Source organism: Calypte anna, chromosome 10 (genome assembly GCF_003957555.1).
Source record: "Calypte anna isolate BGI_N300 chromosome 10, bCalAnn1_v1.p, whole genome shotgun sequence".
Lineage (NCBI taxonomy): Eukaryota > Metazoa > Chordata > Aves > Apodiformes > Trochilidae > Calypte > Calypte anna.
The window spans coordinates 13,845,194-13,897,886 of NC_044256.1; the positions used below are offsets into that span (position 1 = coordinate 13,845,194).

The window sequence follows — 52,693 nt, forward strand, 5'->3', positions numbered from 1 at the left end:
GGCAGACCTGGAGAAAAGCAATGAAGGTGTCAGATGGTCAAATATCCATGTTTTTAGGCTGCTTTTGCGAACATCCCTGCTGTTCCTCAAAGTCCTCAGGCAGGCATGCAGGGACACAGGCAGGGTGTGGAGGAGCTGAGGATAGTTGAGATGTCCCTGCCTCAGGGGGCAGGGTATGGGGCACAAAGGGGGGTTGCAAGAGCTGTCAGGATTCCCACTGCTGCTGATTCCTCCTTCCCTCTCCAAGTGTCCTGTGGCTGACGGAAGACAGAGGACAACATGTCTGCGGTTGTGAGTATTACCCCCACACCACCTTGTCCCCTGGCCTCTGAGCATCCCATCCCCACACCACTGGGATGGGGAGCACTCCAATCCCCTCTCAGCCCCCCATCTTCTCTCAGGGAGCCGGGTGTCACCCAACCCTTCCCAATCCCATTGCACCCCTTGGGGTGCCTGCACGCAGCAGCTCTGCCCTTCCCCACAGCCCCCTATCCCAGGAGACCCGCAACGGGTCAGGGAGTTGGGGGGCCAGGTGGGGAGACCCCACACCCATTCCTTGCCCCCAGACGGGCACCTTCCGCATCGTCTCGGAGGAGGAGCAGGCCCTGCGCACCAAGCTGGAGCGCCTCACCACCAAGGACCACGGCCCCGTCTTCGGGAGGTGCGAGAAGATCCCCCCACACACCCTGCAGAAGGTGAGGGTGACCACGGGGAACAGGCACCTACACCTCCTCCATGAGGGACAGGGGAGACCCTTGGCAAGGTCTTCACTGGAGGGGAGGATGTGCTTACTCTGAAAAAGTCTCAGAGAAGGGCAGAAGGGTGACCCTGCCCTCCCCCCTCTGGGATGCTCTGGGATCACTGCATCCCTCCAGCTTTTGGGTGCCTAAATGTTCCAGGCTATTCTGAGGTGTATGGGGGGACATTGCTGAGATGGGGTCCCTTCCTGCTTGTCGTCCCCCCCCCTAGGCAAAGGATGAGCTGAATGAGACGGAGGAGCAGAGGGAGGTGGCAGTGAAGGCGCTGCGGGAGCTGGTGCAGGAGCGGGCAGGCAATGAGGAGGTGTGCAAGATGGTGGCTGAGAAGATGCAGGGGAAGGATGACCCCTTCTTCCTCCGCTTCATCCGTGCCCGCAAGTTTGATATCCACAGGGCCTACGACCTGATGAAAGGTGGGGAGGGGTCCCTGGCTGTCACACTGGGGGTTCCCATCCACCAGCAGCCCCTGGACCTGTGCAGGAGCCTCTTGACCCCTTGGTCTGGGCTGTGCCAGCAGAGCCTGGCACAGGTAGAGGATGAAGAGAGAGGATAAAAAGAAAAAGGCAGGGGTGGGGGGGTTGGGATGTAGACAAAAGAGTTGGGATGGGGAAAGAAATAAATGAGGGTGGTACTGGGCATCCTACAATGCTAGGACAATTGCCCAACAAAATGAGAGGAGAAAAACAAACAAAAAAAAATTAAAGTAAAAGGTGTTTGGTGGTGGCAAGCTGTTGGTCTGTGCAGCAAACCTGGATGGTTTGGGCTGCACCCCCTTGAGACCACCGCACTCCATACATGCCCCACAGCCCCCCCCTCTGTACCCCTTTGAGGAGCTGGTCCTGCACCCCTCCTGATGCTTGTGTGCTCAGTGCCCTGGGACCCCTCAAGGGCTGGGGCCACGTTGGGGGGGCTTGTGGCACCCCCTCCCTGCACCCAGAATGAGCCCTGGGGATGGAGGGGGAGCAAGGGGCAGCCTGGGGGTGGCTGCCAGCTGGGACCTGCCTGGCTCTGGCTCCACTCTTCTTTGTGTTGGCCTGAGGGATAATGAGCTGCAATTATCCATGCTGGCTCCCAGACGAGCTGTTTTGTTCCCCTTCATTTTCCCAGGAGGAGATTCCTTATTTCATGCCCACAAGGTGCCAAAGGAGGGGAGCTGGGGGATGTCACCCAAATGAGGAGGAAGGGGAGAATGGAAACAAGGGGAAAAATTACTTTATCTCCCCATTGAGGTGTTGAAGAGAAGGGGGGCACAGGAGCCCGCTGCCATGGGGGGAGAGTAGAACCCAATGTGCTGGAGGAAGCCAGGCCTGCACAGATCTGGGAATAGGGGGTCCACAGCTCTTGGGATAGGGCACCTCAGCATCACCAGCCTGCCCTATCCCTGGTGCTCCCCCTGTCCTTCCCGAGGATTCCCTTGTCCCGGATTTCTGTCTCTCTCCAGGCTATGTGAATTTCCGCCAGCAATACCCCGAGCTCTTCAACAACCTGACCCCCGAGGCCGTGCGCAGCACCATCGAAGCGGGGTACCCCGGCATCCTGTCCAGCAGAGACAAGTATGGCAGGGTGGTGATGCTCTTCAACATTGAGAACTGGGATTACGAGGAGATCACCTTTGATGAGGTCAGCCCAGCTCAGCTGTCACTTCCAGAGCAAAGTGCTTCCGCTTCTGGGTTTGTCCTACTCAGCAAGTCTGAGTTCAGCATCCCTTACACACACACACACACACACACACACACACACACGTCCACACACAGCCTTCAGCCATCTGGGTTGAAGCAATTCTTTGAATTTTTTTCTCCTGGGGAGCCTAGGAGAGTGTGGTCCATCCCAAAGTGCTCCCCTTCTTTCCCCAGAGCAGGGTGCAACGTGCAGACCAAATTCAGGGTGTGCATCCCAAGTATCATGGGGTGAAGACACCACATCATTAAATCAAGCTACTTTAGAAAGGGAGGACCTGCAAGGCAGAGGAGGAAACTGAGGCATGGGAAGGGCTTCTTGGCAAAGAGGTCCCCAGGCATGTAACTCACAAATTCTACCCGTTCCATTTTCTGCTCAGCTCTGAACTTTGTGGCAACATATCACTGATCCAGGTCTTGAGAAGCACCTACCTTGAAAGAGGAATGTGGTGGCTGTTGAACATCCCCTGAAATGCCCTCCCTGCTCTGAAGGCTTGGGGATGGCTGTGACAAGCAGACCTTGGCTAATGCTCCATGGGATGCTTCCTAGGGACCTCCTGGGGTCTATGGGAGGCAACATCTAATACCAGCTCCTGCTATCTCTTCTCTCCCTCAGATCCTTCGTGCATATTGTGTTATCTTGGAGAAGCTGCTGGAAAATGAAGAGACCCAGATCAATGGGTTCTGCATCATTGAGAACTTCAAAGGGTTCACCATGCAGCAGGCATCAGGGATTAAACCCTCTGAGCTCAAGAAGATGGTGGACATGCTGCAGGTGAGGTAGAAAATCTGTGCCCAGCAGTGTCAGAATGCTCAGGAAAGAGGGGCAGCAGGGAAGCAGGATTTGGGATTGCAAGATCCTTACCAGGGCAGCAATTGGTTTAATCCTGCAAAATGGATCCTATTTTTCTGGCCCCAACTCTCTGCCCACTCAGAAGCCCACCCAAAAGCAGTACTGCCACTCCTTCCAGCATCCTAGGGCATGGACGGAGACTCACGGGCACTCTAGGATTTCTGCCACTAGACCAGAGGCCAGAGACAATTGGTTCTCCTCAGGGAAGGAGGACAGTAGAGATTAGGAGTAATGAGCCATCTAGGAGGCTTTTCAGCTTCCCTAGTGCTCCAAGGGATGGCTAAATCTCTGGGTTAGAACAATAAAGGGGCCACCAAAGAGGGAAGGGGAGATTGGGCAAGGGTGCCAGAGTGTCCATTGCTGTCTGGTCAGCTCTGCATGGGCAGCACCATCTGTAACCAGCTGTGTCTGGGTTTGGAATCCTAGGACTCCTTCCCTGCACGTTTCAAGGCCGTCCACTTCATCCACCAGCCTTGGTACTTCACCACCACCTACAACGTGGTCAAACCCTTCCTGAAGAGCAAACTGCTGGAGAGGGTGAGTGCAGGAAAGGGACCTGGAAGCAGAGACACATCCCTGGGTGAAACAGAGCAGCTGGGAAGAGTCATCCTGGTCCTCTGCTGAGGGTCACTTCCATCTTCCTCCAGGTCTTTGTGCACGGGGATGAGCTGGAGTCCTTCTACAAGGAGATCGATGCCGACATCTTGCCGGCAGACTTTGGTGGCAACCTGCCCAAGTACGATGGCAAAGCAACTGCAGAGAAGCTCTTTGGGCCCCAGGTTGAGGCTGAGGACACAGCTCTTTAAACTGGGGTCCCCTCCCCTGTACAATAGGATCAGAGGTGGCCCTCTAACCCCAGCCACCTCCTTACCGTAGCTTTGGTTGGATGACTGCTTGTGATGAGGCACTCCAGATGTCTTGCTCCATGCCTGTGTCCCTCCCTTTCCCAAAACTGGCAGTGGGATGTCTGACAGCTCTGTCCCTCCTGGGCAGGGCATCCTTCCCTCAGAAGCCAGCAGGGAAAGGCCACCAGCCTTCTCCTGCAGCATGCCCTGGAGCTGTGGTGGGAGGACAAGGAGAGCACCTGCTCTGGGAAGGGAGGGCTACAGCGAGGGAGAAATAAAGTGTTAAACAGCAGAGCACCAGGGTCCCTTGTGGCATGTGGCAAGCAACAGGGGTGCAGCTATCTGGGCACAGACACTCTCTGGGCTGCTGGTTCTAAGAAGGCTGAGAGTCTCCCTGTCTTTCCATCACTGACTGCCCTTTGGAATGGGGGTCAAGGAAGCAGCCATCTCCATCATTCCTGCATCCCAGGATGAGCCCCAGCCTGAGCAAGGACCCCCACTTCCCAGTCACCTGCTCTTAACCAGGAAAGAGAAAAGAGACCAAAAGATGCAAAAACGAACCCAATGAGGGGCCCAGGGCAAGCTGGCTCTGCCAGATTCCTGCACAGCCAGGCAGGGAGGAAGAACAGAGGCTGCAGCAGCCATTAGAAGTAGGAAGTAGATTTTAGCCTGAGGACAAGCAGAATATACCCTCCAAAAAACACCACAAAAAGCAGAGAAGGGTTCTTGGCTAGGAAACCGATGCTAATTAGCCCTTGCTGAGGTAGAGTCAGCAGGACACCAGGGTTGGGAGGAGGAAAGCAGAAGAAGGTGTGCCCCAGGGAAGGTGGTACTTTCTGGTTTATGAACCAGGCCATCTCCTACACCAAGCTGATCCAATACCTGTTGGCAGACTGTCTTCTCTCTTGGTGAGCACTCCCAGATGAGCAAGACACTAGTTTCTTACCACCTTCTCTATCAAGCTGGTCCTGCAGCAAGCTCTGTCCTCCCTCCCAGCTCTGCAGCTGCACACGGGTGCCTTTCATCAGCCCAGTAGAGGACGAGACCCCCACCCAAAGCCAGAAGAGGTGGAGGGTGCTGACAAGAGCAGCATTCATCAGGACACTGGCTCAGGCTCAAACCAAATATTGGCTCAAGTTGCAGGGAGGATGGGGGACTGTCTGGGCAGAGGCAACTGGGGTTAAATCTGTTTTCTCCAGCCTCAGCATCAGGGCTGATCCAGGCACAGCAAGTTCTAGCCCCAGTCTTGTGCAAGAACCCAAAGGGAGAGCAAAAGGTACCTTGGGTCTGTTTGGGTCCTTATTGTGCAGTACTTTCCATGGGACTGGGAAGCATCTGGAGCTGTCCCAAGGAAACCACGTGTGACAACCAAGCAGCCAGTGCAAACACAACAGCACAGCTTGCTTGGGAGACAGAGCAACTGCAGCTCACTTGTAAAAACAGAAAAAGACCAAAAAAAAAAAAAACCAAAAAAACCCAAGCCCCATACATATAGATGAGAGCACCACACTGCTGCCTTTGGGATTTGAACTGGGACAGACAGCATTTGGGAGGTCTCTGTGGCTGCTCACCACTGCTGAGACAAATTGTCAGCCAGGAGTTTGCTTTGATGATCAGACAGACAACAGCCAAGAGCAGGGACCAACAACCATTCTGCCTCAGCCTCCCCCGAGAGTGACAGGGAGGAGCTCTGAAATAGTTCTAACAGCTAAATTGCAACAACAAATAAACCAGAGATGGAGCCCAAACCTGCTCCTCCACAGCACAGTTCTCATTACAGGGGAAAAGCAGCGATCCACCCTGAGGCTCAGCAGTCCCAGTTACACTCCACAACAGTCTCACTTGGTCTGTAGGCAAAAAATTCACACAGCAGTGAGCTCTGAAGTGTCAGTCAAGCAGTGATTTCAGTGGGGCTTTTCTGTGACCTGGGCTCAAACAAGTGGTTAATCCTTTAGATGTCAAAGTGTCCCGGTCAGAGATGTTGTTGTGTTGCTCTTCTGCAGGCAGCTGAAAGATCAGGAAATCCACTCACCTTCAAGTGTGAGGAGAAAAATAACAGATGATGATTGTGCAGACAGAAAGGCCAAAAACCTGACCACACGCTGCAGGAAACCTTTAAGGGCTGGGGCTGGAGGCTTCCTCTTGTTCCTCGTCCAGCAAACCAAATCTCATGGCTGAAGGAACATGTTCAGATACCCAGTTGCACTTTAATGAATATCACCTTGTTGGCCCAGAATATTCCCACACCAGAAAATCCTTTCCTCACTGCAAAGGAAGTGGGTACAAAAGCATGGCTGCTTGGCCTGTCAGGAGTGACAGATGGACTTCATCACCCAAGAACATTACACAGTCACTACATGTAGCACTGACTTCAAGAAGTCCTTTATTTTTAAATAAAGAAATCTCACTGAATCAAAGATAACAAAATTACATTTTGTTTTGCAATGACCTCCATTTTACACCACACAGAAGAACAAAGATTAAAGAAAAAAATCAGACATTGTCATATATATTCATATATATATTTAAAGGTAAACATCAGCAGATATAGAAAAATTGCATTGCTAGTTGCAAATCACCTCCCCTGCAGCTGTCAGCTCCAGAGAATCTGACTTAGAATGTGGAAGCAGGGAGGGTGTCTCAGTACACAAGCTTTTTCAGGGCAGCATTTAGAGATTGTTCCAGAGTATAATTTTACCAATTTGAAAATATTTTTAGAAGCTGATCACCAAGAACATTTGAAGTCACTTGGCCTGTTCTAACACACCTGCATGGACAAAACAAGAAGGACACAGGTCTGTTCTTCCCGAGCTCTCCACACAGCTCTCTTCAGCTTGGGATTTTCAGATAAAGGGTCCCTCCTTGCAAAGGGGCTGTATTTTCTTAAGAACAACCTATAGTGATCTGTTGCTATGAATTATGGGCAGGCTGTCAAGCAGCAAATGAGAAATATATGCTCCTTTCAAAAGCTGCTGAATTGGGCTAAGCAGTAGGGTTTGGTTATACCAATACAGGAGGATATTGTTAGAATTAAAAAAAAAAAAAACAACTCAATTGTCAGGAACTACAAGAATGGTCAATGTGCTAGTAGAGCTATAGTGGACATCCCAGAAGAAAGCTCTGTATCTAATCAAAGCTCTTGCATGACCAGAGACAATGTGAGCTTGTCATTCAGACAGAAGCAAGGAGGCTTTGTGTAGAGACACCTTGTGGGATGGAGCTCCTTACTGGCATTAAAACCACCTGGGTTAGGCAAGGCCATTGGGTGAGAAGGAAAGACATGGACTTTATTCACTTGAAGTGTGGGGCTGGAGCTTTTGTAGTGCTGTCAGATTTGGAAAAGGCTGTTCAATAGCAGCAGATCCAGCCTGATAAATGCTGCCCTGGATTCCAACAGTTGTGCCCGTTGAATAACCAGCAAACCCAAGAACTTAAGATGTTAAAAACGCAACCCTAGAAACTCTTTCCCCACAACATGGAAAGCTGGCAACTGCTTTTAACTCACTGATAGCACTTATGCTTCATATGCCCCAACAGCAAGAAAGTTCAGCCCATTGTAATAGACAGTCCCAGCAATAAAACTTGTTCACTTACAAGTCACCCCTTCCTTGGGCCAGTGTTGCTCTGAGGCATTCTAACCATGGAAAAACTCAGGAAGTCCTCACTCCAAGAAGAGCTGTTTTCACCCAAAACCCCATGAAGGAGACACTGCTTTGAGTCACTGTGGCTTCAGGACCAACCCAACCAACAGACCCATCAAAAGGGCAATGGCTTTTGGCTTGAGCCAGAAACAAGATGCCTTTCACAACAAATACTCACACAAGCAACTCAAGGCTAGGGTTTTTCTGGTCTCCTGGAAACAGGTGTGAAGAATTTCAATAAGCCTTGGAAGGGAGTATTTCTAGAAAAACTTGGAAGCAATCCCAGTGACTAAACTGTTTGGCAAGTCAGTCCTGTAGTTGCTACTCTTCACTCTTTTTTTGTCACTTAGACAATACCTCGAAGTATGTTGCTGGAGAGTTTATAGACACAAAAACTTTGGGATTGTAAGGTAACAAATTACATATTCAGCAAAACAAACCCTCCTTCTATGACTCAATCCCTAGTGCTGGAGGAGCAGAGAGCTGAAAATGATCCACTGCTTATATACATTGTTATTTTAAGCCTAGAAATAGACTGTAGCTAGTTACAGGCTGCCCACAAAGGTCCTTTAAGTCAGCACACATGTACAGTATACATCAGCAGAGGGGTCCCACTACCTAGTGTCTGAAAAGTCATTTGGTAAAATGCAAAGCCCCAAAAAGCTCTGACAGAGCTCTTATTGAAGTCTCTAGATATGCTGATGTCAAGGGAGGAGGAGAAAAGGGGCAAGGCACCACGTGTCAAAGGGCTGGGGTCTAGGAACTTGTGACAGACCCAGGACAGATGACACACAGGTATCTTGGCTGAATTCAGTACTGGAGCTAACAGTTCCACGTATTTGCTTAATGTAATGCCTTTGTAGCCTATATCTTCATAAACAGGAACTGCAGAAAGAGACTCAGGAAAAAGACTGCAGGGAAGTTAAATTGTCCATCTTTACAGTGCAACTCCAACACTGCCAGACTCATCTAAAAAAGCCTTGAACTTAGAACCTCACCAAGTGACCATTAAAAATGCTGTCAGATTTGATGCAGTGGAAGCTGCAAAGTTCCTCCTATTCAGTAAGAGCAAGTCCCAGCTGCTCACCTACAATCTTCAGATCTCTCCACACGCTGACAAAGGTGATGGTTGGACCAGCCTAACCATCAAACAGTAACTGTTCTACAGCTTGCTACCTGCCTAAGAGAGTCCTTTGTGTTTACGTTCAAGTGCTACTTACATCCAGTGACAGGAAAGACTGTGTACTACACATGACTACCCAGGGAAGAGCTCTAATGTTTTTTCTAATCCCAGTTTGAAGCTACACAGAGCACATGACAGATTCATCATGCTGTAATCTTGAACTGCAATATCAGACTATACTGTAATGATCTAAAAGTGCACACTTCAACAATCTCATGTGCTAAGCTTCCCAGGACAAAGTTCCACTTTCAGAGGGACTGGCAAGACTTTATCAAAAAGCAGAGGCAAAACACTTATTTTTGCCTTAGCATTAACCTTCCCAGACAGCACCAAGCCAGCTCTCAGCTGGTGTCCTGGGAAGGAAGGCAGAGCTTCAGCTGCCTGGGGAGCTGGGCAGAGCACCCTTGCTTTTGGTTAGGCTCTCAAGTTGAGGAAGGCAGATATTCTGCTGTCAAGGGAGGTCAGCCATACACTGACCTTTCTTTCCTAGATATTCACATGTTGGGTCAATATTCACCTCAACAATGGCATTGGTACCAAGGAAGTTTTCTGTTCCTCTAGAGCTGAAGTTGACACTGATCTCAGTACAGTAAAGCTGGATCGAGGAAGGACACATGAAGCATGGGAAGGGCAGTGTTGTTTCTTCAAGGCAGATCTGTGTAAGATACACCTGCAGTATATTATGAAAAGTGAAACACTTCTAAAGTTGTAACCCACTGAAGATAAACATTGCCTTAAACACCTCAACTTTTAATGTATCTATTTGATGTGTACAAGTGTTGTTTACACTCCACTCCTGTTGAAGCGAGAAGATATTTAATTCATATCAATGAATATTACATGAACAGATACTTAAGCAAAAATCTGAAATGTCTTATGACAGATTTTAGTGATATACAGATGCAGTATGAATAAGAGGGTAACAGAGACAAGATATCCATCAGCTAAGAATATCCTTGCTAACTAATGCCCTAAAATAGTTCTTAAGGAAGTGCCACAAGCATGGCAAAGTCTTGCTATAGCTTTACTCACATATTTCCTTTGAGAAAAAAAAGGAAACCTGGATTTACTAAAAAGGAGAATGTGCAGATATCCACAGTTCATTCTAACAGGCCAAGGTGTCTGGCCTAAGGCAAATGAAAGAAATTTCCTGATATGATAATGCACCTTGCTACAAGTTATTTATTGCTCTATTAAAACAAAAACCTCACCTTTCCAAAATACTGAAGTTCAGCGACAGGGCAGTCTAGAAGGCTTGTTCCCCTGTATTACCAGACTGAAATCTTGCAGCTTGTTTTGCCCTTAAGCTACAACTAAAGTGCCTGAAACACAGACCAAGGCTGAAGCAATAAAGTGCTGATTGATGTGGGACATGTGACAAGAAAAGAACTTCATTGATACTGTGATAAAGAAGTCCTAAGGGTGGATTAATGAGAGTACAATATCAACAGAAAAAAACCAGTAAAATAAAAGATTTTGATCACAAAGTTTCAGTCTCCAGATTGTCATGGGACAACTTTCTTTCCAGGGGATAGACTAGAATCTTGGCACCATAACAGCCACTTGAGGGGAAAAAACACAAGTGAGTAGGCATCTTTCCTGCAAACTGCTTTCACACTTTGCACGTTAAAACTAGAAGAGGATGTCTGGGTGTGAAAAAGGAATTAAAGAGAGGAAGAGCCCTGTGTCTTTCTGGAGCCAGTAATCCTACAGCATTTACATTGACCTAGAAGTAGTTAGCCACACAAAGACACCATTTTAGTAGCACAGGGCTAGAGACATCCAGTTCCCCATCAACTGTAAGGCAAATCATGTGTCTGAAAACCAGTGATGCTTTGAAAGCTACAGGGAAGAATTTTGGTATGATTTACACTGACATAAGGGGAGTAAATCTAAATAGATACCTTCCTCCTCAACAAGTGAATCCCTAGCAGAGTACATAATTATATTAAATATTCTTAAGACCAAGTTTTTCTCAAAGAAAGATCCTGCAGATTCTTAATCACTAGTTTCACTTTGGAAGCCAGATCCAGCTTTAAAAAGCCCTGGGTCAAAGAAAAAAAAAAGTACTAATAAGATGACTACATTTAAAAGAGGCAAAGGTGGCAAGAAGGTGACTGATCTGCTCTTGGTGTAACAGAACATATTCACATAAAAACATTAACTGCTATAACCAGCCTGCAGCTTTTCTATGCCTGGAGTCCCAGCATAAAGACACCCCAACCTACAGATAGCTGTAGCATGGAAGTTAAGTATTTTTAAATTGATTGACTTGTGTAAGTGCATTCCTAGGAAGCAAAAAAAGCTCCCTTGAGATGGTGCTAGGCTGGAACTCCACTCCTCCACTGGCAGTTGAGCATCTGTTTTTCCAAATCACATTTTAACAGCTTACAGACTGAGCTACTAACTGCTTGTGGCTTGGTACAGACTTTTTCCACCAGGACAGAGAAGAACAGAGTCATAGTTACTCTGGCATCTACACCCAAACAAATGCTGCAGATCAAGTTTTTGACCAGCAGGTGAAAGGACTTTTGACATTTGAAACTTCTGCTGTAATAAAGCAAGCTGTCTTTAGCTCAATAACCCTGTAACAAGTCACAGTCAGCAACCTAACTCCTCAAGCAAAGCAGTAAATTTCAAACCCAATTGGCTATATACAAAGATGCTCTGACCTGGTATCAACCTCTGCTTTAACTCCACTTTGGAAGAAAACATTGTGATCAAACCCCAGCCATAGGATATCTAGGAAAATGGAAACCTGAAGCAGCAGGTAAGGGAACAAGATGTTCCCAAAGGGGGAAATATACTAAACTGACCCAGAGTCTTTGGGTTAATTATTCTTGGCCAGATACAGCCTGCTCTGTGTCTGAGCAGTGAGACTTTGTCTTCTCCCACTGGCAGATGGCATTGGCATACTGCACCACAAGCTTATCCATCCAGGTAAGAGGTTCTGGGAATAGCACAGACCCTTCAAAAAATCCCAGGTGGCCTCCATGAAGGGGCAGCACATGCATCACATTTTCCCGTTTCTCTGTAAAACAAAAGGAATCAGAAAGTTCCAGAAGGTTAGTATCTTGGAGCTGAGAATGAAACACACTTAAGTTATGATAATCAACTTGTACCTTGGCATAGCATCTGAACCAAAGGAGCAATCATGTGTAGGAAGCAGAAATGCACTGACAAAGGTCATGGCTACTCTGAAGTCCAAACCTAACTGCTTCACAGAACAGGACAGTCTGCAGAAACAAGTCCCAACCAGTACAAGAAGGCTGCCCAAGAAATACTGCTGGCTGGGCCCTTCCAGCAATACCTGTATTGCAATCATGATTCTTTAACAAATAAAGATCTCTTAACTCACACTGGAACCAGGACTGTTAGCACCATGTTATTCTGCACTAAGCTCTGACAGTACATCAGCCACCTTGCTCCAGGTATAGTGAGAAAATCCCTGTGCTTACTTCTGTCTGGAAGCAGCTGCAGATAAGTTCTCTGCTCACAGCTTACAACCAGGAAAAGAATGAGCCCTACTTCCCTCCCTGGGCACTTCTACCTGTGTGACAAACCAGCAGTGAGCTCCCTCTTCTGAGCTTCAAAAGGTCATTTGGGTTTTTTTTTAATTGGCTCAGGATAGACAGCTCACAGAACATACAAGGAAGAGATCTCAGCTAGGATAACCTCAGTTAGCCTTGTTAGTTCTACTGAATGGCAATTTAAAAAGGCTTAGCACACCTTCCACAGGATTACAGATGTAAGGAGGCAAGTCAAGCTGGCTTGAAATAATGGATCACAATGTGGTAAGGAAGCTGCAGGTACACAAATATGCAAAGATGGAGCAAACTGCTTCAACATACCTGAGAGAGCTCTTGGAATTGATAGAAGACTCTCGTGCACAAGAGGGTCATCAGCAGCATTAACCAACAGAAGAGGAACATAGATCTGCATCAAACACAGCAGAAAAGGAAAAAAACAGTAAAATGTTAGTACCTAAATTTCAGTCTACAAACTGTAAAAGTATCTTAGCTTAACTCAAATAAGACCCCTTGTTTCAGAATTCTCTGTACCTGGAGAAGCATCAAAAGCAGAGAGTAGAAATTTAAGACTGATGGCTTTTCACCAATGGAATACTTTACAGACCTGGATTTTTTCTTTTCTGCAACTCAGTTGTATGAAAGGGCAAGGGGTTCATCAGAGCAAATAACGACTGAGTCACAGATCTTCCCCATTCTCAGAATTAAAATAGCCACACCCTTTTTTGCTCTGTATTGCTTTGTACATCAGGCAGCTAGTGCCAGCTCTGTTATAGACACCTTGGCTGAAGTCCAGGAAACTCCCTTGGAACATATTCATCTTCTGCCTCAGCAGATCAAGAACGATTTTTATCTTCCAGTTCCACTTGTGCAAAACTTTGGTCTGATAAGCATCAGTCTACCAGATAGTACCAGAACTGAGATCTTACTCCAGCATACTGCATCTGATAATTTCTGAACAGCCCAGCTAAGACAACTGTGTCTGGTTACTAACAACAGAAACCACAGTGCATTTTCTCTCCAATAAGAACATGAAGGTACAAGAGCAGTCTCTATTGCAAGAGCTTACCTTGTGCAAATAATGCAGGCAGCTTTCTTTTTCATAGTATTCCTTCAGGGAACTGTAACCATGGAACTTCCTGAAATAGAGAAAACTGTCATTGCAATCACCTGCTTCTAGTACTCATGTGACTTGCTTTCAAATGAGGACATATACACAGAGATAGGAATGATGCCTCAGTTTTCATGGATGGTGCTTTTCTACCCAGTGTCTCTGCAAAACTCACTTCTGGCAGAGCCTTTGTATTTTCTGTGCTTACTCAAACATTGTGGGCAAGTTAAACAAGGAAGGTGAAGTCTAGCGAGCCTTCTGTTTACTTCTTTTAAAGTACCCCACTTCACTTAGATAATTGTCCATATGGAACAAAGTTATGATTATATTCATCTTTACCTAAAATCTTTCAAAATGCAAACCCACCACAGTTTATGAACATCAAAACATACTGGACAAAAGAGCCTGACTACAAGCCACCCAGAATTCACTGTGGTTCCAGTTCTCCCCAAATCCTTTGCACTCTCCCCCAAACCAAGAGTTCAAACCTATATTTGAGTGTTTTGTTTTGTTTTGTTTTTTTTTTAAGTCAGAGACAACCTAGCTATTGCCCTAAAGTAGAAAGGCCTCAGGTATGACAGACAAGTAAGGAGATTTCCCTTAAAATGTCTTTTAACAAGCAGCCAGAAATATACTCAGTCTGCCAAAAGCACTATAGCTGTATAGTCAACAGTTTCCCATGTCATTTTGGAAAGGTGTCAGGCTCTACAAAACACGCCATGGTATGAACACAGCTACTGATAAAAGTGCTGTGCTCTTTTCAAGGACACAGACAGTAACAAGCTACTGCTTAATAAAGCAGAAAGCTTAATTTAGATGTTAGTATGACAAGTAAAAGAGGGATTATCTCAGCCAAACCTAATGTTTATTGAGAAAGCAATAGTGGTTTTTTGGGGAGAAAGTTTTTTCTAAAATCCAAGCAGGGTTAAGGACATTCACAAGTTGTTCTGAGCAAGTTCTGCCCTGGTTTTTGCTGGAGTTGGCCTCTTCCTACATTACTGAAGGCTACAGATTCACATTTACTGAAAAACAAATGCCTCCTGCATGATTTTACAGAAGCTGTGACTGCCAATGTTTCTTTTTTCTGGTAAGTTTTATTCAGTATGAAGGCAAGGAGAATTTGAGCTTGTCAGCACTGTATTTCAGTGGATTCCTATAGGCAAAGCAAAGAGCATGCAGAGCAACTCTTGAAAGAGAAGGTACTTTGAGAGATCTATACAGGATCAGAGAATCACCCTTCATACCTCATAACGTTATCATCAATCTGCATAAGGGATGTTGCTGTATAGAGTTTGCTCAGATCTGCATCTGACAGGTTTTGTGGTTTCTTCATGTTGTTATCTCCAAAAAGAACTTGCCTGAAAGAACATAAAAAAAACCATCCAAATAACAGGAAAAGGGCAGCAAAGCCATGACCTGTTCAAGGACAACCAAGTTTACCAATTCTAGCAAGATAAGACTAGAAGTGGGCTACACATAAGGCTCTCTTGGGAACAGGGAATGATTATTTGTTCACCTCCCTTTGTAGCAACATGTAACAAACACTAGCAGCCCCTACAGATAATGGCGTTTTCCTGTTACACTGAAAAACTGGACAAGGAATCTCTAAAAGAATCTTCCCATAACAGACAGCACTAAGGGTATTTGGAAGAGAGGCTGCATATTAGAGGGAGGTTCCTTCGGCTTCAGACCAAACCTGTGGGTGGCTCAGATGAGAGGACTAGCAGTCCTGGGCACGGCATCTCCTTCACCATCTGGTCCTAAAGTCCCCCCAGAAGACATTAGGATAACTCACACAGCAGCAATTACTTGGGGCATTACTTTAGCAGAAAGCTATTTATTATGGACACTTGTCATAATTAGTGATTGCCCTCAGGAGAGGATGTTCCTTTACCAGAACAAACTGCTCCCCTAGCAAATAATATAAAAGCTGCAAGTTGGAAAGGAGTTTTAATTCCCTTTCAGAGGCAGCTGCAGGGCAGAGTAGGAGGGAGGCCAGGTTTGATGGGGGAGTTGCCTTAGAGCACGAGTGATTATGAAAAGAGAGTTTACTTAAGACTCTCCTTTGAGCCAGTGTTGATTTTCTTCTGGGTTATGAATTCAAGTACATTTTAATGAGAACTTACCTAACTTCACATGTTAAATTTGGTCAAGTTGTCTAAATATTTGTCAATCTGGAATGAATCATGTGGATCATTCTACATGTCAGCTGCCCTAATTCCTTCTCCAAGTGTTTAATTTTGCACAGGAGTGTAAACAATAAACCAAAAGTTTGCCAGTGACATATGCTCTTAATTGGAATTGTTCTTGGATATTCCCTTTTCCCCTCAAGTCAGGAAACTTCAAATATACACAGATGAGGTACTTACACATTTACTGCCCTAGAAAGAAGAAGTACCCAGAAACTTGTGATGGAAGAAACACCACCACTGAACATGTCACCCGTTTAATAAACACATCCCTTTGAACATGAGAGCCACAGATCACAACAGCAGCACAGGGATCCTACAAGTACATTTGCACTCCAGGAAAAACAACACTTAAGTATTTTGCTAGCTACAAGCTCTTTCTAGAGGAATAGCTAGAAGCCACAGCTAGTTTTGACTTTTTGCTTATTTGGTAAGCAGCAGCCCCATACAGCAGATCTTGAAGATTAGTCCTACCTCAAGTAGGTGGCAGTGCAAGAGGCTCCTTGAATGGGAAATTCTTTGGCTAGAAGTGAAACAGATGCAGAATACTCCACTTTGAGGTCTAATTACAATGTTTTCCTGTGCACATCTTGTTTATTCATTAAGTTTCCTCAGAAGGCAGAAAAACCAAGAAAGCTTGCTTTCTTCTAGTAAGATCACCTAAGCTTATTTGTGTATTTTACTGTATATGAATGAGATTGACATAGACTCCCCTTCTCTGTTGGTTCATCTAAAGGCCACCAAGAAAGGAACTGGTGCATAATCTTTCAGGAGTCCTATTTAAAAGGACTGAGAAGACAAATCCAATGTAGCAATTGACCCAATCAATACTGTCAGCTTAAGTCATGTACTTCAGTACCTGTGAGAAAGGATGATCTTCTTCATGTTGTCTGCCATGAGGAAGTTATAAAATCTTCTACAGTGATCCCACTGCATGAAGGTTTCCTGTGCCCTGGAAGAAACACAGCACAGAACAATCAAAGCTGTTACAAAGATGTTAATAGAGATCTTGAAAGCTCTGTTCAACACACTGTAACATCTTTTGGCAGCCTAGAGGCTATGTAAACAAATCTGCAGGCCTCCCCTGCCCATGGCTTAACCTTTTCCAGGAAATTACTTCCACTTTGATGAAGTTTCCTAGTATCAGAAAAGAGATCTCCATTCTCCTTTTGCACAACACAATTAGCTGTTTTGATCAGAGCATTTAAGAGCCATCAATCAAGATCTGCAACACTGACAAGAGGATTTTAGTATCCCTTTGCATGAGTTGAATGCAATTTACCTAATGGGACTACCAAAGAATGAACCAAAACCTGTTGCTGAACAAAGTGTTGTCTATTGTGTATATTAGCTCTGCAGGGGAAATAATTTGTGCAGATGTTTCCAATATGTACAGGCATTATTATTGTTCTAATTTCATTGGCAGTAGCTGCAGGAATAAATACTGCTGCAAGTGGCATCTGAGTTGCAGTCTTTACCTCTTCTCAAAGCAGAAGAGTACTTCACAGCTTATCTGTTGTTAAAACAGAATTAACATCATCCAGACTTGGGTGAGCTTTGCATAGCATAGCAAAGCAGTGCTGGCAGGGTCATGGGCAGGTTACAGCTTTAACTCTGAGCAGGGTTTGCTGTTACTGAGGAAACACCATCTTTTACTGAGCAACCTAAGAATGCTGGGAGCAGTTTCAGCTACTGAAGTGCTCCTACCATTTAAACATTAACAAACCATGACAACTGCAGTGCATTGAGCATGACCTCCCAAGCCACTGCCTGCAAGTCCTCTACCAGAGCATAAGCAAGCTGTGTTTTATTGCAGTAAGCCATTTTTAAAAGAAAACTTCCTTATCTTTTTGTCTACCAAACACATTTATGCCAGGGTAGGAGAATGCAGGAAGACAGGAAAGTGTGCATTTTTTTTTCCCCACAGATTTTCCAAGCAAACCTGTTATTAAAAAATGTTTGAAAGTAAAGCTGCTACATTTCCTTGCAGTTTCTGTGGTATACAATTGTACTCCTCACATGAAGAGCTGCAAGCACTGAAAAGAGGCAGCTTCTGGCATTTTGAGGCCTGCACAGGTCTCAACTGAGGACTCTCCCCTACAGCTTGCAGCTATGGTGAAAATGCATTCCACAAGATCAAGAAGCAGAATCAAGCCTGTGCAGGCAGAGATTAAGTAATAAGGAGACATGTCCCTGTTTAGCCTCAGGGAGCAAATTCCCCAGACACAGTGCTAATTCATTAAAATAAGAGACTCATTCTTCTGGCAGATCCTAGTATTGCTGCAACTTTATTATGCCCATCTGTGGGATTCATGCTTAATGCTCTGGAAAGACTTTCATATTTTAGGTTCCTGGCTCACCTTGCTCACCATCACTTTTTACCCTTCACTTTCAAGTTATTTGGGCAATAAAAACTGTACAAGCTAATAAAAAAGGAAAATGGAATTGTACACTAACTGGTCATGTCTACTTGGGTAATCCATTTTCTTGTAGCCCAGAGGGATGAGGCCAGTTATTTTAATCTATCAGACTAGCTATTAACCTGGAGGTGCTTTGTACCTCCCATTTCTAGAACCAGAGGCACAAAGCTCTCCCTGTCCTGCCTTTTGCTTAGCAGACATTTACTGATGTTGCTTTCCTCTAGTTCTTCAGCTAAATAGCATTTAAAGCAGAATTAGGTATTGGGTAGGGGAGGCACAGGATCTGAAAAGTCATTCTGCTGACTGCCCAGTAATGCACAACAGATGTTTCATGACTGGAGATTTGCTACTAAATGTTTACCCAGCAGGTGGAGTCAAGAGCTCAATAATCCACACAACCCACTGAAGAACTTGCATGAAAAGTCTGACAAGCAGCTGTTGCTTTTCCACACAAATATCCAAGTACAGTATTGTTAAACAGGTTGTCCTTGCCCTGCTGTTCTACCACCACATCGTGACATACCACTGCAGAAATCGACCTCAGGAACAGCATTACTTGACACATTGTTTTTGAGACGAGAAATATAGAATTGTGTAACTGCAGAAGGATTTCATCCTTGCAAGCCCTGTCTGATGCAGCTGAAGAGCTGGCTTCAAAAGGATACTCTGTGCTCCATGCCAGAACCCCAACACAACAAAGAACATTTTACTTGAAGAAGGAAAAAAAAAAAAAAAGGAAAAAACCTTTCTGAAACTGTCTTTTCAGATTTTAAGGTTGGGAACTGTTGGGGACCAAGCAGTATATTACACTCTTCTAGCAGTAGTCCCATCTGATCTCAAAATCAATTAAGTGTGTTGGCATGCTACTGAAGTGCTTTTAGTCACATCTTAATACTTCCAGAAAAACCTCTTTCACTTCCAAAAGCTTCTCATACAAGGTGTCTTAAGACTGCTGAACATCTAACTGTTCCCTACACAGGCAGATCAGCACCAAGACAGAACCAGGCTGGGAGGCCAAATTCCATAGCAAGCCCCTCACAGGGCTGCCATAGTGTCACCATTTTTATCTGCCCAATGGATCTAGGCTCAAGTACCCTGACTTTAATGGCCCCTTTTGACTTTCAGTTTCAGGGCTCAAAAGTGCAGTTAAGTTACTATGAAGTCAGCTACAGCTTAATAGTTGTCTGTATATACAGACAGTGAAAACTGAAAGCAGTATCTTATCCAGTTACACTGTTCTTATTTTAATTAACTGTATACATGGGAAGTTAATGCACATCAGTCGGACCACTGGTTTTCAAGCAGCAGTGCTATACCCAGGTCCCCTCATCAGTAAATGGAAGTGTAAGCCTCAGCTGGGGAGCCACAGGTCAACATTTAGGCAGCCCCTAGAGCTGTAAGCCTTCTCTTCACCTTCCAAATCGTGCACTCTAAGTTGCAAGTGCCTCTCCATCTCCTCAATAGCCCACAGCACTGTTGTGCTGATGAGCAGATGAAGGGTGGAGAGCATAGACCAGCAGTGTAAGAGCTGTGTGTCTCTTCCCAGACTCCCCAGGTAGGAGCCGCCACACACAGCTTATTTGTGAAAAAAAAAAACAAAACAGAACACCCAAAGCATTGGCTGTTATTTTAGAAGGGTTGCACCTCACAGGCTGCAGTCTGTCAGAGCAGTTCAAACGCAAGAGAAGCAAAACACTCTTCACCTCACCCTTCCAGAAGATCTGCCCTCTCCTGCATCCCCAGGAAACTGGCATGGAGAAGTCTTTAGACCTACCTGAGAGCACTGTACCCCTGGCACACACTGACACAGCACAGGACTCGTTCCTGGTTGGCCTGGCTCTCTCCCACGTATTTGCAGACAATGTTTCCACCAAGGCTGAAGCCCACAACAACCAGCTGGGTCTGAGGGTAGGTCTTCTTGATGTAATTAACCATGGCACTAAATTCCCAGGTGCAACCTAAAAATAAGGACAAAGTCAAGAATCATCTTCTAACATATACAGATTCCCACTTCAAGCTTCAGTTGCATGCTTTAAGTTCAGCTTCTCACCCTTTCTGACTTTTCACCAACCTAAGGGCTTTAAGAGCTCTGATTCACACATGTTCATTTAGCTGTTACAAGTCCCATGGACCTTAGTTCATGCCTAGTTCTGTCAGAATGCCAAAGAAAGAGTCAGCTTCCTTAGAAATCATGGCAACAGCTCATCTGACAATCCAAACGCTACTTTCTAAAGCAGTTGTAAAAAAAGCCATCTAATAACTCAGGTTTGACATTTCTGTTTAACAACAGTGCACATCATTACCTTCCTGAGGCAGTTACCCACTTCTGAACTGCAGTGGGGTGTCTGGAAAGAAGCTTGCTCCTTTGCTTTTGGCAATACTGCCATGGATCCTTAAACCCATGCAGATGCAGGGAGGGGATAGAAATGCAGAGCTCAGTTGTCAAAACTGAGATCACAGTGGACTATGACAGAGCCTGACTAAACAAGTGCTTTCTTCATTCAGAGGGAAGGGTTTAACAGAGGCAGGCAGCCCTTTTTTAACCACAAGAGAGGCAAAGATACTGCAGTTTCCTAGAAGTGATGTATGGTCTCTTCTTTTGAAGAAGAGGTAGGCACCTCTATTCAGATCTGTTCTGCTCTCAGCTAACACCCCCAGTTGTACCCCACAGGTTGCAGGGACTGAGGGATCCAGCTTCTGGCAGTATTAAAGTCTTTGGTTTGTCAGATTTGAAGGTCTCCACACATGTAAAATCTGAGTACCTGCAGCCATTTCTCCTGCCTTTGAGATGGGAAAAAGACACATGAAGAGAAGCAGCTGCAAAACTGATGGCATTAGAACACTGGTATCAGCTATCTATGAACTTTAACTTGTAGATTTAAGACTGCAGACCACACAGGAGGCACCACATGAACAGAAACCTACAACTGACTCCTGACATAACATACCTATAGATGTCTGCAGTAAAGAAGGACACGAGAGCTCAAGAGAACTCAGGAACAAGCAGATCAGGTCACAGGCAAAAAGGCCACGTTCTACTGTGATCACATTACTTACAAGCAGGGCAATTAAGGATAGCAGGAGTCATCCTCAGTTACAAACCTTTTGTTCCTTTTAATTTCTAGGTTAAGTATTACTTCCTTTTAATCAAGGAGAAAACCCCAAATCACAGAAGTTAAGCGCTACCACTTACTACCACTTAGAATTGCTGCTGTTTTCTGACATTTGTCACATCCAGGGACCAATTCTCATGTGCCCCTCATAGGACAGAAATATACTTTCTGGATAGGCTGGTAGAAACTCCTCTATCTGGAGAATACTATATTTCACAAAGCCTCAGAAGTTGTGTAAACACTTCAGAGCCAGGTAGTCTCACATTCCACAAATGAGCTCACAGAACCAGAGTTGAAAGGGACCTCTGGAGATCTGACACTTCAGCATCTTACTTGTGTAAGAGCTGAGAGAAGACAGAAGGAAAAGTGAATCCCAGTATTGGCCTCACCTCATCCTCACATGTAAGTTAGTTTAGTTCTTAAGTTCAGAAAGCAGTTAAACCAGAAAAAGAGTACAAAATTATCCTCATTCAGATACAGCCATTGTATTAATGCTGAAAGAGCCTGATCAAGCTCCAGAAATTCCCCAAGCTTGGGAAGTCAGTCCCCAGCTGCCATGAATTACCTACCGTATGTGAACATTCGAGCAGAAGTGAGCTCAATGTTTGGTAAAGCTCCCAGGTGATTCAGGACAGCACATCTGTACCCATTTTTTTGGGCATAGTCAACAAAGGTGCGGATGTACTGCTTTTCACTGTGGTTAGCAATCCCAGGGCAGATCACCATCGTGACATCCTCTGTGCACAGAAAGAGAAGGAAGTTAAGTAAATGTCACTTCATGCAAATTAAGAGATTCAGAAGGTTTCCAATTCAGATCCGTGGGAAACCATCTACCAAGAGCAAGCTAAAAATCCTACTAGTCTGCCAAAAATCCAGTATGGGACAGGAGACTAGCAGCTCCAGAGCTGCAGATGTGAAAAAGTAATTCATGTTACAGGAGATAACAGTTTTCTGATCTCAGGAAAAGCTGCCCAAACCGTTCTACAGGCACTGCCTAGAGACCAAGAGTAAATTCTTGTCATTGAAGAATGTTTTTGACATTACATGTTCTGCCTTTTGACAGCCTGTTGTGACTAAGCATGTGGCAGCTCTGGAGCCCACTGCTCGTGCATGCACCAAGCAGATTCCCTTACAGAATTGGGTGTAACAGAGACCTTCAAAACGAAGCTTTGCTAAGCACAGGCATTCTGATAGGCTGATATTTGCCATCATCTGCTCCGTGGCTAATCTAAAGGTATTTGATCTGCTGTCTGTTTAACAAGACATCATTGCATCAACTAAGAAAATAATTGTTGTAATTTCAGTAAGGCACAGTAAATTACATTCAGGATTAGCACATGCACTTCAAGTTAGCTATGAGACTCCTACGTGCAAAGCTCCAGTGCTTAGCAGCTCTAGTCACTGAATTTTTGCCTCATTAGGAAAGCACTGCTCAGATACTCTTCAGTGATATATATATAACAGTAACTGTTCTAGTGCAGTGTTACACCACAAGGATCTCAACCCTGAGAGCTGAGAACAGAACCCTTCTTTTTCTCAAGCCCAAATGGGAGTCACAGGTTTACTGCAGGGGTAAATTGAACTTCTGAAGTCAAGTCAGAGGAACTCAAGTGTTGCTGTTATCAGCAGTGAGTTTGAAAGCTGACATTCACTCTGAGTATACATACACAATGTTGTAAGGAATCACCACTATTTTCTACTTTTCATGGAGTTCTCTTCTTGTCTGGACCCCTTCCCTACTCCGAGCACTTGGAGTTGGTTTTCATGCAGGTCCTGAAACATCTATTGTCACTGAAGACTACCAAGAATATGATTTTAAGGGGGAGATAATGTCTAGTATCTTTTCTAGAAGAACTTCATGCAGCTAGCCTCTGTTCTATGATCCCACAGCCTTAACAGGCAAAGTTTATCACCAGATTCTCTTTGCCAGTCTCTCACTTGAAACTGATTATGGAACATTTTTTCTGTTCCTTAACTCCCCCCTCCTGCTGCAGTTAATTTGTCAGGCAGGGTTTCTCCTGCTCTAACATACAGGTATACATGAAGATGGCCTCGGCCTCCACACATACTAACATTGCTAGGCAGGCTTTTTCCATTGCCAGAACTGTACCTACGATTTCTAACAAACCAAGTAGCAGTGTTCATATCCATTCCCCCCTAGCACAGAACCAAGGTTTAGCAGCTCGAGGCAGGCAGCAGATGTAGAACTGACCTCCAGTGCAGTGCTCAGACTGTGGCTCGAAGAGATCAAAGGTGGCAGTGGCTCCATCTGGCATCGTGAGGTACTTGCGAAGTCCGTACGGATGCGGTGATCTCACTCTCCCCATTTTTCCATAAAGGGCAGTCTGGATATGCCCACTCTTTCCCCAGATCAAGGGTGGAATGTACCTGAAGGACAGTAATTTAATTGCTTATTCCTGCTGTGCTAACAAGCCTTTGAGAACACATTAACACTTCCATAATAAATCTCCTCTTCACCACCAAATATAGTAACAAATAGGAAATGTTTTTCTTCCTTTGTGACTGAAGTAGCAGCACTGATCTGTGCAGCCTTGCACAAGGGGAGAGACTGATAAGCTCTCAAAGCTGAGAAATCAGCACTGCTAGCTACAGCAGAAGCCAAAATCCTGACACTCTTTTCTAGAGACTTTACCTGTCCAAATGCTTCTCTAGGCACTCTTTGTGCATCAGTGACATTGGGACAGCATCCTGCCAGCCAAGCAAACTGACCTCTAAAACCTGTACAATGTAAATCTCATAACTGAGACACTGAAGCTTCCTGGGTTGAGCCACGTGAACCTGTGTAAGCACTTGACTGTCCAAGCCAGTGGCAGAAACAACGGGATTGATAGCAAGCTCTAGAAGACTGAAAGTCAAAGAGCTTGGTGGGTGAGACTATTTTACACAGAACTGCTTTTCTCAGTTAAGTGAAAAAGGGGGATTTCACCTCTGAAGAAGAGTTAGGTATAACTGGGACAGTTTTAAAAGAACCAGTTAGAATTGGCCAAGCTCCACTGAATAAAGCCCTTTCAAATAAGAGAGGAAACGCTACTAATTATGTTTGTTTATCAAGGATATATTAAAGCTGTGTGCAGTTCTTCCTGGCCCTCAAAAAGGCAGTGGGGAAAAAACTCAGCTATTTAGTAGGAGTTAAAGGCTTATTTATCAGGATTTTTTAGTACAAGAAAAGATGCAAGTCATTTAACAGAAGACATTTGCCCACATGGTGGTAGCATGGCAGTCACCTAGCCATTCCATAAAGGACAGACTAAGCCAATGCCTTGAAAAATATAGTTACATCAGTCCTTAACAGGAAAGCAGTAATGATTTGTTGTTCAGGATAACAGCAGTCCTAGGGGACATAAAATTAAGGAGCTACAGAGCCAGGAGTCCAGAAGCAGCTTCAGAGCTGTTGACACTACCTTGAATCCTAAGAAATAAGCAACTCCCTCCCCATTGTTTTTTTCTAGGGGGTGTTTCCTGCAATTATTGTCTTTACAGCCTGAAATCACATGAAGCTGAAAGCCTGTTGTTTCATGTTTTCCCCTGTTCACTGCTTAAGCCCCTAGAATGTGACAGAAACTTTGCCTTTGTCCTCTGACACTACCAATTCACACAGCTGGGCCTTCTTCCCCATGTCAGCTCTTGTGCTGTATCCACAACTGCCTGCTCCCCTGACACACTCCACAAAAAACACCCTATTTCCTTTGAAAATAAAATGGAAAGAGGAGCAGTATATGCTCTGTTCCCTCCTCCATCAGGGACACTTCTTGTGGTCAAGTGAACACAGTATCTCACTGTACAATTTGACTCAGTTTTTGCAAGTGCTCTTCCCAAAAAGACCCAAAACAGGTTCTCATAGAAGGAGATACCACTTCAAGAGAAGACACAAGAGCTGCCAGCTGATGCTTATAACCTTGTAAATATGCCCTCAGTGCATCTTGAATTTGATCACTCAACTGTAAAGCTATTCAAAGAACCTGCATGAGGCTAATAACATTATCTATCTTTTATCAGCCCAGCATCTCTGCACTGGGAGATAAGAACTGCAGGTGGGTCCTGCCAGGCATACAGCCTGCCAACCACACACAGATTCCCAGTAATAATGGGGGCTGTATGGGATCATCCTCTGAAATTGCTGGTAGAGATGGAAAGTAGTCAGTGGATACAGTCTCATGATTCAGAAGACACATGCATCAGAACAGTGCAGTCAGGGCAAACAGGGCTGCACAAGAAGAGCTACAGATGGTTCTGCTGAAGTCACACAGCTCATTGCAGAGGGTTTTGAACAGCAATTATTATGCCAGATGGAAGAGACACTGCTCTTCTAGCATAAGAAAAAAGCAGTTGGCTTCACCCCAGTCATTTAACCTTGCAGCCAGTTCAGGTCAGCAGCCATACCCCACACCAGACAGCACTCTGCCTTTTTGTCTTCTTTCACACGAGTCCTTTACAGATGAGGTTTGCTAGCAGCTTTTTTTGAGGAGGGCTGTTAAATAAAACCTCTAGTAAGATTTGCAGCTCTTCTAAAAGACAAATACCAACATTTGTTCCATGGTCTCTAATCTTAGGTTAAGTGCAGTCACTGGAAAGCTTTGGTGATTCTGCTTCTGTACAGAGTTTTTCAAAAACCATCTCAGGTAAAATCCAGTCATATCCCACAGGGCTCTAAAAGGAAAGCAATTTCTCCAGCTACAACAGCCAACTTAGATCTCTGCAAGCAACAACCAACCCTTTCCTCATGTTTACCTACAGTTCAGTTTACTGCTACAAGTCAATCATCCAGCTGAATAGGTTCTGCAGCTGCAGAACACATACCACAGGACATTAGAGAGGAAATTGGAAGTCTTCAAAGCCTCACCACCAGTGCTGGAGTTTAAATGAAGACAAATGGCTTCAAGCATACTGCTTACCAAGAGTGCACCACTTACCACAGCCTGCTGCCTCAGGTCACAGACGGCTCATTTGGGAAAACCCCCCCAAACCTACCTTTAAATAACCTGACTGGAAGTCACCTGAAGTACTGATCTGCAGTAAGTCAAGCCTTTACACTGCTTTTGCATAGGCAAACAGCACATGCAGTTTCTTTGAGATGTCCATTAAAGACTAAAATCAAGGCAGGAGTTCCTGGTGACTCCATCCATTATGACCAACAAATGCTACCTATGTGATCCACCTTTCCATCTGAAAGCTAAAACTGTGTGAAGTCCTAGGGACAAGGGTGCTTTCACTGCTTGTTTCCTTTACATTGCACAATCCAGTGTTTGAACATCCTATGGACCAAGTGAAATGCTCATCAGTTAACTCAGTTGTTCAGGTATTACACTGCCTGCAGCAAAGATTTGCCAGCATTAAGTCTCTCTGCATGCAGCTACAGTCTTCCTGATAAATATTCAAAGGTCAAGTTCCAGCAGGAGTAATGTGCATAGGACAGTGCTCTGCTGCAGAGATTTGTTACTTAGTCACACTTTAGCATGTTAAGCACACTGCTGCAGTTTGCACTTAAAACAGTTAAAGCTCTGAAATAAGTGCAAGTGTTAGAGCAGCAGCTTGTTATCTCATGCATCTTTTATTCTATTGCCCACCAGCCTTTATCAATAGACTCATGGTGAGACAGATACTCTGAAATCCCTTCAAGTATCCAGGCTCCAGGAGACTCAACTTCACCAGACTTTAATGGCAACGGGGGGGGAGAGGGATAGAAAAAGTTGCCCAGATTGCACAGATCTTGCATAATAAATGAAAAACTAAGATGCATTAAAACTTGCCTTACCAGACTGATGCAAAAGTAGGCAGCTATTAAAGCTTTTAGACTTCAATTTACCAAGGGCAGTTGCCAATCTAGCCTCTCTGACAGTAACAAAGTGCTGCCTCTGGTATCACTTGTTCCAGTAAAAGCTGTCCTAAGCTGATTGACAGGTTTGCATAGCACCCTTAGAATCCACAGAAGAATCAGGCATATGACCTATATGTCACTCTCTCTCTTGGCCCTCCATTTTGTCAGTGAGCAAATCTTGGTTTTGAAAGCCTTCCTATTACTCACTTCTGCCTACATTTTTGAGACAAAAGCTATAAGAACTTCCAGTACCTGAACATAATAGTGCAAGAGTATACTGGACTGAAAGACATTTTTATCCAGGGTTTGTATAGACTGCCAGCTTGCTTTTACTAAAAATGTACTAAGAGGAGGGACTGGGGGGGGGAAATAAAAAAAAGAGCTAGGCAGGAATTATGCAAGAGTCATCACTCTCTAAAATTGCAGATTAGAAACTAAATTTTACTTAAACCCTATTATGTGAGGAACCATCCCGGGGATATTTTCATACTTAATCCAGCTGAAAAAAAAATCTAACTATCCAGTGCTGATAGCAATAGCTAGCACAGATTGTTTCACAGCAAAGCCAACATTCCTCATGGAAAACAGATGAGAAGAGATGTTCTTCTGACAAAATCATCCCATAGGCAGAAAAACGTGTAGGTAGACTATTTTTCTTATGTCTTACCTTAGCAAAACAAACTCGGCAGGGTGTGACAGATGGAAACATGGACAAGAAAACATGCAGACTGATCAACTAAGTGGTACTCAGTTTAAGGAGCATTCAAGCATTGCCCTTCAGAATTTATGCCGAATCTGTCACTACTGCTAAGTTAAACCATGTTGTCCAAACAAAGGTCCCTCACTCATAAAAGCAGGTGGCATTGATGTGAAGTAGAAATAGAGAAGCACTGAAAGACATGAGAGACTTTTATAATGCCTGCTTTAAACCAAAGTGGTCTTGTAAAGAAGTGTGCTGTAGAGATTATCCCAGTACAGCCATTTTCACTCTATGAAGATGACTCCATGCATTCCTCAGCATGTGCTGTTCCAGCAAAGCTGCTCATGGATGTGTGAGAGCCCAGGTACAGATACCATGGCTATAAGCAGCATTTCTCATGTTCTGTAGCTGTGTTTTAGAGATGAGAGCAGCTGAGCAGCCAGCTGGGTGGTGACCAGCAGTTAGGAAAATCTCTTGCCAAAAAGGCACATGCATGTCCACCCAAGAACAAGGATGATGTACCACAATAGTACAGATAAGTACCAATAGCATAGAAGATCCAAAGGCAAAGTTGTGTTATACCAGAAATAAAAATGGCTTTCCAGTTCACTCCAGACCCAGCAGCTTTCAATTGACTCATTTCCCTGTTTTAATTTCATCATGTGCAATAAATAACAGGCACTAAGCGAAGTCAAATATTTGAGGCAGTTAGTTATGGCTTCCAGTAGCCAATCTTGTCACTTCCTGTAAGGGGAATCTGCAATAGAGAGAAGACAGGAGAGCAGGTCTGGGGATGTCAGCTACTTTTTATGGAAGCTGACTTGCATGGCACAAACATAGCTCAGTTTTAACCAGCAAAGTGAATTCATAGCCAGTTACATAAATCTGCACAGGTACTAATGCTTCAGCTCCAAATTCTGCATTCAAGTTATGCAGCACAGCCCCACATCTTGGGTGGGGCAAGAGAATTCTTAGGTTTTTCACAAACATTCTCCTAGCATTTTGATATTAAAACAGTTCTAACACATGATGGTAGATTTTTAGTGGCTCTCAAGAAGATTATGATTTTAGAACACGTACAATCACTTAGTATGCAGGAACTTGAGAGCAGCAGCTGTATAAGCAGCTCACACAAAGCACAAAAATGGTGCTATTTTTATTAGCAAGCATCAGCATTCAGATCCTCAAAGATCTGAAGTGGAAGTTCAGCAATAGGCTTATTTCTGGAGCATTACTTCATTTCAGCTGAGGAGATTAACACTTAAACATTAACTCTTACATCAGCTTTGATGTGCTGCAGTACATTGGATACTGATGGTAAGAAAGCAGAACCTGCAATCTGTCCATGTCAGGTGACACCAAGAACTGTCACATGCATTACGACAGGAAACAGGTTGGTTTTCCCCTTCTACAGAGGATTTTGGAGGTATTTAAAGAATGCTTTTCAAATCAAACCTTTTGTCCCTTATTTGATGCTAGCGAATGCAATTTGAATTCTAATCAAGTAAAGCTCACCTAGAAGTCCATAGGGTTCAGTCCCTCTCTTCTAAATATGTAGAAAGCAGCTTTTTTCTGCATTAGCTCAGCTAGACTGTTCAATGTGATCAAGACTCAGCATGTATGCAACAGCAAAATTTTAAAGCAGCTTAAAGAGCTTCCATGTCCCTGAGCCTCTAAAAAGGAAACTAACATAAGTGGAGGAGAAGCATTTGCTGCACATAGAAACTGCATAAAGTCAGAACTATTTAAAAGTACAGACTTGCCTCCTCAGTTAAACCACCTCCTTCCCAATTTAGGCAGCTTTTATTTAGTAAAGTGCCCATCACATCCTTCCTCAATCTTCAGTGACTACAAGAAGCATTCTAGACAAAGGAAGACGTGACTATTGCAGCACATCTTCCTTGCTGATGAGAGCTGGAGCACCTCACAAGGACTCAGACCCCCCAGGGATGCTTTTCTCCCTAAGGTCAATGCTTCAACTTACCAATAGGGAGCTGCCATTCTTCTCTACCTCTGAACACATTCACCTGCCAAAGCTTCAGGACTAACGCTGTTCTTCTAGTTTATTATTCTCCTGGAAGTGTTCCTTCCAAAGTATAACACACTAAAGAGCTGACAGGAATCAAATACTGCTTGCTATTAGATGGAGGAAAAGAACATTGAAAAGCTTGAAGCCAGCTTTCCTGACTACTTGTCTCCTTGCATCTAAGAGAAAAGCAATGACAGTGCAAAAGAGCCTCCTGGTACCAGGCAGCCTGCTTATCCAGTATAGGTTACAGTGCAGACAAAGGATAAGAAGGATCTAGGCTGGATCTTTGACAGGGTTTACTAACAGGCTTGACAGTCATTTGCCTAAATCTTTGAGAAGCTTGCTCTTATTAATGATAAAAGTGTGTAGACAGCAAGGATAATTATTTTCAATAAGGAAGACACTTGTGCCACACCTCTGCAAGAATAAAGATGCACACATGCACTTGATGGTGCAAGACAATCAGAAACAGCCAATGAAATCTCCAGCCTAGTACAGCAATCAGTGGCCATATTTGTTCTCATGAATCAAAGAGCCAATGCTGCATTTTTACAGGAATAAGAGAGCAGATGGCAGATTTTCTGTACCAATTTGAAAGACAGGAAAAGAAAACAGCTGCAGCCAGGGGTTAGGTCTGAGTGCAACAATTGCTGTGCTGATTTGCAAGAGCTTCCATGCAAGCAGCAGCTCTTCAAATTAAAAAGGGTTTGATTATGCTACTCCACTTGGTAAGGCAAAGTGCAGAGCTGGACAGGGGTAGAGGAAGGGAAAGAAAGAGGTAAGGAAACATGAGCTCTAGGAAGACAGTCTATTGCTCACCAGTGTTTGATCGATATGTGGAAAGCTTCTAGCAGTTTAGAGAACTGTAAAAAGCAGTACTAACATCTGCAAGAACAAGATCCCTGGCACACAGCCATCACAGGCAGTTTTACTATCCAAAGCTCTTAAATTATTCATCCACCATCACTTGGCTTACTGAATGACTTTGCAGTTACAATGCACTGAGTAACTCCATAGGTGAGGATTATGCCATGAAGAGAAAAAATTCAAGTGGTTTTTTTTTTCTCCAAGTATATTTAATAGCCATAGAGACAGAATACCTTTGCTTATTTCTGCTTTCTCTCTGCCACCCTGTTTTTTTCCAAAAATACCCTCAACCCTTCCTCCCTCAAGCAGAGAGGGAGAGCTGAACAAATTTAGGCCTGAAACCCCATTCACAGCTGTACAGAACTCTTCTTGCAACAGATTTTACAACAAACCCAGTCCTGATATAACAGAAGTGATTGCTGGGCTACTTATTTTGCTTTCATGGTAGAATTTGAAAAGAGCTGCTTAATCAGCTTTCCCAACACTCTGAATAATTAGCAAGTAATCAAAGCCTTACAAGATTTTTTCAGTGGAGTATGGCACAAGCTGTTTTCACATAGTTTGTAGGACTAATTAGCAAAAAGCTATTTCATGCATAATTGCAGGAATTTAAATATTTTGTATCCTTTTAGTCTCCAGGTGACTTTCATGCCTGAAGACAGGATTTCTTTATTTTAAGAGTATGTGGGAACATCAGTAGAAGAGAAAAAAAAAACCAACAAAAAACAGACATCATCCTAGATCTGTCTTTCCTGTAAAGTGCTTTTAATGCACAAGAACAATTATATGCCTGTTTCCCATAACACAGGGATACAGGTAAAGACTGGACTATCTATTGACTCTTTTTCTAGTTTGTTTCAGTTGAATTTTTTTCTTGGGGTACTGTGCAAAGCCTTGAGGCAATGTTCTGCCCATGAATCATCTGTTGGAAATCACTGCTACAGCTTGCAGAGAAGCTGGCAAGCCTGAGCTCTGAGCTGATCCAGAGAAAGCAAACAACCCAAGATTGCACACAGCTAACACAACACCAGGATTCTGCAAGCAGGTTTTTGCTCTTGCAATTACTGCACAATGGGTGTACTGCATTTTTGGACATGTTCTGTGTTTTTACATCTTTGAGAAAACCTTTTTCTACAACTCAAAGGTCAAGATAATGCCTTCAATACAGTAGTGCTAGGAGCTTGTGCCATAAGAGAGATGAAGTAGGAGTAAAACAGACTCCAAATTAACATACAATCTGTTTCCAAAGATTAGCCCAAGACTAATATGCATTCAAGGCTGGTAATAAGCACAGCTTCATGCTTGCTCTACCAGTGACTAGGGACATGTCAAACTGGAGTGCCAAAACTAAGCTGACAAGTGTCTTAAGATACTCTATGGAGGTTCTAGTTACCTGGTATTTTTTTTAGGGAAACAACTGCTTTGCTGTTAAGGTGCTAGCAATAATCAAGAAACCAGTTTCAAGGTTCAGCTTCAAGATACACTTGTGTTACTACCAAACTCAGAGTGTACCACAGAATCCTCCAATTTAAAATGGTAATTGCTTTGTTTCCTCTAAGAGTTTACAGACCCGGTGGGCCTAAGATATTACACCTTATATAATCAAGACACCTAACAACACTTCTAAAAGCCTCTCATCTCCTCTAGAATGACTATTGTTGAGTCAGTTTGACTTCCGAGATCTGAAAGGAAGGCTGATGCAGCTGCACTCAGTGCTTATTAGATAATGGATGTATTTAGGGCTTCTAAATAGGACTTAAAAGTTTTCAAAGTGATTGCAGAAGAGAAATACTGTAATCAAAGTCCTTGTAACTCCAAAGCCTCATGAAATTGTAGTAAATTATTCATATTACTGGTGAACATAAGGGCAGCTGCACCAATTCTGAAGGTTCTAAGATGGAAGGGCAAGGATCAACCTGATCAAATACACAGCTGACACAAGGTCAGTGGAAGGGAATTCAACATCCTTAGAGCAGGCCAGCATGTTATTACTTTATTGAACTGGTTATGATGTGCTCTAGCCAGTAATAGATTTCATTAGTTTGCAATCAACTTAAGGCACTTCATATACGAGTATGGACTTAAAAGCTAAGAGCCATCCCTGCATTCATTGTAGAGGGCACAGATACAGCATGAAAACATTTCCTTCATCTGAGTTCTGTCAGATTTCTTCCCAAAAAGAGAGTACATAAAGAGGATCAAGTGGTGGCTGCATCCATCCCTCCCTAATTTCCACAGACAGTGGGATACACAGTTCTGGTCCAGTACAGCATAGAGAGGGGAGTGGGAATCTACTATACGTGGTTACTATGTATCTACTGTACAGAGGGGCACAGATGACTTTTTCCATACATCCCTGGAAAGCCCTGTACAATAAGGCTTGGTCCTAAAACCAGGTGCAACAGACACCAACAATAATGAAATTCTTGACTTGGGACATGTTTATTTTATCAAGGCATCCAGGTTTAAGAACCATTCTTCTGCCTAGGATGTTGAAGTGCAGCTCTTCTCCCTGTAACACAAGTCAACACAAAGAAAATATCCTACTTACTCTTTGGTCAAAAGTGGGCAGGATTTGAGCAGAAAGCGGGCCAAATCAGAGTCCTGGTAGATGAGTTCAGGAGGGGCAGTTGGGCTTTTTAAATTCAAGCAGCGAACAATAACATAGAGAACAGCAGCAACTGCAGCCAGCTTCACCCCATCAAACACTGCCGGCAGCTCGGGGGTTTCCAACATTGCACTCATTTTGAGCCTGGAGATTAAAAAAAGCCAACAGTAATGCTTTTTGTAATACACTGATGGATATTCCTATCAATTGCCATGTTAAATACAAGGCTGTGCTAACCAACTAAATCTGTTGGTTAACATCGCTACAAAAAAATCTTTGCATATCAGCTCAGAACAGCAACGTCTGAGACAGAAGGAAGTTTATTTTGTACTGCTCTAAGCAGCCTGACCATTACAAGAAATAGAAACTGGATGATCAGTTGGGAAGGAAATTTAATACTAATCAGTGCTGCACTGGAATTGAAACAGTGTCTCAGGTGTCAAACCCCACAGCCTGCAGCCAGTCAATGCTTTTGGGATCTTGGCCAAGATCACTCAGCTCAAATTGAAGTGAAAAGCCAGGCTATAAGGGCACATCAGCAACTTTGGATCCCTGTTTCTTCTCAGGTGAAAGAACTACTATATTAGCTCCTCAGCCTGAATCTTGCAACTGCACACGACCACTGGTACTAACTACTGCATGTATTTCAGATGGTCACTTATGTCCCAGTGAGTTTTGCATTTCTTTTAATTCATTTTAGTTCTACAGCCAAAGGAGGACTAGATTAATATCTAATCTTTCATGACCTTCAGAGTGAAGGAACTGGGGCAGAGCAGATAATTAAACCCCTCACAATATACTAATATCCTTCCAGCTTGAAATCAAACTAAAACTGATCTAACTTCTTTTGAAGATGTAATAATAATAATAATAACCACCTACATTTACTATCAAATAGCTGCCTGCAGTTATTACAGGGACATTTTATCCATGTTGAAGGGGTAGGTGCATCTTTCCTCAGCTACAAAGGTAACCCTAATAAAACAACAACTGACAAGTCAAATCTTACCAAAGTCACTTTTTCTTCCAACTTAAGGTAATTGCCAACTTTTGGTAGAATTGTCACCGTCTGGATCCACCTACCATCAGATGTAGCCTGTGAGGAGAAAAAACAAATTATTACTGATAAGGCTGTGTCCACATCTGGAAGGGAAAAACAAATTTTTACAGTGGTACCATCAATTTTTGCAGATGATTTATGTATTGTCATTAATTACTTCAATGCCAAACCATCTGCACCAAAATTCTTGCCTATGGAGAGATTCCAGACTAGATCAGTTGCCTACAGAAGGCCACAAAGTCATCCCCTATGCAAGAAAGTGACATTGTTCCCAGTCACGAAAGCTGTGACAAATCATGTTTGAAAGTCTAGAAGTAACAGCCTACTGTTCCTCTCAACTTTGTGTAGGATCTACACTATTACTGGAGTGTGAAGCCAGTCTGAAAAGTTTCCTGCTACTTTTACTGGGGTTTAGCAGGGCAGCTCACTCCTACAGATGGAAGCTTGTAAACAGTCTCTGCTTGTTCTCACACTTGCTTTTTTAGATGTTACAACACATCACACTTCAACAAGATGGTGAGAGCCACCAGCAGGCTCAGATACAGCCACCTAATTACAATAGTGCACACACACCAAGGCTTGTAAAAAAACCTTGATGATGTCAATAAAGAGAGAGATCTTTCAGCCTCCAACCATAAACATTTAAGTGATATTTACAATTAGAACTGAATTCTCCACAGGCACAAACCAGTGGGGAATTGCAGCTTCCAGAAAAAAGCTCCAGAACAGTCTTCTGTCTCTCCTACAGCAGCTGCTTCCAACAGGACAGGCCATACCAAAACCTTACTCCTCTTTCTAGCAGGAAGGCAAAACCTCAGAAGTACTTTCTGTACTCAGTGCAGCTACACCAAAATCCCTTGAAGAAAACAAGTCTGACATCAGCTACTGACTAAAAGAGTGCTGGAAAAACTGCAGGTTTCTGCCACCACAAGAGTCTGGGTTGCAGGACAGAGTGTGAGGCAAGTGGAGACATTTAATATTGGACTTCTCTGAAGCTTTTATTTTCCAGGTCTGATCTTCACAATCAAAGGGAGACGTGGGCTACAAAAAGCAATTTGTTCTTCTAAACAGAAGATTACATGCATCATATACCTCAATGACGAGCTCAAGGGCAATGTTCAGCTGTAGAATGTCATCTCACTCCCACACTGAGCAGACTTTCACCAATGCCAACTCCAGCTGCGTAGCAGACAGCAGGAAAACTACAGAATGGTTTCTCCAGGGAAGGTGCAATCAGAAAAAGGGTGGTTTGAATTCATGAACAATTGTTGGCTCAAGGACAACCAGGTGCTTGAGCACATCTTCCCCAGCTAAGACTCCAGCTCTGTTGCCATTTCCCCTTCACTGTTTGGGTTGGTTTTTTTTAGAAAATTAATAGAAACACTGATAAAAAAAGTTACCTTCCTGCCACCTAGATTTTAAGCTATTTTGCTGTTTACAGATTTCTCAGCTGTAGTGAATTTGTTAAAAATAAAACAGAATTAGTCATTAGCATTTTGTACTAGTGACTCAGTGTAACAGATCCAACTAAGCTGTTTTCTCCTAGAATCTTCTCTCCCACATAATCTTCAGGTTACAAACATGCTACCTCTTTTTGATGCTTCTATATCCAGTTTTTGCCTGCTGCTACCTTAAAAACCATGCTAGCTTGGTGTTACTTTGAAAAAAATCTGGTAGGAAGCATTATGCCTTCACATATTTTTTTGGTTTAGTCTATTCACTGCACAAACACGAACCTCCAGCACATGTTTGAAGTGTGTATTTGTCAGGATCTCTACCTAAAAGCTCAAACCAGTTACATGCAACACTGCTGTTGCAGTTGCTCGGCTGTCTCAGTGAACTAAGCAATGGTTCCAGTCCAAGAGGACTAAATTGGTAAATGTCATGCCCCATGGATCCAGCTGGAGCACTTAGGGTACTTACTCTGGTCTGGTATTTCTGAAGACCTAAACAGATCCATCTCTCCCAGGACAGATTTGCAGGGGCTGATATAGAGTACTGTGCTCAAAAAATTTAAGAGTTTAGCCTAATGGAATGGATTTGAGAGCTCTGCCTCTAATCACATAGGAGAAATGCCTTGGTATTTACAAGCACAGAGGTCACCTTGCTGCTGTTTTGTTAAATCCTTGTCTGCCTACAAAAAGAGACAGAACCACAGCTTTGAGCCAGTCAAATTTTAATCTAACACCTCCTCTATTTGGGTCATCATTAATACAAACAGACAAGCATTAGGCTTTTTCTGCATACAGAACACCAGGGTTCACTTTTAGCAGGCTAAACAAAATGAACAAGTGGCAGTAAGTGTATCACTGGAAGCAATGAAGCCTTCCTTTCCATCCATTACAGAGTTTGGGAACTACATTAAGGAATACAAAGAAGTTGAAGCTCTTGGGGCCAAGGATGTTCTTTTGAAGCACCTTAAATGTTCAATCTCTTTTTTCAGAATTACTTAAAAGGTGGCAGCCCCAAAGACTGACAGTCTTGCAAGCAATATTCTTAAGTTTGTGTCTGAAAACTTAACTTTAATATCAATCACTGGAAAGCAGGTGCTAGATAGGTGGAATTTTTTCATTTGTCCTTTCATCACAGAATAAAAAGCTGAAAATCATGTTATAGGGAACAGAGTGCATATCACCTGTACAAATATAATGAAATCCCCTTCTCTCCCCCCCATGTCTCCCCTTTCCAGACAGGAATAGAAACAAGTACCACAAAAGCCACTATAGCTACAGCAAAGTCCTTTCAAAGACATTGGGTTTTGGCATTTTCTTGTGCAGCAAATGAAGTCATGACTAACAACCAATCTGGTTCATTGGAAGAAGAGACTCTTCCAGGGATAGAAGTCAAGTCACCCTCTGACTCAGTGGGGCATATGCAGGATTTGGGAGCAACCAAGCATTACAGCTCCTCCACCCATGTCAAAGCTAAGCCTGGCTGTGTACGGGAAAGCTAACACAAAAAAAGAAATAGAGATTAAAGGAAGCCACTCCCATAAGGTTCTTTCTTCAGACCTTTTAATGAGCTACTGGAAGCCTGGCAGAATCATTTCACTGAAGCATTAGAAATGCTTTGGGCTAAAGCAAAGATGCAGCTGTATGGAACTGCCCACAGCCAAGAGTAAAGGCAGCCTCTGCAAAACAGGCTCCACTAGTAAGATATTTTATGCTCCATTACACTCACTGAAGACTCTTGAAGGAATCCCTTTTCCAGTAATGACAGTTTGATACAAAAGCCTCCAAGCTGCTCTCCCACCACTCCAGCCCACTACTGCTTTCAGAGCACAGCTGGACAGCAATACCAGGAGCTGTATTGCTGGACCATACCAGGCCAACACAGAAAGCACTTTAAAATCCCCTTTCCTACCCTTTTACAGCTTCTACCAAGTAATGCAATAGTCTATCTCTGCCACTAAATTTCAGAAGTACCAAAAAGGCTGCTTCTAGACAGATTCAGCAGACAGACATAGTTAACTAAGTTAGACATTTCTTGGACTGGCTTCCCTATTTGCAGTGCCTGCTTGCAGTATAAGACTGAAATCATCTGCTAGACAAGAGATAAGGAAAACACCCTACTTAAAAGAGCTGTGCTTAAGCAGATTCAGATCAGAAATAAGCTTTTCCTCCCCTCTGAATAGGGAAGAAGGAAGGCTGTTTCACTGAGTTCTTTAGAGTTTTTTCCAGGAAGTTAAATCACCAACATCAGCCAAAGCTATTGCCTCTTCTGAAACTTCCACAGCAAACCCCAAAGTTACTGGCATGCCACTACCATGTAAGATATTTAGAACCACATTAAGGAGAAGGTTACTTTATTAAGGAAAGGGTGCAACGTCAGAGAACCACCAAGGTTTTTAAGCAAAGCCAAGTTTTATGCCCTGTGTGATTCAAAACTCATTCCAGGAAGCGTAGAGAAGTGCATCACGCTGCTGAGCTGTCAACAGTTTAAATGCAGAGGAAGATATTTAGAGACCATTCAGATGAAAATGTATGTAGGGCACGTATCCACCTGGGAGAGACTGAAGCAATGTGTCTTCATGGGAAAGGCTGCCAGACTAAGTTTCTGTAAAGCAACGGAGGACAATCCGAGTCTTGTATCATACCTTTTGCCCACTTTTATACAAAAGATGCTTTAATTTTTAGGGAAAAAAGGGTTAAGCCTAAACTACTACTTTTACATCTCCACAAGGTCACATAGATGTGTTTCAGGGCCAGAGCTGCACTATGCCTCAAAGGCTGAAGCACACAAAGCAAGGCACCATGCTGCTTATTTTGAGACCTTGGGTGTCTAACAAGCCCAAGAGTAGCTCATATAGAACCTCCTGTTATCTTCAGTGACAGCTCAGAAGAGGATACAGAAGCAAATGCCAAGATCACTTCCATGTACTGCTCAGTACTTCTGGCCATCAAAACCAGCCAACTAAGTCTCAGATGCCAAAGCACAGAGGGTGTAACTAAGAATGAGCTGAGCACTTCAAGCACTTGAGCTCCACTTTTCAGGAGATATGGCCGTAAGAGATAAAGTGCAGTCCCTGCCAGAGCCAGAGCCTGGCAAACCCCACCACAGTTTTACTGTCAAGCATCTGACAGATTTTATCTCCAAATAATGAGGGCACACTGACATGTTCAATCGCCAGGATGCTTAAAACAACATTACTTAGAGAGCACATGGAAGTCCTTGGTGCAAATTCCTCTGCCCTGGGACAAAGCCAGCACCCAGGCCAGGACTCAGCTGGTTGGTGACTATAGAAAGCAGCAGGTATTGTTTACACCATGTTCCAACAGGAATTTCTTGGCTGGTGCCTTCACTAGAGTTTGACCTTTTCATCTGATACAATACTTGGCTCTTTCACTAAATTTAGAGGTACTGGGAGGTTACGGGGACAAAGTTCATAGCACAATGGCACCAGCAGCACAGCCAGAAAGACAGGCGCCTTCAACTGGAGCTTTTTTTCTTTTTTGACTTTGAGAAGTCCTACACCTTCAGAGCAGAAGCCAAGCACCCAAGATGGCTGGGTATATAAGCCAAGGCAACTTGCTTGAGAAAACACCTCAGAATAACTTTATAGCCAACAGGGTCCAGGACTGTTTTGGTCTCTGACTTCCCCAAGTAACCTAATTTACAGTCAAATGAGCCTTGAATGTCACTTCCTTCCAACTACAGGAACTGCTTTCATTTCTTCACAATTTTGACTGATTAAAATTACTCTACTGCATGACAGACAGTTTTGTATATTACCTAAGAAGGTTGCTATATACTCCTTGTAAGTCACCTAACACAGTTCCTGCTCATCACAGATGGACTGAAAACTCTGCATTAGCTTTTATTGCCCACACCTTATGTACACAAATAAACTAAGGTAGGACAAATCACTGATGACTCCACAGAAACCAATTAATGATACCTTATCTTAAATGAAATAATGATGTTATTTAAGCAAACATAGCTATTTGATTACTGCAGAAACTTAAAACTTTGTCACACCCCAACCTCTGCCTTCTGGAACTACAGGGCAGAGCCTCAGCTGCTCGTAGAAGTTACCTTTAGGCACTGAAATACAGGCATACACCTTGCCATAGTCAAGATTTACTGTTCAAGACTGGTCCACTTCAAGCAATTGAAAAACACCCAAATATGAACATGATCAAAAGCTGAGGTGCTACCTTACTCTGAAGTCTAATTTAAACACCAAGCCTTTTTTTTTCCCCCCCTCGATAAGCAGCTCTGCTCAACAGCACTACAGAAGATTTGCAGAGTCATTCTCTCAGAGTCTGTCCATGACAGATAGAAGGCTCACACTAGATAAGTTTAATTCACATCATTATATAAAAAAAATGAAACACCACTTCAAGACAAAAGAAAAAAATATGAAGAGACAGAACCTGACCAGTACACAGCTGCCAATGCTGCAGAACAGTCAGGTTTTGTGGAAATGACAATTAGAACAGGTTTTGGAGCACCACAGCACACATTAGCAATTCAAAGTTTTAAGGGCTACAGTCTCCTGCTGAATTTGAGTGGGTGGTTAGGGATATTACGGGCACACATCTGAGGACATTTTCTCCTTACCCTCTTCACAAGGATGTTCACTGTAAATACCCATCTGCTTATTTCACTTGGTACAATATTTCATATTCACATATGCCCAACTAACACTTCAGAGAACTGGGTGTTCCAGTTACAGGACAGCCAGGATTGAGCACCCTCAGCATCATCTTTCCAGAAACTGCATCTCTATATGAAAGCATTTCTGAAGATGTAAATAAATGGAGAGGTAGGACAAACTGGTGAACAGCAAACTCCTCTCTAGCAGCCAGTCACTTGTCCTAGCTGATCATTTCCATGACAAGCCCATATTACATGGAGTACTCAATGCCCTGAATAGGGGGATTCATTTATTCACAACTAGTACATGAAAAGTTTCACAAGGGTCTGGTGCTTGCAGGAGCTCAGTCCATATTATTTTAGTTGCCATTGCTATTTATTTTAGTCAACTTGAATCCATGATGCTGAGAATCTCAAGTGTTTCTTGACAGGAGAGTAACCTCTAGGCAACTGCGCTTCTTGGTCAATCTAGAGATATATAGATGAAAATCTTCTGTACATTGCAAAGCATAACACTTCCTTCCACTGCCATCACCTCTAACAGAGCAGAGACAAAGATGTTTCAGTCATCTGCTTTCTACAGAATTGCTTTGCAAAGCATTTTGAATTGCTGCTGTCTGATGCTGGCAAAGTTGAGCAGTCAGAGACTATCTTTATTATCAAGTCATCTGACACAGCCAGCAAAAAGACAAGCCCTTGGGCACACAAACCTTCCTAGAGCTGAACCAGGCAAGGATAGCTGCCTGACTAGGTTAGCACTGTTGCCACCTACATATGGTAGACAAGTGAGATTTTGCTTCTCCATAAGGAGAGACTACCCTTGCACATTGAAATTAAATCAATTGTTTGATACTGAACTTAACCATCTGAGTTTGATTAGATTTAACTGCTTATAAGCTTAATTTCTGCCAGCTATTTAGGCTGAAGAAGGGCAAACACTTGCACAGAAGTTCAGTTTAACCACAGCACACATTAAGAATATTAATTCAGAGCTATAACACATCATTAAAAATATTCTTCCAGAAAAATTTAAAAGCATCGCTGAAGACTCCAATACAGCAGCAAAACGATGACGATTTAGGGTTTTGCTGAAAAGTCAAAAATACCAGCTTCGTGCTGATGGCTGCACCTGTCAACGGGAATTACAAGTACTAATGACCCCACCTTGTACACCCCTTCCACAGATTTTGCTAAATGCTGCTCTTTGTTAACATAATCCAAGTTCTGGCACTGCCAGAGCTGGCAGCATAAAAGGAAGGATGAAGAGGCGGGAGATGCAGAGCAAGAAAGGAGAGTAACACAGCAATGGGATCCAGCAGCATCCAGCACACCTCCCTTGTTGAGTGATCTTCAAGTACCATTACAGACAGTCTGAATCACTGCTCTAAATCCACCATTTTCTATGGTGCATCAAATCCCATCTAAAAGGGGAGTTGGAATTTTGTAGATTTGGATAACCTCATCCTATGCATGTATCAAGGACAAATGATGGTATTCTGCCATCTTTCCTTCCCAATGTCACATCCCAGAGCAGTGATTATTTCAGCATGTTAATCTCTGGGTTTTCACATGACAAGTTTAATAACGTAGCTTTATGAAACTCTAAGAGCCTAAGCTACTATTCATGCCCTGAATAGAGAAATACAGTTTTCACAAGAAGATTAAAAAATATACATTTTTAAGTTTAGCTTCTTCAGAAATGACTTTGAAAATGGAAGCTTTTATTACCTAGTCTCCATATCTTTTCCATCCCCAGAACAGACAGTCTGGTACAGTCCGAGGTCATCCTTACCCTCTATGCAGCTAATTTGCTCAGTAACACAATGGACTTTTCACACGAAAGCTAAAATATAACTATTTTTACAAATAAAGAAGCAGAACAGAGGAACCCAAACATCAGCTTTTGGTTCTTTTTCGTATCCTTCCTTCTCTTATTCTTGACTTTGAGACTGAAATAAAACAATGGCTAGAATAAGAAAGACTGCATGTCCGCTGATCCAAGACATAAGAATATATTCAAACTTCTCCTATGATATGAGAATGTAGCAAGCATCTAGGAAAGTGAAGAAAAGGTAACAGTAGAAAAAACAAATGCTATTTGTCCATAACAAAACTTCATGCACGGGAAATAATCATTATTGAAGGCAGTCTGAAAATGAGACATCACAAAGCAAATGGCTGAACTCTGTTCCACAAACACCTTATCAGTGGGGGACTACAACCTGTGAAGCTGAGCATTTCTAAGCATAATAATCATTGATAACAAGACACACAAGTTGAACACACTATCAGTTATATGATTAATAAGCCACAAATATTTCTTACAGAAGGAGAAGTGCTGTGGAAGCCAAACAGCAATCCATAAGAGGCAGACAGGAAACTTTAGTGCTTACCAGACCTGTGACAATTGTATATCAACAATAAGAGGAAGCTGTTAGGAACTGTCTGAAGCAGACAGGCACAACAATGCAACCCCTCTAGCCATAACTGTGGGAATAAAGCTGCTCCCAACACACCTCTTAAAGGAAGTTAAGTGTCAGGTGAGGGATTTCACAAGCCGTGGTACCTCAGCTGTGATAGACAGAGTTACCCATCCTGTGCTGGAGTACCTCACGAGTTCTACTCCAAGCTGTAGAACGGAGTAGACAGAGCCTAACAACGAGGTATGACACCACATCAACAAAGAAAGTCCTAAGGTCGTTGCAAAATGCCAGCAGCAGTGCCAGGACCCAGGAACATGAGTAAGAGTGGAGAAAAGCCTCATATCGAGTAGGAGCGTGACCTGACAGGTAGCAGCCCGAACCTGGCCCTGACCCACACCAGTACCACCCTCACAGACCTCCTGCTCCAGGCTCAGCTCTCAGTTGATTTCGCCCTCGTCTCCCTGAGAGCAGAGGCTGCTCACAGCCCCTCTTTTCTTTCCCCACACCACCTCACAGCTCCGGCAAGCGATGGCGAAGCCGTCACGGTACCGCCACGCACCCAGCTCCTCCCAACCCACCCAGAACCGGGAGCAGAGGTACCGGACCGCAGATCTTCACAGCCAGGCCAGGCCGAACCCCACCTCCACCCCAGAAAGCAAACAAACACACACACCCGGCAACCCTGCTGCGAAGGGTTCCAGAAACAAGGCAGCGGGGCAGTCACGGGGAGCCCGAGGCCGGAGCGAGAACACTGCTGAGCGCCCGGCGCCTGACGGACCCAGCGGCGGGGCAGCGGACAGCGAACACCCCCCGCCCCACAGCCCCTCAAGCCCTGCACCGCTAGGAGGGAGGAGAGACCCGCCTGCCCCTTAAGCCCTAAAGAGAAGGGGCTCACCCTCCCCTCACCTGCAGTCCCGCCCCAACGAGCGGCCACCGACAACTCCCGCCGCTCCCCGCCGTCTGCGGCAGCCCCGCTGCCCGCGGCCCCTTAGCAACCGCCCTCGCCCTCCTATTGGCTGCGCCTCCTGCCAATCCCGCCCATTCCCGCTCGAGAATTGGCCAGAGGGACAGCTGGGGGTGGGAGCTCGCTCCTGCCGGGCTGCGCAGGCGCCATTGGCTGCTGGAGACGCAGAGGGGCGGGATTCTGTGGTCCTGTTGGCTAGCATGCCTGTCAGTCAGTCAGGAGAAGGGCGGTGATTGGTGTCCGCCGGAGGGGCGGGGCTGCCGGCGCTTGCGGGGAGCCGCGGGTGGCGCCGCCATGGCAGAGCGGGGCCGGGATGCGGTGGTGGGCGGTGGCGAAGGGTGACAGGGGCTGTGACGAGAGGGTGAAGCACCAGCCGCTTCCTGCTGCCGGAGCCAACACCCCGACCGCGGTGGGGAGGCAGCGCGGGGAGCGGCTGCAGCTGGAGTGCGTGTTCGCTCCTCAGTGACATGGGGCTGGCTCTGTGGTCATGAGAGCCAAACCCCCTCTGTAGCGTGGCAAAGGCGGCTGATGCCCCCCGGTGCTGATATTGGTCTCATGATGTCACGTTGCAATCAACGAATTGCATCAGAATGGTGGCCAGGCCTTCAACTGGATGGGTTTGTTGCCCTTGGGTCCCCAGGCCATCTGTGGGGCAAACCTGGCATGGGGGTACAAGGTGGGACCCGCAGAAGGTGGGGTCACTTCTTGGGCCTCGCCAAGCAAGAGTGAAGGGGTGAAGGGGTCCTCCCCCAAGCCCTCAGAGCCACAGGAGAACCTGTCCAGTTTCTTCCCAGCAAAGGGGGTGTGTGGCTGGGCCAACAAAACCTGCTTGGAGGTAGTCCGACACATCTGGAAGGCACTGGAGGAAAACAAATAATAAAAGCAAAAACGTCTGCAATGCAATGTTTATAAACTTGCCCTTTTTGTAGCTTCCCAAAAGAGTCACGTGTTAGGTTGCTAGTAATATCAACTGTCCCTAACTAGTTGCTTTATATAACTGGATGGAAAAATCCTTTCTCTGATTTCAGACATTTTGTTTCCTCTGTTTACTGGGAGCTGGAGCTTCCTACGTAGAAAAAGCTCTTAAGGAGCAAGTCACATTTTCCAGAGAGTTATGTACCCAGAGAGGGATGAGTAACTGCTGTAGGCTGAGTCACGGTGGAGGAAGGAGCTCTGAGGGAGGGCAGAGCAGGGGCTGCTGAAGTGGCAGAGCAGAAACAGCAGCAGCCCCACAGCAATCACACTTCCTTGCTTGCTATGGATGTGAACCCACATCAGGCAAACAAGAGCCAGGCTCCTTATCTTCAGCTTTTAATTAACCCAGGGTTTATGGTGATTGCTAAATCGGTCTGCAGTTCAGCTGGGCTGAGGTTAGGTATGTCTGAAGGCTGCTGAGTTATGCTTGTGATCAAGCTGCAAGATAGGCTAAGCAGATAAACTTCCGGTATCAGCCTCTTAACCACCTCTTTGAAGAATGTGTTTGAATTTGATTACAGAAAATTGCAGTCCAATTGATTCCAGGTGTACCTTGGCTCCTCACCATTAATCCAGGCAGGAAAATATGCCAGGAACCAGAGCCGAGCCTCCAAGCAAGACTTTTATTTTAAATCCTTGAGGCTGTGGGAGATTTCTCTGACCTGAGAGTTTTCTTAAGCACAGTGTCACAAAGCAAAGCAAACTCAGAGCTGCCCACAGCCCTTCTTGCTGACACATAAAGCACAGGGTGGTCTTATGTACCGTGGGTGCTCAGATACATCAGCCAGGAATGAGAGGTGAGAACTGGAGGTGCCTGACAGTGCAGAGCTGGCAGAACAAATTCACAGGTGGCTGTGGGAGCCCAAGCCCAACTCCTGAGCTGTGCTTATTGCGAGAAGGGATGCGATGGACAAGGGGTTTTGTCTCCAGAAAGGGAAGGAGAAACTGTTGCAAGTCAGTTGGCTTTTTACTCTGGACAATGTTGGAGGGTTTCACCCTTCTGGTGCAGGAGCAGAGGTGGCTTGGAGGGAGCAATTGTGTTTTGTGAACACAAACCTGGCTTGGGGCTATTAAAACAGCCTGCGAGCTGTGGCTTGTGAGGGAAGCTGTCATCCCTCTGAGTGTGTGGGGAGGTGATGTTGCTGCAGCCAGGAAGCTGTGACGGTGATCAGGGCAGAGGTGTGATGGTGATCAGGGTGGGGGTGTGATGGTGATCAGGGCAGAGATGTGATGGTGATCAGGGTGGGGGTGTGATGGTGGTGAGAGCAGTGGTGTGTGCAGAGGTGCAGAGCTATGGCCCAGAGCCAGGATCTGAGCTGTACCATTTGCAGGAAATGCCATCTGAGCAGTAGCCCAAACCATCCCATATAGAAGGGTGCTGGGAAGACCTGAGCTTCATTCCCAGCCTTATAGGGAGGGAATGCTCCCACCCAGCAGATGTTTCTCTCTGATGATCCCACAGAAAAGCAGGATGTGGGTGTCCAGGAATAACCTAATGCTTTGCAGATAGGAAGATTCCTCTTTGGGTAGTGGCTACTGCAAAAGAGGTTGAATGTGTGTGCTGAAAACTGTAGGCACAGGAAGAAAACATCACTTTGCCTTGTGCAGGCACTCACCTCTGTACAATGAGGCCAAAAAAAGACTGAGGATAATTTCACCTTTTAAAACCAGCAATTGGACAGATACTAGGCAGAGAGAACTCAGTGTGGTGCTGAGCCAGCCTGAGACAACACCCTGTACAACTCCGTGGTAACATTCACCTTTTGTACTTCACATCTCCTGTCTTTTGGCTGTTGCTGCCACAAGGAACTCGGACTTTTTTTCTGCTTCATTTCCTCTGGCCCAGCTTTTCTCCTCCTCAGCAAGCTTGCTGTGTACTGAAGGACTCCCAGGAAATTTGCACCTCTGAGGAAACATTTTGCTGGAGGAAATACCGGGGTGTTGATCTCTGACAGTGTAACAGGAGCAAAAAAAGAAAACATCTCTTATGACAGGGTTTGATTGCCAGCTGAAAATAAGCAAAGTGTCTATCAGTGACGTGTGAACACAGAAAAGCTTTGCAGATGAAAATAAAGGCAATGCTTTTTCCTCTTTTCCTGCTCTGCATTCCCTGCAGTGCCAGTCAGGCTTTGGCTCAGAGGCTGTGGAGCTGTGCTGTTTGAGAGCCTGTCGGATCTGGATGCAGAGTGCTCTTTGAACTCTTGGGTATTTTCTGCTAAATGGTGTCTAAAAGCGTAAGGGGCATTTTGCAGATCTCTAAATAGAGCAGCCTCTGTCCTGAGGAGCTGACAGAATAAGGGATGGGAGAAGGGCTGCATCATACAAACCAGAGCGGGGGATGTGGCACGTGGCCCACCTGCTCAGTATTTTTCCATCACGTTCTCATTCAGCTGCTCCTTGCCAGCTTCCAGCTCTGTTACTCTGCTCAAAAGCTTCTGCTCAGGGTTTATTTAGCATGCTATTTATTTCCCAATTACAGCACTTACTGACTAACCTCAGCCCTTCAGAGCTACTGCTGTCCACCTTTTTTGTGCCCTGTAGACCCGAGGCTTTGGTCTCTTTGTATGGCTGAAGGCATTTCTCCTGCTGCCCTGCTGCTAGAGGCTTTCTGACTCTTTCTTTTTTTCACTGTTTTTCTACCAAACCAAGAAGGCTGTGACATGGATGATTCACGGATCATTTCAGAGAAGAAACGCTATTGCATTTTCAGATTCTTTAGGCCAAAAAGAGAAATGCCACTGAGCTGAGCACTTTGCCAGGCTCTGCTCAGTGGCTTCTGTCCATGAATTCCCAACAGTCAGCTCACTCCTTTTATCCTACGTCCAGACACAGCTGCTGGCTGGAGGGAGAGCTTTTGAAACCACTCCCCAGCATCAGCAGTGCTGCTGGTCCTGCTTCTGGATGCTCTGTGACACTTGAACACTGCCTGGCTCCATGAACAGCCTCAGTGCTTTAGGGGAGGGATCCATCTGTATCTCCCTGAGATTAATCCATGTTACAACACTCCCAAATTTTCCAGGTAGTTTGGTTAAGTGGAATAACATAAGGCTGCCAAGCAGATAAGCAGTCTTGTGCAATAAACAGACCTGTTCCTAACAGCAGCCATCTCCAATGCCACCTCTTTTTCACTCTGAGCCATTTTAGAACCATTTATGTCCCTTTATCACACATCTTGGTAAATCAAGACACAGCTGCAGGGACAGCAGGCCTTTGGTGTGGCACCTGTCCCCAGAGCCATCTGCACAAGCAGGGGGTTCATGCAGCAGGCAGCAGGGGCAGCAGGAGGAGGTATCTCTGGTGGAAAGCAGGGTGGATTAGAACAAATGAATGTAGTAAAGCCAGAAGGATGTATGAGTTTCTCCTGGAGTGTTTCCAAGATGTCATACTGAATAAAGGAAGCTATTTGTCTTTTGTTTAATTCTGAGTGGTCTATCTGACATTTGCCATTATACTGTGTTCCTGAGGTTGGAGTTTCGAAAGACTATGATTATCCCAGCCTCAAAAAACCAATGAGGGAGACTGCTAAAGCCACAATTTTTTTCAGTGGCTGCTTGTAAAGTATTTTTTTCTGGAAAAAAATTTGCCCTAGAAGTAGTGGTGTGTGAGGAGAGCGAGGGGTTGCAATCCTGCAAACTGAAATGCTTAGTGAGCTGAACAGTGGGATCATCAGCCCACTGTAAAAATCTGAATTTTAGTATGGTCTAAGGAATGGGGAGAAGACATTTCCTAGAGAGCAGTATTTATGGAAATAAAGTGAACTGAGGTGGAAGCTACTGCCCAGTGCCAGAATAGTGAGAATCAGGTTACATCTGGGAGGTGGGGAGCACACAGCTGCGTTTGGATGAGGTCACAGTTGGTGTTTAGAGGAAAGGGTGATGGTGTTAAAGGTGCAGAGGGCCAGAGCTCTTGTTTCCTGAAGGTGTAGAAGGAAAGCAAGGCTGAGAGGAAGCAAGCTTAATTCTTGTGTGGGGAGGTGGGTTGTAGGTGAGACTGGTGGGGACTATGGGAATATGTTTTTGGGAGTGGGCAGGTGGGGAGGAGGTAGCAAGGAGCAGTGGGTTGGTTGTGATGAAGGGAAAAGGGATAATCCAGAGCATCCCCATCTGCTGGATGCTTTCCTGGAGATACACTGGCAGTCACAGCCAACAGGGGAAGGTCTGCTGCCATGTCCAGAGGTGAGCTGCTGGTGACCAGCACAGGGACACACACAGGGACATGGCAGGGTGTAGAACAACCTTCCAAGAAAACAGCAACTGCAGAGCTACAGCTGTCCTTGACCCCACACCACTCCTCCAGCTGACCTCACCTGGCTTTGCAGCCCTATGAAAACCCTGCCTGTACCACCACAGAGTTAAATTATTGCAGGGGTTGGAGGAAATAAACAATGCTGCTGATGCTATGTAATGATCACTTCTATGGGCTCACACCTGCTTGGCTCAACACAGGCTCCACCTTGCAGAGTTGGTGTCTCAGCCTTTTGGAAATGACATCTGATTTACCACGTCTGCTCAGGACAGACCAACTTGAACTTCCTGATCCTCAGAGTTCCTATGAAATCCATCCTTGGATTTAGCCATAATCCACCAGGAGGATTTTGCTGGCGATAACATGGGGCTGGATGTGTAGAACGTGGTAGAAGAGTGAGAGGACACATGGTTGAGTGGTGGTGGTCCTCCTTCCAGATCAGTAAGGAGCTGCTGCCCCAGTGGAGGCTAGAGGGTGCTGTGCTGCAGGGAATGGGTGTCCTCCTCCTCCTCCCTCCCTGCTCAGCATCGTGCAGGTAAAAATTTTCAGGAAGCTCTGCCTTTGAGCTGAGATGAAGACCAAGGTGCTGGCTGTAGTAACTAACAACCTCCAAGGCTTTTTAGGGCTAAAATATCAGCCCCATGTAGCTCCCTGGTTAGCACCCAGAAGTTGGCATACAGAAAGGGTGGCTTCCCTGAGGCAGGTGAAAAAGCAAAAAGAAGAGGACGGGTACAAGAGCAGGGGGAAGGGATGAGAAAGGGAGGAAAAGATCCGAAGGAAGCTGAGCAGAACAAAACCAGAGAACAGAAGAATGAAGAAAGGAAACAGCAGAAGAAACCAACGGAGAGGATCATATCAGCTGTTGTGTCCAATGAAGGGCTGCAGAGCTGCTCAGCCATGAAAAGGGAGATTTGCTTGGGAGATAGCACAAGGAACGCTTCTTGCTTGTGGTGGCAGAGGCTGAAAAAGCCTGGGCTGGTGGGGCAGGATCAGCTCCTGTTTACCCAGCTGAGGTGTGGCTAATCCTGAGCCCGGCAAAGAGCAGGCAAGGGGGGCATGGGAGACAGAGCTGTGTTTGTACAGCAGCTGACAGGCAGCTGCAAGACCAGGCGAAAACACAACATGCTCCCAAACAAGCAGCTCCCTGAGCAGATCTCTGCTTCCTGTGAAGCCTGCCAGCTAACCTCAGGCAACCAGAGCAAACGTGACTCCTGCGTGGGGCTGCACGTGCTCTGCAAAACACAGCTCTGCCACCCCGAAGCTGTGATTCTGGGGTCACTGTCCTCACTGCTGCCAAACCTGTGCTGCCTGACTGCCTGCAGCAGGTGAGGAGAACCTGCAGGCAGAGCTAGAAAATGAGGAAGCACGGGCAGATGTTTTCTTGCATTCCTAGGTCTTGCAGAAAACAACCTAGCAAAAGCGAGAAGGTGAGACATGAGAAAGGAGGAGGCAAACTGCAAAGAAGCCCAAAGGGACTGCACCTGTCTCTGTGTCATGGGGAGGTTCTGGTGTTCTTTTAGGTGAGCAGCAACATCTGTACAGTGTATTTTGTGTACAGTGCAGTGTGCCCATGGAACTAGCCCTGCTCATAGGAATGAACCACATAGGTCTTGATGTAGGTGACCTCCCTCCTGTTTTCCACCTTGAGCCTGGGATGGGATAGCAAGGGCTGGAAAGGGAGCATCCTAAACTGGACAGAGGTTACCACAGAAGCTCCTAAAAACTGCCCTGGCCTCACCACCTATGCCAAAGGAGGTGCTGGGACTGTGTCCATAGGTACCTGGGGAACATGTCCAGAAGCCACAGATTAACTTGGCCTGGAACATGGACCAAGGAAGTGCTCCAGGAGGATGTGAAACCCTGTTAAGAGCCAAGAGGGGCTGTGAAATCTGCACATTTTCTTTCATCGTATCTATTCTGAATTTCTCCAGTAAGAGCCACTGCTGGGGCTGTCAGAGCAGCAGCCCATTGCCAGCTGGGAAGGAGTGGGGACACAGCTTTGGAGCTGGGTCTGCTTAACTCCTCCAAGAGCTGCTGGGAAGATGCAGAAGAGGTGGGACTTGCATCCAATATCAGCTGGGCTATGGGGCAGGTCAAAGAGGTAAGAGGGAACATTGACATGAAACTGTCTAGAGGGGATGTTATGGCAGAAGGAAAATCAGATCATGCTGTAATAAAGGTTGTGGCAAAAGCTGGATAAGGTAACTGGTACATGGGAGATGTCATGGAGAGGGAGGGGTGATGGCAGAGGAGACATGTGGGGTATCACTGACAGAACTGAAGTCTTCTAAACATGTTAGTATAAACTTCCCAGCAGGGAAGGAGAAATGCCTGAAAGGATCTAATACAAAACCAAGGCCTAGGAAATCTCATGTGGAGGAAATCTGTGAAGCAGCCAAGGTACAGATGGATACCCCTGCACCTCAGGACACTCTTGTACCTGCTAAGGAGGTCTTCACTGCTCCAAACAATGTGTTTGGGAACTGTATGGAGATGTCTGTGATGTGCAGAGCTATCATCTGGCTTCTTGCCCAGGAGCTGTTGTTGCTGCTGAGCCAGGAGGTAGCACAGCTCCGGGCAGAGCACTCAGGGAGGACGCAGCTGCCCTGTGTGTCCCATGGTGTCCCCTGCTCCTGCCTCGTGTCCCTTTGGGTGCGTGCTGTCCCCAGGGCTGGCTACGTGCACTCCTTCATGGTAGATCTGGACACCCTGACCAGGCAGCAGCCCCGGTCAGGCTGCAGCTCCCACAGATGGGTTTCATTGAGGACACATGGCTGGCTTGGAGCTTGTTTTCATTTCCTTTTGAGGAAAGGAGGAGCCATGGGTGAGGAGTAACTGAGCAGCCGAGCCTGCTCTCCTGGACATGGACCACAGTGACAAACATCCTCCTACTGGGGATTACTCTGCAGCCCTGGAGGCTGCTGCCCAAAGGGCTGGAAGCAGCAGAGAAGGAGCTTCCACTGGTGTGCCCATGGTGCAGGAGATGTACAGGACCAGAAAGCAGCTTGTAATCACAGGGGGAAGCTCTGATAGGGCTTGGGGCAGGGGGGCTCCTGCAGCAGCTCCAGCTGAAGGCACCAAGCACCAGGAGCTTTCCCTCAGAGCAGAGGTTATACAGGAGCAAGAATCCTGCATTGATATTCACCATACAGAGCCACAACTTGCTCCAGGTGTCCTCTGAAAAGCTCTTTGGGCTGCAGGAAGAGAGGGAACAAGCAGATGTGTTTGAGGTGCTATCACCCTGGATGCCTCCATGGGGTTGGGCATTTATTCAAGAAAGAGGGAGGTGTGCAGGGACCTGTGTTTTTCTGCTACAACCAGCTACAGAAGTGGCTACTGAAATGTATCTTAAAAGGGCCCAAATTATGCCTCTCTTCAGGGAGAAATGAATCCCAGAGCTGTGACAGATCTCTCCTTGCCTGCCAGGCTCTGGGGGAGCAGAGCAAGTGGGAGGCACGGAGCGGGGTGGGGGCGGGAAGAGTTCAAACCTTCTCATTATGCTCCAAGATACAGACATCAAAAGGCAACTTCACAAATTAATGAGGCCTCAGCCTGAGCAGAGCCTCTCCCC

General features: G+C 45.1%; 2 protein-coding genes across 3 annotated transcripts; one reads left to right on the forward strand and one right to left on the reverse strand.

Annotated features, from left to right (window-relative positions):
• Positions 1-279: 279 nt before the first annotated feature.
• RLBP1 (retinaldehyde binding protein 1) lies at positions 280-4,259 on the forward strand. The gene is made up of 7 exons (XM_008491967.2): positions 280-291; positions 567-695; positions 970-1,171; positions 2,200-2,378; positions 3,051-3,209; positions 3,714-3,824; positions 3,935-4,259. Exons 1-7 carry the CDS (start codon positions 280-282, stop codon positions 4,091-4,093), a joined length of 951 nt encoding a protein of 316 aa, XP_008490189.1. The 3' UTR covers positions 4,094-4,259.
• A 2,236-nt stretch (positions 4,260-6,495) lies between these two features.
• On the reverse strand, positions 6,496-43,925 carry ABHD2 (abhydrolase domain containing 2). Of its 2 annotated transcripts, none has more exons than XM_030457376.1 (11): positions 43,845-43,925; positions 34,366-34,452; positions 33,300-33,500; positions 23,529-23,704; positions 21,886-22,053; positions 19,978-20,161; positions 16,643-16,735; positions 14,839-14,952; positions 13,553-13,622; positions 12,808-12,892; positions 6,496-11,987 (listed from the first exon to the last, which is right to left on the reverse strand). In XM_030457376.1, the coding sequence occupies exons 3-11, from the start codon at positions 33,491-33,493 to the stop codon at positions 11,791-11,793; spliced, it is 1,281 nt and encodes a 426-aa protein (XP_030313236.1). In that variant the 5' UTR covers positions 33,494-33,500; positions 34,366-34,452; positions 43,845-43,925; the 3' UTR covers positions 6,496-11,790. The 2 variants fall into 2 exon arrangements, with proteins under 2 accessions (XP_030313236.1, XP_030313237.1); XM_030457377.1 differs by having other exon boundaries at positions 43,612-43,923.
• Between the last annotated feature and the right edge of the window lie 8,768 nt (positions 43,926-52,693).

Bases quoted from the DNA above. Each gene is read 5' to 3' on its own strand.
- ABHD2 (XM_030457376.1), bottom strand. From the start codon at position 33,493: ATGAGTGCAATGTTGGAAACCCCCGAGCTGCCGGCAGTGTTTGATGGG. The intron at 23,705-33,299 runs GTAAGTAGGATA...ACTGTCCTTCAG, and splicing joins TGCCCACTTTTGACCAAAGA to GTACATTCCACCCTTGATCT. The intron at 12,893-13,552 runs GTAAGCTCTTGC...TGTTTGATGCAG, and splicing joins GCCTGCATTATTTGCACAAG to ATCTATGTTCCTCTTCTGTT.
- RLBP1 (XM_008491967.2), top strand. The intron at 1,172-2,199 runs GTGGGGAGGGGT...GTCTCTCTCCAG, and splicing joins GGCCTACGACCTGATGAAAG to GCTATGTGAATTTCCGCCAG. The intron at 3,210-3,713 runs GTGAGGTAGAAA...TTGGAATCCTAG, and splicing joins AGATGGTGGACATGCTGCAG to GACTCCTTCCCTGCACGTTT.